Source organism: Bubalus bubalis, chromosome 18 (genome assembly GCF_019923935.1).
Source record: "Bubalus bubalis isolate 160015118507 breed Murrah chromosome 18, NDDB_SH_1, whole genome shotgun sequence".
NCBI classification, from domain to species: Eukaryota; Metazoa; Chordata; class Mammalia; order Artiodactyla; family Bovidae; genus Bubalus; species Bubalus bubalis.
In genome coordinates, this window is record NC_059174.1 from 45,221,214 (window position 1) to 45,293,302 (window position 72,089).

Genomic DNA, 72,089 nt, shown 5'->3' on the forward strand with positions numbered 1-72,089 from the left:
ATTTTTATTGCCACCATGACCAGAAGATTTCACCTCCTAAATCTAACCCACAGTTCCACACTCATCCACACACCAGATGCTACGTTTTGGATGCTTATAACCTGGAAGCCTCCCCAGCACACCCTAATTGTGTGTCTAGTTCTGCCTATTCATAACCTCCACTCAAGGGGTCTCTGAAACATCAGACTCAATATTGCACCATTTGGCTCCTTTAAAATGTTATTCTTTTTTTTTTTAATTGGAGTATAATTACTTTATAATGTTATGTTAGGTTCTGCTGTACAACAACATGAATCAGTCATATATTTACATATATTCCCTCTCTCTTGAGTCTTCCTCTCAACCCCTCTAGAACTTTTTATTCTTGAAAATAGATCATGAAGAAGGGTTTCATAACTATAGGCAGGCCTATTGCCTAACAGACGATTCTGACAAGCCAAATGATTGAACACCTGAGAACATCACGTCAAACTGCCCTTAGGCCAAAGCTGAAGTGGAACTGACATGATTTCAAGAAGGTGATGGCAGTTGACAAGACATTGTTCACCTCTAATTCTCAGGAATTTCACCCTGTTCCTGCCTCCCCTCTGGATCTCAGAGAAGCCACACCCAGGTCCAAGTCTATGGGGTCACACAGAGTCGGACACGACTGAAGTGACTTAGCAGCAGCAGCAGCAGACTAGTGACTCAGTCACCAGGGACTGCCCTCATCAAGTCACCAGGGACTGCCCTCATCAAGTCACCAGGGACTGCCCTCATCAAGACTTAATCACTTCATCACCTGCACCTGCCATCCACAGGTGAGCACCAATTAAGTGTATGTCCGGGGAGAGAAAAAGGGATTGCTGAGCACCTAGTCAGTTTCTAGCACGATCAATCAATTTGGCCACCAGATTATCTGTTATATTATTTCTCCCACATGCTCAACACTCTCAACCTTTTTATGTGACAATCCCAAAGCCCATTCAATCACTGCCTCCATCAATGATAGAATTTCTGTTCCCAACCTAACCTCAGACCTGGAGGCTTCTCTCCAGGTTCAGGGACACAATGAAAGGGACCTATTCAAATTGCTGACGAAATAACTGCTCATCTAACTTTATAAACACATTGATAGTGTCTTTGGAGTAAGAGTATAGAATAAACTACTTCACATCACAAATGAGAAATTTAATGTAGAATTAACCTGCATAAAACAAAATTCTTTTTTAAGGATCTTCTATTTAATGATGATGAAAAGTGATCCCAGGTGAAAGAACTGTGATGATAGAAGAAATGAGGCTTCAAAAGAGAGATGCATCTGTGGATTTAAAAAAAAAAGCTCATTATCTGTGTAAAACATGAATAAAACTCCACTGTGAAGTCAGAATGACAGCATTAGCATGTGCAGCCTCAATAACATAAATATATACTCAACTGAAAACTAATATTAATATTTTATTTTTAATAACATGTACATACTGAGATGGGACAAACTGCTTGATGTTCTAAGTCTCTCAATATTGTGGAGGAGGGAGGTAAGGTATTTGAAACTCTTTGTTCTGTTTTGTTAAATAAGTGTTTGTTAGCTTAATACTAGGAATCACAATTCCAAACTAGAAGAAAGAAAATTTGGACTGTAAATAAGTAATCAGTCAAAATTTTAAAAAATGACCACCTAAAGAACAGTGAGGCAAATAAATTTGCATAATAAAAGAATATAGTTAAAGTAAAATACATTAACATTAAGTGAATATACGAGAGATGTTCAAATTAGCTGTCACTATGCTATCCGGTCCCATCACTTCATGGGAAATAGATGGGGAAACAGTGGAAACAGTGTCAGACTTTATTTTTCTGGGCTCCAAAATCACAGCAGATGGTGACTGCAGCCATGAAATTAGAAGACACTTACTCCTTGGAAGGAAAGTTATGACCAACCTAGATAGCATATTCAAAAGCAGAGTTATTACTTTGCCAACAAAGGTTCGTCTAGTCAAGGCTATGGTTTTTCCTGTGGTCATATATGGATGTGAGAATTGGACTGTGAAGAAGGCTGAGCACCGAAGAATTGATGCTTTTGAACTGTGGTGTTGGCAAAGACTCTTGAGAGTCCCTTGGACTGCAAGGAGATCCAACCAGTCCATTCTGAAGGAGATCAGCCCTGGAATTTCTTTGGAAGGAATGATGCTAAAGCTGAAACTCCAGTACTTTGGCCACCTCATGCGAGGAGTTGACTCATTGGAAAAGACCCTGATGCTGGGAGGGATTGGGGGCAGGAGGAGAAGGGGACGACAGAGGATGAGATGGCTGGATGGCATCACTGACTCGATGGACGTGAGTCTGAGTGAACTCCGGGAGTTGGTGATGGACAGGGAGGCCTGGCATGCTGTGATTCATGGGGTCGCAAAGAGTCGGACACGACTGAGCGACTGATCTGATCTGATCTGATGCTTCCCCGGTGGCTTAGATGGTAAAGAATCTGCCTGCAATGCAGGAGACCCAGGTTCAATCCCTGGATTGGGAAGTCCCCTTGGAAAAGGGAATGGCTATCCACTCCAGTAATCTTGCCTGGAGAATTCCATGGACAAAGGAGCCTGTTGGGCTATAGCCCATGGGATTGCAAAGAGTCAGACACAACTGAGCGAATCTCACTCACTCATCTGGGCTTTACAAATTAGCAGTCAATGATCTTTATTGAGACCAAAATACCTTTTATGAGGAATTTAATTTTCATTCAGATCAGATCAGTCACTCAGTTGTGTCCGACTCTTTGCGACCCCATGAATCGCAGCATGCCAGGCCTCCCTGTCCATCACCAACTCCCAGAGTTCACTCAGACTCACGTCCATCGAGTCCGTGATGCCATCCAGCCATCTCATCCTCTGTCGTCCCCTTCTCCTCCTGCCCCCAATCCCTCCCAGCATCAGGGTCTTTTCCAATGAATCAACTCTTTGCATGAGGTGGCCAAAGTACTGGAGTTTCAGCTTTAGCATCATTCCTTCCAAAGAAATCCCGGGGCTGATCTCCTTCAGAATGGACTGGTTGGATCTCCTTGCAGTCCAAGGGACTCTCAAGAGTCTTCTCCAACACCACAGTTCAAAAGCATCAATTCTTCGGTGCTCAGCCTTCTTCACAGTCCAACTCTTAGATCCATACATGACCACAGGAAAAACCATAGCCTTGACTAGACGAATCTTTGTTGGCAAACTAATGTCTCTGCTTTTGAATATGCTATCTAGGTTGGTCATAACTTTCCTAGCACAACTAATTCCATGCCATCCTCAGTCACCACCAGTGGAAAGGAGCCAGACATTGAGCAGGGATGTCCTAGGTTTGGCTGGTGGGGTGCCAAGATCTTATATTGAAGGTCATGAGGGTCATGACCAAGGCCTAAAGCCAGCTGAGATGTCCATGGGAAACTGTAGTACATATGCTTTTATTCAGAAAATCACTAGGTCAGCAGCATTCTCTGGTGAGGGAGATGGGGGTTGGAAAAGGTGTATGATCATAATTACAAAAATATCTGCCCTTTTAAAAACATGTTCATATATCAAGCATACATACATGTACAGATGCTGTGTCCTTTAACCTACAAAGCAGTCTGGAGAGGTGAATCTGCCCAGTTTACAGAGAAGGAGATCAAGGCCCAGAGATCCTTGTGTTGCCTTTGGTAATATTTGGTAAGTGGCTGGGAATGTGCCCCATGGAGCTGCAGTTCTGCCCAACACCCACACGATCTCCTTCCCAGTATCATCTAATCTGGGCTGAGCCAGGGTCCCTCTGTGTCAGAAAAATGAAGCCATAGAAAAATGAACTGCCTGAGTAACCCTCATGGAGACAGGGAAGAATCTCACCTTTTCCAAGCCCCAGAAATGGCAGCCTTTGGCTCCAGCAGATTACTGTGTACTGATCAAAAAATATAAACACAAGAACAGGACACACCCTGCAATCCCATGTATGCAGTGGCTTTTTCAGAAATGAGAAAAATCATCCCCTGGGGCTTACCCCCTTATCCCAACCATCCATACATCTGTTAGCTCTGCTTCCTAACATGACCTCGGTCATAGTCTACCCTCCAGCTTAACACTAGAGTCCTGGGTCAGTCCACTGTCAACACAATCCTGGATTATATGGCAGCTTCGCCACATCCCCTGTCTCAGTTCTTGACTCTACCGAGTACATTCCTCACACATTAGTAGTTGTTGTTGTTTAGTCACTTAGTCATGTCTGACTCTTATATGAACCCGTGGACTGTAGCCTGCCAGGCTCTTCTATCCATGGGACTTCCACATCAAGAATACTTGAGTTGGTTGCCATTTCCTTCTCCAGGGGATCTTTCCAACCCAGGGATGGAACCTGTGTCTCCTGCATTGGCAGGCAGATTCCTTACTGCTGAGCCACCAGGGAAGCCCCTCACACTAGTTAGAGGGGGATTTAAAGACAAATCAGATTGTGTCTTTGTCCTAGTGAAACCCTCCCACAACCTCCGTAAGCAATTAGGATGAAATCTACACTTTTCACTTTGCCTTCAAAACTCTGTGCATCAATCTCTGCCTCCTACTCTGCCTCATTGGCTCAGCCCTTGCGGCCTCAAGATCTTGGCCCATGCTATTTTCTTTCACAGGAATACTATTTCCTATCTTTTGGACCCAGCTTCAGTGCCTACTAAGAAGTCTGCATGAAACCCGTTCTTTAGTGTCTGCTTTCCTTATTGCACTTTACAATTTATTGACCCATGTTTACAGACAAGGATGCTAAGGCCTGGGGAGAAGAGACTTGTCCAAGTCTGGTGATGAGAATAACTTGGAAGTGCTAGCAGAGCAATCTATACACAGTATCCAGGCTCTTAGCCACCAGCAACTAGACTGCTCCTTCCTCTGTACATCTTCCTCCAAGACCCCAGTTTTGAGCCTACTCTACTTTATGCCCTTGGAGGCCCTGGACAGGTTTCTATTGTAGCAGCAGAGTAGTTTTACAGTACCTGTTTTCATGCGTGTTTCCAATGCTATACAGTGAGTTTTCCTCTTGCTCAAGAGCCCAGTCTTAGTCACCCATGTGTATTTACTCCCAAGTGATGTGTCAAGGACACAGTGTGTGGTAATGTGGATGAAGGATGACTCAAGACTCTTGCTCATCATACCGGCAAGAACACACCAGAGTCCTTTGAAGACAGATGTGAAGACTGAATGAGAGAACTGAATAATGGAGGAACCAACTCCAGGATATCCTTCCTCTGCTGGGCTGTACATCACTCCTGCTGAGGAAAATGGAGTCTTGTGCTTTTGTGGGGGCCCTGTTACAGCATTCTTGCCTTGAGAACCCCATGAACAGTATGAAAAGGCAAAAAGATAGGACACTGAAAGATGATCTCCCCAGGTTGGTAGATACCCAAAATGCTACAGGAGATCAGTGGAGAAATAACTCCAGAAAGAATGAAGAGACGGAGGCAAAGCAAAAACAACACCCAGTTGTGGATGTGACTGGTGATGGACATAAAGTCCAATGCTGTAAAGAGCAATATTGCATAGGAACCAGGAATGTTACATCCATGAATCAAGGCAAACTGGAAGTGGTCAAACAGGAGATGGCAAGAGTGAACATAGGCATTTTAAGAATCAGTGAACTAAGATGGACTGGAATGGGTGAATTTAACTCAGATGACCATTATATCTACTACTGTGGGCAGGAATCCCTTAGAAGATATGGAGTAGCCATCACAGTCAACAAAAGAGTCCAAAATGTAGCACTTGGATGCAATCTAAAAACAACAGAATGATCTCTGTTTCCAAGGCAAACAATTTAATATCACCAGTAATGCTGAAGAAGCTGAAGTTGAATGGTTCTATGAAGACCTAAAAGACCTTCTAGAACTAACACCCAAAAAATATGTCCTTTTCCTTATACGGGACTGGAATGCAAAAGTAGGAAGTCAGGAAATACCTGGAGTAACAGGCAAATTTGGCCTTGGAGTACAGAATGAAACAGGGCAAAGGCTAACAGAATTTTGCCAAGGGAACACACTGGTCATAGCAAACACCCTCTTCCAACAACACAAGAGAAGACTCTACAGATGGACATCACCAGATGGTCAACACTGAAATCAGATTGATTATATTCTTTGCAGCCAAAGATAGAGAAGCTCTATACAGTCAGCAAAAGCAAGACTGGGAGCTGACTGTGGCTCAGATCATGAACTCCTCATTGCCAAATTCAGACTTAAATTGAAGAAAGTAGGGAAAACCACTAGACTATTCAGGTATGACCTAAATCAAATCCCTTATGATTATACAGTGGAAGTGAAAAGTAGATTCAAGATCTGATAGAGTGCCTGAAGAACTATGGACAGAAGTTCATGACATTGTACAGGTGGCAAGGATCAAGACCATCCCCAAGAAAAAGAAATGTAAAAAGGCAAAATGGTTGTCTGAGGAGGCCTTACAAATAGCTAGGAAAAGAAGAGAAGTTAAAGGCAAAGAAGAAAAGGAAAGATATACCCATTTGAATGCAGAGTTCCAAAGAATAGCAAGGAGAGATAAGAAAGCCTTCCTCGGTGATCAGTGCACAGAAATAGAGGAAAACAATAGAATGGGAAAGACTAGAGATCTCGTCAAGAAAATTAGAGATACCAAGGGAACTTTTCATGCAAAGATGGGCAAAATAAAGGACAGAAATGGTATGGACCTAACAGAAGCAGAAGACATTAAGAAGAGGTGGCAAGAATACACAGAAAAACTATACAAAAAAGATCTTCATGACCCAGATGGTGTGATCACGATGGTGTGATCACACACCTAGAGCCAGACATCCTGGAATGCGAAGTCAAGTGGGCCTTAGGAAGCATCACTAATAACAAAGCTAGTGCAGGTGATAGAATTCCAGTTGAGCTATTTCAAATCCTGAAAGAGGATGCTGTGAAAGTGCTGCACTCAATATGCCAGCAAATTTGGAAAACTCAGCAGTGGCCACAGGACTGGAAAAGGTCAGTTTTCATTCCAATCCCAAAGGAAGGCAATGCCAAAGAATGCTCAAACTACTGCACAATTGCACTCATCTCACATGCTAGTAAAGTAATGCTTAAAATTCTCTAAGCCAGGCTTCAACAGTAAGTGAACCATGAAATTCCAAATGTTCAAGCTGGATTTAGAAAAGACAGATTAACCTGAGATCAAATTGCCAACGTCTGTTGGATCATCAAAAAAGCAAGAGAGTTTCAGAAAAAACATCTATTTCTGCTTTATTGACTATGCCAAAGCTTTTGACTGTGTGGATCACCACAAACTGTGGAATATTCTGAAAGAGATGGAAATACCAGACCACCTGACTTGCCTCCTGAGAAATCTGTATGCAGGTCAAGAAGCAATAGGTAGAACTGAACGTGGAACAACAGACTGTTCCAAATCGGGAAAGGAGAGTGTCAAGGCTGTATACTGTCACCCTGCTTATTTAACTTATATGCAGAGTACATCATGAGAAATTTTGGGCTGGAAGAAGCACAAGCTGGAATCAAGATTGCCGGGAGAAATCTCAATAACCTCAGATATGCAGATGACACCACCCTTATGGCAGGAAGTGAAGAGGAACTAAAAAGCCTCCTGATGAAAGTGAAAGTGGAGAGTGAAAAAGTTGGCTTAAAGCTCAACATTCAGAAAATGAAGATTATGGCATCTGGTCCCAACACTTCATGGGAAATAGATGGGGAAACAGTGGAAACAGTGTTAGACTTTATTTTCCTGGGCTCCAAAATCACTGCAGATGGTGATTGCAGCCATGAAATTAAAAGACTCTTACTCCTTGGAAGGAAAGTTATGGTCAACCTAGATAGCATATTCAAAAGCAGAGACATTACTTTTTCAACAAAGGTCTGTCTAGTCAAGGCTACGGTTTTTCCAGTGGTCATGTATGGATGTGAGAGTTGGACTGTGAAGAAAGCTGAGTGCCAAAGAATTGATGCTTTTGAACTGTGGTGTTGGAGAAGATTCTTGAGAGTCCCTTGGACTGCAAGGAGATTCAACCAGTCCATTCTACAGGAAATCAGTCCTGGGTGTTCATTAGAAGGACTGATGCTAAAGCTGAAACTCCAATACTTCTGACCACCTCATGCAAAGAGTTGACTCATTGGAAAGACCCTGATGCTGGGAGGGATTGGGGGCAGGAGGAGAAGGGGACAACAGAGGATGAGATGGCTGGATGGCATCACCGACTTGATAGACATGAATTTGAGTGAACTCCAGGAGTTGGTGATGGACAGGGAGGCCTGGCATGCTGCGATTCATGGGGTCGAAAAGAGTCAGACATCACTTAGCGACTGAACTGAACTGAACATAGTCAAAGGCTTTGGCATAGTCAATAAAGCAGAAATAGATGTTTTTCTGGAACTGTCTTGCTTTTTCAATAATCCAACGGATGTTGGCAATTTGATCTATGGTTCCTCTGCCTTTTCTAAATCCAGCTTGAACATCTGGACATTTATGGTTCATGTACTGTTGAAGCCTGGCTTGGAGAATTTTGAGCATTACTTTACTAGCGTGTGAGATGAGTGCAACTGTGTGGTAGTTTGAGCATTCTTTGGCATTGCCTTTCTTTGGGCTTGGAATGAAAATACAACCTAGTCCTCCTCAAGTAATAAGAGTGTAATAATAAGTGTGTAACAGGTCACAGGACTCCATGGCTGCCAGGCCCCCGGGCAGGTCACAATAAGAGGCTTCCCAGTGACCCTCTATTGACCCCCTCACCTGCTGACCATTGGTCACTCACCTGAACAGGAACTTAGGAGAAGCCTCTCTTCACCACACATAGATTTTGCTCATTCTCCAGCAGATGGGTCAGTTCTGGTTTGGGAACAGGATACCCTGATCATGGAAAAACAGGACAGCAGTGTTCGAGTAAATGTACAAAACTGTTAGTCGCTCAGTTGTGTCCAACTCTTTGTGAGCCCATGGACTGTAGCCTGCCAGGTTCCTCTGTCTATGGAATTCTCCAGGCCAGAATACTGGAATAGGTTGCCATTCCCTTCTCCAGGGGAAAGGTACAAATTGTCCTCTCTATTCAGTATGATAATCAAGGATGAGAGCTTGGAATGAGCTTGCTCCCACACATGTAAAGAAACTGCTGACCTGGAAACCAAGAGTACAAACAGCACCCTTGGACCAAAATGCTGCATAGGGTAGTGATAGCTATCTACCTAACACCCATTCCCCTTGATCTCCATCCCACAGGAGCCAATTCAAGGGGCCCCTTCGCTTTACACACAGCCACAGGACCCCAGGAAGGTGACACCTTTTTCTTGGGAGTTATTTTCTCATTAACCTAAGTCAGTGTTCCAACCTCCCTGGGTATCAGAACCAATTGGGGATGCCTGGTTTTGATCATTAACCAAATGGAACCAAATCTCTGGGGAAGAAGCCTGGATGTGAACGTTTAAAAGCTCTCCAAGTGATTCAGGTACCTAGGGAGAACTGTAAAGCACTGTATAAGTCAACTGATGCCTGACTGTCTGACCGCTTTCAGTTTTATTTGGAAAATGTTGAAAGTTTTGCTATTCGGAAGTTATGATTTGTGGTGGTGTAAAGTGAGGCAAAGGGACTCCGTATAAACCAGAAGACATTTGCATCAACAGTCTCAGGGCAGAAATTAATCCTTATACTATGAATCTCACAAAAAGCACGTTGAGTGAAAGACCCTGGACACAAAGCAATGCACACTGTGTGATTCCACTTATGTAATGATCCAGAACAGGTCAATCCAACATCTTGGTGTGGAGGTCAGCGATGCCAAGTCTGACCCTAAAGAGTAGTGTCTTTGGTGGGGAACCAACTGAGAGACAGTGGGGAAAACCTGCTTTGGGGTGAAAAATACTCCACAACTTGATCTAGGTGGAAGTCATAGGAGTGAGTATACAGAAAAATATATTAATACAATTGAGTTAGACACTGGAGATGATACATTTTCTTGAATATAATTATACCTCAAGTAAATAAACATATTCAAGTAATAATTCATGCTAAAAACTGTTACAGTTGTCTTTGGGCAGCAGCTTCCTGGAGGGGAGGGAATTGGGTTCAGAGTGAGCAAAAGGTACTATGAGAATTAAGTTAGTGGGGTAGAGAGCATCTTTTCAGGGACAGGGCCTGACAAGTGTTGTGAGTGCTCAGGGAGCAGTAGTTGTGTCCACTATTAACAACTGCTTTTGTTAAAAAGTTGACCCATATTTTGTTTATGTCAATTGACTTCTTCAGAAGGGGAATCTTGTATCACGTGTAAATGGCAAAACCAGTCTTTTTCATGAATAGGTAGCATCAAAATATAACAATGAAAACAGAATAATGTTATGAGTTCCATAACTTTTGTGTCCTGCCAGGAATTTTGAGTCAGGGGTTGCTCCTTGTGTTAAAAGGAAAATTAGCCACAGTTAGAGGAGGCATCAAAGACTTAGCACTCAGAGATATTGTATAACATCTCTTATATGTGGAATCTAAAAAGAAATGATACAAATGAACTTACTTACAAAGCAGAAGAAGACTCACAGTCTTAGAAAATGAACTTATGGTTGCCATGGGGAAGGGATAGTTAGGGAGTTTGGGAAAGTCATGTACCTACTGCTATATTCAAAATGGATAACCAACAAGGACCTATTGTATAGCACATGGAACTCTACTCAATGTAATGTGCAGGCGTGGCTTGCCTGACTTGTGGACTCTGGAAATAGCCCCTCATCTCCAGCCCCTGCTTACTGAGTTACGGGGACACCTAACTCAACAAAGCTTGACCATTCAGTTTTGTTCCAGTGAGAATCTGGAATAAGGGCCTCAGAGTGAGGCCAGCCTGGGCTAGGTATTGGAGTGAGGATGGGCTTGGTTTAGTCCTTTGTGGTGCCTGGCTAGACAAAAGGAGACCAGGAAAGAGGAGATAGAACAGAAATGCAGCAGGAGTTATGGGTGGGAGGGAGGGAGGATGGACTTCAGAGGCCTTGTCTACCAGTCAGGACTGAAGTGAGAGGATAAAATGAGGAAAGAGGCTGTGGGTTCCAAACACAGGAGGGAGGTGGGCCTTACCAGTGAGACCAGGAGTCCGCAAGTCTCCAGCATTACCTCCCAATACAGGATCCTCTGTGCCAGATCCAATTGCCCCCACTCCTCCCAAGTGAAGGTCATGGCCAAATACTTGAAGAGCGTCAGTGTCTGGAAAGTCAAACACAGACAGCCACATTGACTTTGAAACTTTGGGATGAGATTAGAACCTATTTCTTGGTCACTGCTAAAGTTGCAGAGAGACTCAAGGCTTTAAACACCAAGCACACTAGTGAGCCAAGCTCTGCGCTGTGTTCAACGTGGAGGCAGAAGCTGCCTTTGGACATAATGCAGATGTGTCAGAGAGAAAAGCCGTCCATGGGGGGAAGATGTTGGAGAACGACACAAGTTTCAGGCAAGTCCATAGGACTATAAGGGGCAGACAGCAAATGCTCTGGCATGTCAGAGCATGGGAAAATAAGATAAAAATTCCAGCGGTAACGGTGGCATCAGCGGAGCCTCACTGGTCCTCCTTATGTGTCAGCACCATGCTGACGGCTTCAGGTGCTGTGTTAAAGTATCTAAAGTCCCAGGTCTGGATCCAGATTCCTAGGTGTTAAGTCCAGCCTCTAGAAACAAAAGTTTGCCAGATACATGATCTTGGGGAAAGCACTTCATTTCTTTGAGCCTCAACTTACCCATAAATATAGTAATAGTTCCCACGTCACAAGGCTGTTATGAGAATTAAAGAAAAAATATTGCAAATGTAAACACTGGAGTGAATGGCTTATGTAAGGACTCAATATGTGTGTTTGTGTGTGTGTTGAAGAGTATGGAAGTTTCTTTCTTCTTTTTTTTGTAATTAGTAATAATTACATTTCTTAGAACCATATCAGACTTACAGAAAAAGTCAGCAGATAATAGAAAATTCCCATATTTACCACCTCCATCCCCAGTTTCCCCTATTATTGACATCTTACATTAGTTGGAACATTTGTTACAATTAATGAACCAATGTTGATATATTATTATTAACTAAAGTCCATAGTTCATTCTATCTTAGTATTTATCTAATGTCATTTTTCTGTTCTAGAACCCCATCCAAGATACCACACTGCATTAGTATCTCAGGCTCCTCTTGGTTGTGACAATTTCTCAGAAACTATGCTTGTTTTAGATGATCTTGAGAGTTTTGAGGAGTATTGGTCAGGTATGTTGTACGATGCCTCTCTACTGGAACTTAATTGTTTTTCTCATGATTGTGGGATTATTCTCATGGCCTTATGGATGGAGGGCGAAGATCACAGAAGGATGCAAACTATCAACATGATTTATGACTGCCTGTTGAACTTGACTGATTACTTGGCTGAAGTAGTGTTTGTCAGGGTTCTCCACTGTAGTTACTGTTTTCCCTACTGTCCATACTGTACTCTCTAGGGAAGTTATATTCCCTCTCCTTTAGTGTGGAATATCTACCAAGATTTTTGAAATTCTTCAGCACTGAAGATTTGTCTTTTATTCCCCATTTATTAACTTATTCAATAATCTATTTATATAAATATATTAATATACCTTGTACTTTGAGGTATAATTGTATGTATATTGTTGTTCATTGTTGTTTAGTTGCTAAATCATGTCCAACTCTTAGGAACCCTATGGATTGCAGCATGACAGGCTTCTCTGTCCTTCACTATCTCCTGGAGTTTACTCAAATTTATGTCCATTAAGGCAGTGATGCCATCCAACCATCTCATACTCTGTCACCCCCTGCTCCTCCTGCTCTCAATCTTTCCCAGCATTGGGGTCTTTTCCAATGAACGGGCTCTTCAGATCAGGTGGCCAAAGTACTGGAGCTTCAGCATCAGTCCTTCCAATGAATATTCAGAGTTGATTTCCTTTAGAATTGACTAGTTTGATCTCCTTGCAGTCCAAGGGACTCTTAACAGTTTTCTCCAACACCACAGTTTGAAAGCATCAATTCTTTGGCACTCAGCCTTCTTTACAGTCCAATTCTCAAATCCATGTATGACTACTGGAAAAACAATAGCTTTGACTATATGGGCCTTTGTCAGCAAGGTGATGCCTCTGCTTTTTATATACACTGTCTAGGTTTGTCATAGCTTTTCTTCCAAGGAGCAAGTGTCTTTTAATTTAATGGCTGCAGTCACTGTCCACAGTGATTTTGGAGCCCAAGAAAATAAAGTCTGTCACTGTTTCCACTTTTCCCCCATCTATTTGCCATGACGTGGTGGGACCAGATGCCATAATTTTAGGCTTTTGAATGTTGAGTTTTAAGCCAGATCTTTCACTCTCCTCTTTCACCCTCATCAAGAGGCTCTTTAGTTCCTCTTTGCTTTCTGCCATTAGAGTGGTATCATATGCATATCTGAGGTTGTTGATATTTCTCCTGCAATCTTGATTTTAGCCTGTGATTCATCCAGCCCAGCATTCCACATGATGTATTCTGCATATAAGTTAATAAGCATAGTGACAATATGCAGCCTTGACATACTCCCTTCCCAATTTAAAACCGGACTGAACCAGTCCATTGTTCCATGTCCGGTTCTAACTTTTGCTTCTTGACCTGCATACAGGTTTCTCAGAAGGCAGGTAAGGTGGTCTGGTATTCCCATCTCTTTAAGAATTTTCTATAGTTTATTGTGATCTACACTGTCACAACAAACTGAATAAAGCAGAATCAAATGCTTTTCTGGAATTCTCTTGCTTTTTCTAAGATCCAACAGATGTTGGCAATTCGATCTCTGGTTCCTCTGCCTTTTCTAAATCCAGATTGTACATCTGGAAGTTCTTGGTTCATGTACTTCTGAAGCTTAGCTTGAAGGATTTTGAGCATTATCTTGCCAGCATGTGAGATAAGCACAAGTGTACAGTAGTCTGAACATTCCTTGGTATTTCCCTTCTTTGGGATTGGAATGAAAACTGACCTCTTCCAGTCTTGGGGCCACTGCTGAGTTTTCCAAGTTTGCTGACGTATTGAGTGCAGCACTTTAACAGCATTATCTTTTAGGATTTGAAATAGCTCAGCTGGAATTCCATCACCTCCACTAGCTTTGTTATTAGTGATGCTTCCTAAGGCCCACTTGACTTCACACTCCAGGATGTCTGGTTCTAGATGAGTGACCACACCATTGTGGCTATCCAGGTCATTAAGAAAGGCAAAGGAGAAAAAGAAAGATATACCCAACTGAATGCAGAGTTCCTGAGAACAGCAAGGAGAGATAAGAAAGCCTTCTTAAGTGAAAAATGCAAAGAAATAGAGGAAAATTTGATAAAATAATATATATATATATAATTGCTCAGATTGTTCCCTCTCTAGCTAATGGGAGCTCTTTCAGTTGGTTTCCTGTGTCTCTTTGATATGCTCCCATAATTATGGAGGTTTTTGGAGTACTTCCTTACTTTCTGGCACTACTAGGAGCTTCATGCATCTTGCCCCAGTCCTAGATTCAGCCATTTCTCCAAGAAGCCTTGATTCATTTTATTAGAGAATTGTATTAGAATCAAGATCTGGCTACTAGGTGTCCTAACTGTTACTGGGATGTCATTGCTTAGGCGCTCTCAGCTAACAAAACAAAGAAATATGTGTATATACTAATCTGTATCTGTATACACCATCTGTATCTATATTAAATTAAACACGAGTTCTTACTGATGTCTCCACTGTAATCCACTACCACACAGATCATGGATCATTCTAATCGCCTTCCTTTGTTCATCTGTAAATTCCTGCTTAAACAGTGACACTCCTGGCTCCTACCATTCAGCACCCATTTACTTAATAGCTCAATTCCAGTACATATATATATAGCAGTACTGGAAATGTTAACCGGTACTCCTGTGGGAACAACTTTATCATCTGAAGTGCGTATTTGCAGTTCATTTTGTCTTTACTCTTATAATCTCACTCATTTCCACACTTACTTAGGTCAGCACCTTTCCCCCATTTCCTCCCAGGAGGTTGTGTCATAATTCATAACATAGATTCTCCGATTGCACTCTGTATTATTTTCTGAGATTCCTCAATCTGCTAAATTGTTATTTTAGTTTGCACACATTAAGGTTTACTCTTTGTGCTGTACAGTTCTACAGGTTTTGACAAATATATGACAGTATAACAGAGAATAGATTCATAGCTATAAAAATCCTCTGTGCTTTATATATTCATTCCTCCCACCTTCCCCTCAACTCCCAGCAATCACTGACCTTACTGTATCTATAGTTCTTTTACCAAATGTCACAGAATTAGAATCATAAAGTTGTCTTTTCAGAACAGCTTCTTCCACTTAGCAACCGGCATATAGGAATATATTACATGGGCTTCCCTGGAGACCCAGGTTCAATCCCTGGGTCCATAAAATTATCTGGAGAAAGAAATGGCAACCCACTCCAGTATTCCTGGATGGAGGAACCTGGTGGGCTGCAGTCCATAGGGTCACAATTTTACAAAAAGAACAGAATTTAATGAGTCCCCATGTACACATCACTCAGTTTCAACATTTATCCTAATTTTTGCTACCCTTGTTTCATCTGTCATCTCCATTTTTACCCTGGTTGGAGCAGTTTAAGGAAAATTGTATGCATCTCTATAAGTAAGAACATTTAAAAATACAACCACAATACCATTATTATACCTAAAAAATAAAAAAGATTCCTAATAAATACTCGGTCCATACTTAAAATTGCATGATTATATCAAAGATGGGAATATATTGTCAATTTGTTCAGTTCATCATCCAAACAAGTCCAAAAATTACATTTAATTGTTATGCCTCTTAAATCTCTCTCAGGGAAAGAACACAAATCTTGTCATCATAAGAGACAGTAGATGTTATTTAGAGTAAAAGTGTAGCAAAACAAGCTGAATTTTGTTTTGTTTTGTCCTGGTGTTGCATTATTAGTGCATCATATTCACTCAACACTACAATCTGTGCAGAAAATATGCAAATAGCTTGGCTTACAGAAGCCATGCTCAAAGTGTGATCCTGAGTCAAAAGCATCAGCATAACACAGGAACTTGTTTGAAATGTAATTTCTTGGTTCCCACCCCAGGCCTATTGAAGCAGAAACTGGTGATGGAGCTCAGCAATCTCTGTGTTAACAAGCCCTCCTGGTGGTTCTTTAAAAAATAGTAATAATAAGCTTCAGGTGTACAGCATTATAATCCAATATCTGTACAAACTGCAAAGTGATCACCACCACAAGTCCAGTTGCCATTTATGACCATACAGCTGACTCTCTTCAACCATTTTGCCCATTTCACATCCCCATTCCCCTGTGCTAACTACTAATCTTATTTCTGCATTTGACTTTTATTTTGTTCATTTGCTTGTTTTTAGAGTCCACATACAAGTGAAATCATACAGTGATCTGATAAAGGGTTAACATCCAAAATATGTAAAGAAATCATACACGTCAACAACAGGAAAACAAACAACCCAATTAAAACATGGGCAGAGGATCTAAATATTCTTCTAAAAAGAACAAACAGATGGCCAACAGGCACATGAAAAGATGTACATCACTAATTATAAGGAAAACGTAAATCAAAAGCATGAGACATCATCTTACACTGTCGCTGCTGCTGCTGCTAAGTCGCTTCAGTCGTGTCCGCCTCTGTGCGACCCCATAGACAGCAGCCCACCAGGCTCCCCCATCCCTGGGATTCTCTAGGCAAGAACACTGGAGTGGGTTGCCATTTCCTTCTCCAATGCATGAAAGTGAAAAATGAAAGTGAAGTCGCTCAGTACTGTCTGACTCTTAGTGACCCCATGGACTGTAGCCCACCAGGCTCCTCCGTCCATGGGATTTTCCAGGCAAGAGTACTGGAGTAGGGTGCCATTGCCTTCTCCACTTACACTGTTAGAATGGCTAGTATTGAAAAGATAAGAAATAACAAATGTTAAAGAGGATGTGGAGAAAGGGAAATCCTTGTACACTGTTAGTGAGCCACTATGTAGCCACTATGGAAAACAGAAAAGGTTGTGGCCATGAGCTATGAGCTATGCTGGGATTTGTGACCTCCAGAGGAGAGGATTTTGACCCCAGGCCAGAGACAAGGCTTGATCACTCGGAGCTTTTGTGTAGCAAGGTTTTATTAAAGTATAAAAGAGATAGAGAAAGCTTCTGACACAGACATCAGAAGGGGGCAGAAAAGATATCCCTTTGCTAGTTTTTAGCAAGACATTATATACCTGTTAGCAAGTTGCTAATCACATAAAAGAAATGCCTCAAGACTGAGAGAGTTGCACCAGGCCCTCTCCCACAACATGCATTTTGAGATAGAATGGCACAAGCGGAGTCATCTCCAGCCATAAAACAACTGACGTGAATCTTGCGTGAATCTTGAAGAAAGACAGATTTCCAAGCAAATACATAGTTTCATTAACATAACTTAAGAAAACATTTCCATGAGTAAGACGTACTGGTTTGCTGAGCCATTATCAGCTCAAGGTTTGCGAAAAAGGTTAGTCTTAGGCAGAACCAATCTGAAGAAAGGCAGATTCCAAAGCAAATACATAATTTCATTAACATAGCTTAAGAAAAACATTTCTGTAAGAAAAACACATTGGTTTGTTGAGCCAGTAGCCCCTCAAGGTTAAGCTCAGGCAGAATCACGTGTCATCATGACAACACAGAATTAAAAGAAGCCTCCTTTAATTTTGTAGAGAGAAGAAAAAAAAAAAAAAAAATCAGCCACTTGCAGTTTATTTCCTCATGCCGCATGGGGACCTCTGGCCTTCCTACCTGACTGTTAATCCTCTCAACAGTATGTGGATTCCCCTTAAAAACAAAGGTACCATATAACCCAGCTGTTCCACTTTTGGGTATTTATCTGAAAAAAACAAAAACACTAATTTGAAAAGATAAATGCACCCATATGTTCATGGCAACATTATGGACAATAGCCAAGCCATGAAAACAACCTAAATGTTCATCAATGGGTGAATGGATAAAGAATATAATGGAATACTACTCAGCCATAAAAAGAATCTGATCCTGTCATTTGCAACAACATGAATGGTATTATTATGCTAAGTGAAAAAAAAATAGACAAATACCTCCATGTCTGCTGTGCCTTGATAACTCATTAAAAAAAAAAAAAACACACCAAATTCCATTGTATGTATGTACTGCCGTTTTGTTTGTTCATTTTGCATGTGTGCATTATTATTGTTGTTATTTTAGTTCAGTCACATACAGAATGACATCTTATTTGCTTTTGGCTTGGGGAAATTATGACTAAAGCTACAATAAACATTCATGTGCAAGTTTTTGTGTGGACATAAGTTTTCAACTCAGTACAGTAAATACATAGCAGCATGACTGCTGGGTTGTATGGCAAGACTATTTCAACATTTTAAGAAATTGCCAAACTGTCTTGCAAAGTGGCTGCATCAGTCTGCTTGGGCTACCATATCAAAATACCACAGACTAAGTGGCTTAAAGAACAAAAATTTATTTTCTCACAGCCCTGGGGGCTAGAAATTCAAGATCAGGATGTCAGAAAATTCAGTTTCTGTAAGCACTCTCTTCCTGGCTTCAGATGGCCACCTTCTTACCCTGTGCTCACATGGCCTTCCTCTGCGTGAGCACAGAAGGAGGGAGAGAGAGAGAGATGTGGTGTCTCTTCCTTATCTAATGTGGACACCAGTCCTATGGGAATAGTGCTCTAATCTTCTGTCCTCACTTAACTTTAATTATTTAGCTCCTTAAAGGCCCTATCTCCAAATACAGTCACATTGGGAGTTGGGGCTTCAACATATGAATTGGGGAACCCATAAAATTGGCTATACCATTTTGCATTCCCAGTAGCAATGAATGAGAGTCCCTGTTGCTCTATGTACTTGCCAAACTTTGGTATTATCAGGTTTAAACCATGTATTCAGTCTAAAAGATGTGTGTGGGTACCTTATTAATATTTAGTTTGCAATTCCCTAATGACATATGATGAGCATCTTTTTATATGCTTGTTTGCTCTACCTATACCTTCTTTGTTCAGATCTTTGGCCCATTTTTCAACTGTGTTGTTTTCTTATAGTTGAGTTTAAATGTTTCTTACCTCACATAGTTTGAACCTCTGTTGCTAGTAAAATCCAGAGTAAGGATTATTTATATCTTCTTAGAGATTTGCCTCCATTATCATTATGTAATACCCCTCTAAAGAAAATTCCCTTGTTCTGAAGTCTGATTTAATATAGCAACTCCTGCTTTCTTTTGATTAGTGATAGCATGATATATCTTTATCCCTTAACTTTTTATCTATCAGGGTCTTTATATTTAAAGTGTGTTTTTTATAGATAGTATACAACTGGATCTTGGTTTTTTTTAATCCACTCTTCAGTTTCTGAGTCTATAGTTGGTGTATTTAGGACATTCACATTTAATTATTGATATAGCTTGATTAAAAACATGTTTATAACTGTTCTGTTTGTTGTACTTTCTTTTTATTTCCTCTTTCTTCTTTGATTTTAACTGAGCATTTTATATCATTCTATTTTCTCTCCTCTCTTAACATGTTGATGATATTTCTTTAAAAAAATTTTAGTGATTTCCTCAGAGTTTACAATATATATTTCCTTCTAATCTAAATCCATTCTTAAATTACACTATATTAGTTCATGGGTAGTGCAGGTACCTTGTAACAGAGTACTCTCAAATCCTCTATCTAATCCTTTATGACACTGCTAACATTTTCCCACTTACCCATGTGTTATAAATACCCAATACATTTTAAAAATTATTTTTAACAAAGTTATTAATGTGTTTTTTCTTTCTTAGACATTTCACTCCAGTCATTTCTTATATGCACAGTTTCCAGTGTAATTCTTATCCTATTCTTTTTAAGATGGATTTTCTACAGTTCGAATGTGACATGCCTAAGTGTAGATTGTTTAGTATTTATCTTGCTACAGGTTTTCTGAGCTTCCTGGATCTGTGGTTTAGTGTACATCATTAATTTTGGAAAATTCTCAGCCCTTTACTTGAAGTATTTCTTCTGCTCCTCTCTCTTCTCCTTCTGCTATTTCCACTAGGTGTCATTTACATCTTTGATAATTGTTTCATAGCTCTTGGATGTTTCATTCTGCATTTTCATTCTTTACTCTTTTTGCAGTTCCATTTGGGAAATTTCTATTGACATATCTTCAAGCTCATTGATTCTTTCTTCAGCTATGCCCAGCCTACTGATGAGCCCATGAAAGGTATTGTTCATCTGTTACGATGTTTTTTATTTGGGGCATTTCCTTTTGATTTTCAGCATTTCCATCTCTCTGATTATATTACCCATCTGTTTTTATATGTTGTCTGTGCTACTTTTATCAATCCTCCACAGTTCTGGGATAAACACCCAGCATCTTTTCCATATTACAACCTTAGCAAGTTATCCTGTGTCCTTACTCTGCTTAGCAGAGGCAATACTTGAAGCCAGGTCTCTCTGGTCCATGGTCTGTGTGTGTAAATTCCATGACTCCTCAGAATAAGCATGTGAAGCATTTCAATTATCTGTTGTTCTCATATTTATTTCAGCCACCCCTAAGCATATTTCTAAGGACATGAGCAAAGGAGTAGACCTGTTATCACATCCCTCACAGAAAAGGCATCTGAGGTGGGCTGACACCTGCCATGGGAGAACACACAACACACGTCACATTCATGACCTCTCTGGTCTCCTCACCCCAGGGGAAGAGTTACTATTCCCATTTAGACCTGAGGAAATGGAGGCCAAGTACAAAGAGGGGAACTTTTCAAGATCACAGGCCAGGAAAGGGGCATAGCCAGAATCTACACTGCGTTTTCCAGACTACTGCTTATGCTCTTCTCTGCAGCTCATCCCCAGCAGACTGTGTAGTCAGAGGATTCTGAGGAGGCCCATTTCTCTCTCTGGTACCCTGGGGATGAGGGGGTCCAGCAAAATGAGGGGGGCTGAGGCAGCACAGAGGACAGGAGACTGGGAGAAATATGGGGAACACAAGGGACCAGGGGCATGGAGGACAGAGAATGTGATTGCAGCTATGGTACAGAAATGGACCTAATCTCAGGGATTAGATGAGGCTGCTCCTTACCTAGGATACAAGAGTGACACTCAGGTGTCAGCTGGCCATGCAGCCAATTGCATGCCCACTGCTCACCAGGCTTGGGTCCAAGTGGGTTGGAATGGAGGGAAGAGCATGATGGAGAGGGAGTGGGAAACCCAGAGTCCCAGGAGGGCCCCTGAGCTTCTCTTCCCCAGGACCTGTTTGCTTCCCATCGAGGCTGGGACTCCCAGATTCCTCTCCTATTCAGATTATCTGCTGAGCCTCAGACCATTAACTAGTCATATTGCAACATCTCCAGCTAGGGCTCTCTAGCCCCTCTTCTATGAGTCTTTCTGAAAACTTTCTACCCTCACTTGAAAACTATTTCCATGAATGGTGTCACCACCTCCAGGGCATTCCTAACAGGGCCACTGATGTCACCCAAATGCATTCTTTGCTCCTACTGTCACATGCAATGATTCATTTCTAAAGTCCTATTGGTCATCCCCCAAATGCTAGTTCAGGGAACCTCACCCCACAGGTCTCAATACTCAGCAGTCACTTCTCATTATCACTGTTAACACTGTGGATGCTGGGAGAGACTCTGAAGGACTGAGAATTTTTGATGTGGCCCTGACATGTGTTGGTTCCTTCACCTACCTTGTTGTACATGACTTTACCCCTTAGTGCTCATACTTATCCTTCTGGGTAGGATGTAAAATGCCCAACGATGACTTTTAATCTGTAAAAACTTCCTTGCCTCTATCCTAGAACCACCTTTGACCAATGATTCCCAAACTGGCTGAATGTAGACTGACCTCTCCAGGAAAACCTGTGACGTCCCTGCCCTATTGTCCTGATCAGATTGCTACTTCCAGGCCTTCTCAGATGGCATTTCAAAGTAAAGGCTTCTGCTACCTTGTTCAAGCTATTCTCTTCCCACCATGTGTCCTATTATGCTCATATTCAGTCATCAACTATGGTGAGTCTCTGGGTTGTGCCATGATGTGCACCATGGTTCCTTCTTTCTTTTTTAAAATTTTTTGCTGGACTAGGTCTTTGTTGCTGCTTGCAAGCTTTCACTAGTTGCAGTGAGAAGGGGCTACTCTTTGTTGTGGTGCACAGGCTCCTCGTTGCAATGACTTCTCTTGTTGTGGTGGACAGCCTCTAGGTGTAAGGGCTTCAGTAGTTGCAGCACCTGGGCTCAGTAGTTGTGGTGCATGGGCTTAGTTTCCCTGGGCATGTGGAATTTTCCTGGACCAGGGATCGAACCCATGTCCCTGTCTTGGCAGCTGGATTCTTATCCACTGTACCACCAGGGAAGTCCTGGTTCCCTGTTATAACCCCCATCAGTGCATCATCAAATCTTCAGGGATGGAGGAAGTTTTGTTCTCTCCAAGGTAGGGGGTTCCTGTCTCATCAATCTATGGGAACTGTGTGATCACAGCATGTGGCATTCCCATCATATGCCTGTCTCTAGAGTCTCCATGGAGTATCTGTGTCATCATACTTGCTCTCATGTGTCAGTACTTCCATCCTCTCTCATAGATCACTGGTACATTTTACATGTCAGTTGAATGTGTCTGATGTCTGTCACACATCTTTCCTCTACCAGTATGGTAATTGTGTCTGAGTCCTGTCTGTTTTGAAGAGTGTTAACACCCAGCACCTGTCATACAGTGTCCCAAGGATTCCAAGGTTGTACTCAGGTATATCGCAAACCCATCACGCATGACCCCAAATATATGTGTATGACTTTTGGCTCTGCTGCAGTATCACACCTGAAAATGTGGTATGACAGTGTATTTTGCTAGCACACTGAAGCACAGTCTAGAAACACAAATATTTCAGGTACTAAATGTGCCAGACTTATGAAACACACCTATTAAAAGTAATATGGGTATGTTTTAGATATTGATTACACTTCGTCACCTTAAAAACAAACATATTTTGGAAACAACTGAGAAAACTGAGTACTGATAACATATAAGATTTTAAAGTATTTTTATTTTGTGTGATATAGCCCTTACATTTTAGAAATACATCTCTCTTTTTTTTTGGCTGTGTTAGGTCTTTGTTGTGGTGCATAGACTCTATTGTGGTGCATGGGCTTTCTCTTGTTGTGGTACATGGGCTTCTCTTATTGTGGAGCACAGGTCTAGAGTGCATGGGTTCAGTAGTTGTGGCACACTAGCTTCTCTAGTTGTGGTGCACGAACTCTCTAGTTGTGGTGTGCTGGCTTAGTTTCCCTGCAGCATGTGGAATATTAGCTCCCCAACCAGGGATCAAACCTGCATCCCCTGCACTGGAATGTGGATTCTTAATCACTGGACCACCAGGGAAGTCCCTAGAAATGCATCTTGAAGAGATTACGATTAAATGACATGATGTGTATGCTTATAAATAACTCAGTAATAAGCATGGGTATAGATGACTCAAGAATGGCCATGAACAAGCAAATACATGAAAAGATGCTCAACATCACTCAATTATCAGAGAAATGCAAATCAAAACCACAGTGAGGTTCCATCTCACGCTGGTCAGAATGACTGCCATCAAAAAGTCTACAAACAATAAATGCTGGAGAGGGTGTGGAGAAAAGGGAACCCCCTTACACTGTTGGTGGGAATGCAAACTAGTACAGCCACTATGGAGAACAGTGTGGAGATTCCTTTAAAAACTGAAAATAGAACTGCCATATGACCCAGCAATCCCACTGGTGGGCATACACACTGAGGAAACCAGAATTGAAAGAGACACGTGTACACCAATGTTTATCGCAGCACTGTTTACAATAGCTAGGACATGGAAGTAACCTAGATGTCCATTGGCAGATGAATGGATAAGAAAGTTGTGGTACAAATATACAATGCAATATTACTCAGCTATAAAAAAGAACACGTTTGAGTCAGTTCTAATGAGGTGTATGAAACTAGAGCCTATTATACACAGTGAAGTAAGTCAGAATGAGAAACACCAATACAGTATATTAATGCATATATATGTAATTTAGAAAGATGGTAATGACGACCCTATATACAAGACAGCAAAAGAGACACAGATGTCAAGAACAGACTTTTGGACTCTGCGGGAGACAGTGAGGGTGGGATGATTTGGGAGAACAGCATTGAAACATGTATATTACCATATGCGAAACAGATGACCAGTCCAAGTTTGATGCATGAAACAGGGCACTCAAAGCCAGTGCACTGCGACAACCCAGAGGGATGGGATTGAGAGGGAGGTGGGAGGGGGGGTTCGGGTCGGGGGGGGACACAGGTACACCTATGGCTGGTTCATGTCAATATATGGCCAAAACCACCACAATATTGTAAAGTAACTAGCCTCCAATTAAAATTAATTAATTGAAAAAAAGAATGGCCATGACATGATAAATAATGGAAGACTGAGGAATAGTTCATGGAGCTTCATAACAGTTCTCTCCAGTTATATGTAAATGTGTGTATGTGTGTGTATATATATATATACACACACATATATATGAAAAATATATATTACAAAAGGATGATTATGTCCTTGCAATAATAATTTTATGTTAATAAGATGGATTAAAAAGAGTAGGAGGAAATATTTTGGTTTCAGGAGTGTAAGCATATATCAAAAACATCAAATTGTACAGTCTTTGTGCAGTTTATTTTAAGTGAATCATACCTCAATAAAGCTGTTAAAAAACCAAAGGTACTAAATACTCAAAACTTGTCTTTCCTAGTCATTTTACTATTATGTATGCTCTTGGATTTACTTATGAAAATTCTATCAGTATGGTGGGAAAAAAATACAATGATGAGCTACTGTGCATCTCTTCTTATTCCACGTTCAGTGACATCATTTTGGCATCTTGAAACTGGCCATTGTGGGGACCTGCCAGGTGTAAAGGTAATATGGCTTCTACAACAGAAACATGCAAAAACATATCTGGTAAGAGCCTTGGATAGGTCAGAAAGCACAAGAAAGCTTGCCACAAATTTTTAACTTATGGAGAATCTCCTCACTGTGGACATTCATATATAAAAGGTTCAACATTAGGCAGATGTCTTCATCACAAAGACTCTCCTCCAGTGTTTTTATATTGAGCAAGTAGACTGCACCATCCCTGTATGTCTATGGTGACTCTTTGTGTGAATTTCCTGCTTTTCAATGAGGTTAAACTATCACCTGAAGGCTTTCCTATGTTCACTACACTCATAAGGTCTCTCTGTAGTGTGGACTTGGCTGGTGTTGAATGAGGTTAGATCTTTGGATGAAGACTTTCTTAATTCACTGTACTCATAAGGCCTATATGATTGAATATTTGGTGCTGAATCAGAGAAGACCTTTGACTGAAGACTTTCCCACATTCATGGCACTTGTAACCACCTTTCCCCCTTGCTATTTTCTCCCCCTTGGATTTTCTCTTGCTAAATAAGGATAGACTTTTGGCCTAAAGTTTTCTCTTCAGGAAAGCTTTCAGTGATAAATCAGAGCAGATCTTGAACTGAAAGTTTCTCTACTTCATGAGGCTTTTTCCTAGTGTGCAGTCTCCAGTGCTAAATAAGGTGGGTGCTTCAGCTAAAGAATTCCCCACATTCTTTACACTGATAAGACCTTCCTCTAATGTGAACTATCCAATATTTAATGATGCTGAAGCTTTCCTAGAGGATCTCCCATACCCATTGCATTCAGAAGGTCTTTCTCCAGGATGAAATGTCTGATGTTCAAGAAAGCTAGATAAAGAATTTCCCATATTCACTGCATTAATAAGGTCTTTCTTCAGTGTAAATTCATTGGTGAGAACAGGTCTGTATTTGCAGCTGAAGATTTTACCACATTTGTGGAAAGTTTAAGTACGTTTTCCTTTTTGTGGACTCTCTGGTATTTGTGGTTGAAGGCTTCCCTACATCCGTCACACTTCTAATGAATTTTCCTACTATGAATGGTCACCCCACACTCGGTGCTGCTGCATGGCTTCTTCTGTTGTAAGTGGACTGGTGCTACAGGAAGCTTGAACTGACCAGGAAGCACTTCCCAACTTTGTTTCAGGTAAAGGAATTCTTTGGTATATGGAGTTTGTAGCTCTTCACAAACAAGGCCCTGCCACATCCCTTCTGAAAATTTTTCTCTACTGTGCTGCTTCTGGTGAAGGTTTATACTAAAATAATGGTTTCCCACATGCCCCATAAGTAAACGGCTTTTGCTTGGGATATGTGCCCCTTTCCTCAGCCAAGTGCAAAATGTCTTTTAAGACAGAGACACATATCTCACAAGAGTGGGCTTCGTAGGGAAAGGGACCTGCTTTGGGAGTCCTGACCTGTGACATTCCTTCTACAGAAACACTCTGCCCAGAAGGTGCCTCCTCGTCTTCCCCGCCATGCCAATAACCTGGAAACAAAGAAATACAGCTGAAGGACAGCTGACTCTGGTGGGAAGGAGCAACCTCCATTACAAAGGTGCATCCGACACACTAATGAATGAGTGCACATGCATCCACAGGATTGTTGTCAGGAGGAGGGAGTTGGGTTCAGGTGGAGGAAGCAGCTGCTGTGCAACAGTGGTCCTCTAAAGGTCACAGCATGGGGGACATAAAGGACACAGTGAAGAACCAAGTACAGGAGAAAGGGTAGGGTACAGCATAAAGAGGAGATGCAGGTCTACAGCTTACTTGGAGTGGTTTCTAGCACTTCTCTGCTGATGACACAGGAGAGCTATGCAGAAGGATGTGTCTGGGCCCAAGAAAATCCAATAGCATCAGAGTAGTTCTTGTCCAAAGACTATTTAGAGATATGTGCACATCTCACAACACAATATGTGTGGGGCAGTGATGGAGAACACTGTGAGAAAGAGCAGTGGAGAAGAATGAGTGGAATCCATTGTGAGAGTTAGGATTCACCCTAACAGAGAGTCAGTGTAGGAATGACAAGTTAGCAAAGTGTCAAGAATGGAGGAGGAAAGATAGAAATAAAGTGTGGCCACTGGTACTGGCACCAAAATGTAGAAGAAACAGAACAAAATCATGGTATGAACTGAACACACAGTCCTAAGATCACGCCCCCTCACTTGCCACTCAATAGTGCCAGGGACCCTCTGAGCCCATTTTGTGGAGCTGGAGTCATGCCCACCCTGAGAAGCATCCATAGGTCTCCCCTGACCCCCCCATGTAAATATAGTGCCTGGATGATACAAGCTCTAAGGAAAAGACTGGACAGGTGAGTGGCCAGCACTGGCCTAGAGCAACTCAGAGCGACAGACATAGGAAAGAAAATTCAACATTACCAAAATCAACCTCGGAGGAGAATCTTGCGAGAACAGCCTATGGGCCACGTAAGTGGTGACCATATCCGTGACTACAATTCCTACCATAGGCAGAAACGAGGATACATAAGCTAGAGGAAGGGAGTAGAACCTAGGGCAGAGGTGACACCTGGCCAGAGAAAGGTAAAGCAAGGTGGGATCCAAAGGCTAATGGAGAGACTTCTGACTCCTTCCCTGAAAGCCTTTGGGGCAGCAGGTACTGGGACTGAGTGAGAAAAAGACAGGACACTGCAGACAGCTCAGTCCTAGCAACCAGAGCACCTACCCAGGGAACTGGGGAAGGAAGCAGTGCCTGTAGTCCTGATGTGAGAAAGATTTGATCTGTCCATGGGGAAAAGGAAAATATACTGGGGCAGGTATGAGGGTCTTACCTAGAGAGGCCATAAGCGCAAAGTTCTCCAGCATCGCATCACAGTATAGGAGTTTCTGGGCCTCATCAAGGAGAGCCCATTCCTCCAAGGAAAAGTACACTGCCACATCCTCAAAGGTTATGCTGCCCTGCCATGATGAGGAGAGAGGAAATCATGAACAGCCTCTCGGTCAAGGATCCCCAATCCAGATCCCCCCATATGTATTCATGCTCATACTTCTCCCCAGCTCCACAACTCAGATAAGGTATCAGACCCTGGTGCCATTTGTGTCTGTTCCCTCCTAGTAGGCCCATTAATTATTGTGTCTAGCCCTCAGCAACATTAGGCAGGTGGGCACAAGGATGCCATTAAGATCCAGGCCTGCCATGCAGGGCTCCACCTGTCCTGCAAGGCAATTCCTGGGAAGTCTCCCAGATGGTGCCTCCCAAGCACAACCAAACTTGGGCCCACCTTTCATCCTTCAGTCCCTATTACCAGGACACTGGTGACATCACTTCACACTTCTTCATGTGCATATCATACTTTAGACTGCACCTCTCTTCTATCTCCAGACCCTACTGCCACCACCACCACCTCTCTGTCCCATCCTGTAAACCTCTCCCTGGCTTTCCCATGTGTTACTTACCTCATGGTGTCAAGATTATGCAAATGCAAACAGGATTCAGCACTACGCCAGACCCTCATTGGCTCCCACTGCCAGAGGCAGCCTTGAATCCTGCTATCCCATCCTCACTTCCTGGCTTATTGCTTGTGTCACCCTCAGCCATTCAGAGCCACATGCATTCAGATCCCACTGGTCCTCTTCCACTTCCGTGTGGCACTTACTGTCCCCTTGTTAGTCACAACCCTCTTCTCTTAACCTAACACTCATTCAAAGCCCAACCTCATGGCTCTCCTCCTACAGCTTAGTGACTCAATGAAACAACCACATTTTCCCCTAACTGAATCCACCAGCCTGACTGAAACACTCCAGGGTCACCCAAAATCCTAGTAAGTCCATAGACCTGAGCATATGAATCAGCCTCAGCCTTAGCGTCATGTTTCCTCAGTTATATCTAGGCTTCTACATCGTTTCAATGTCTACTCTTCCCTTGGAAGCCTTGGCCACCTGCCAGACCATCCTCTTCCCAAGCCCCCTTTCATGGCCAGTTCTCTCCCTCAACAATGCTTGTGATTGCACGTTACCCTAACCAGGTACTCAAACAAGAGACCCAGTCCTAGGGCACCACCTTCCCTTTCCTGGCCTGCTAATAGCATTACCACCATAACCTCCTCTCAAATGTGACCCACATCTCCACCTCATCTTGGATACACAGAGTAACCACCACCATTTTGATGTCTCCACCTTGAATCATTCTCCAGAGTTTCAGATATTTATGTCCAACTGCCAGTTTAATACCTTCAAGCAGTATTTTCTGAAACATCTCAGATTCTTAACATGGCTTGCCTCCCACCAAAAAATAAAAAAAAAAACTCCTGATATTCCCATTGAAAATCACTGCCAGCTTTCTTTTTCTTCCTTCCAAAACTTCAGAGTAATCCCCAACTCCTACCTTTTTCTCTCTCATCTTTAACATTAGAACATCCAGTCAGTCATACATTAAAGGGGCTTCCCTGGTTGCTCAGAGAGTAAAGAGTCTGCCTGCAATGCAGGAGACCTGGCTTCAGTCTCTGGGTCAGGAAGATGCCCTGGAGAAGGGAATGGCTACTCACTTCAGTATTCTTGCCTGAAGAATTCTTTGGACAGAGGAGCCTGGGGGGTGGGGTGGGGTGGCTATATGGTCCATGGGGTCGAAGAATCGAACACAAATGAGTGACTAACACATCCCTCTCACTCACTCACTCATATACTAAAAAAAAAAAAAACAGATCCAGAATCCAACCACTTCTCCTACTTTCATGGCCACCAGACTGTCCAATTACCACCAATACTCATCTGGACTACTATAGTAACATCATCCCTGGTCTTCCTGCCTCCTCCCTCTCTCCCCTAAATCTGTTCTTCACTCTGCAGTCTGACAGAGCCTTCTAAGACCTGAGTCACATAACCTCCTTGTTCCTATACCATTGCTCCTATCCTCTCCAGGAAAACATTCAACTTCTCAGGCTGCCATTTCAGGTCTGAATGTTTCTTTCCTGATCACCAGAGGAAAGAGAAATGTGGTTCTTTGAACACTCCCAGCTCAACCTTACCTTCAAGCATTTGGACATACTGCTACTTGTGCCTGGAATAACCTGCCCCACCTCATTCCCTTGGTTGCCAGACATAGAAACTATTTCACATAAACAATGACCTAGGGCTTGGGGTTTCTCAAGAGTCCCCAGGCCAAAGGGCTAGGAGAGTGACAGTCTGCACCCTAGAGCATCACAATCTCAGAGAACCTGTGTGTTTTGTGTGAGGAAGTTGGGACTGGTGAGATCCCACTCACCTCGCTAGGGTCCTTAAGCACTTCTGTGGCCATGGAACCTGTGGGAAGAGGGAGGCTGTGAGAAGCAAGTCACCATGGAAGGGCTCCATGGGCTCAAACCTCCATTGTACCCTTGCCTAGTTCTGGGGCCAAGTGACCTGGGCTTACTGTTAACTTCTTTTCTAAAATTCTATTTATTTTTGGCTGTGCTGGGTCTTCCTGCTGTGTGGGCTTTTCTCTAGTTGCAGAGAGCAGGGGCTACTCTTCATTGCAGAGCAAGGGTTTCTCATTGTGGTGGCTTCTCTTGTTGCAGAACAGGGGCTCCAAAGCACAGGCTCAAAAAGTTGCAGCAAATGGGCTTAGTTGTTCTGAGGCATGTGGTAACTTCCTGGATCAGGGATTGAACCTGTGGTCTCCTGCATTGGCAGGTGGATTGTTTACCACTGAGTCACCATGAAAGCCTTATTGTTAACTTCTGTATCCTAGTCTTCAGTAATACCTCTTACCAGCTGTGTGACTTTGGAGAAGGGCTCAACCTTCAGATGACCCACTGTCCTCATCACCCCTTTTCCAGTTGGGAGAAAACTCCCCAGTCACACTTTGTTCTGTACAGACAGGACATGAAGCCCAGATTTCCCCAATAGTCCTGGACCAGAAGCTCCTCCAGGTTTTTGCATACGCAATCTCTCTGCTTGTAACACTTCCACATCTCATCACACTGACTTGCGGAAATGGGCCCTCCCTTCTCACACCCCTGCAGGTACTGTACCCTCTGTCCTAGGCTGTGGTAATTCGACCATGTTCCCCATATGTGGGGCTTTAGGATTCAAAAGTGGGAGTGGTTCAAGTGAGGGCTTGAAGATCTCAGAACCAACTCATGCCAGGTCCATCAGTGAGGCCTCTGTGATCTGAGCCTGTGGGTGAATAGGGACGGTTATGACAGGTGACCAGTGTGAGAACTCCAACATCACCCCTTCCAGCCCAGCCCTAACGTGAGGTCCTCCCAGGTGGCCCCCACCCCAAGCCTTAGATTCACCTCTGTGCATTGAGGACAACAGTTTCTCTCGACCTTTCAGTATCTGGTTGCCTCACACCCGACTCAGCGATCAGGAGCTACGGAGCTGGTGAACCTACCCCAAGCCAGCCAAAACGACAGCCACAAAGAGAGACCGGAAGTCCCGCCCCTATCTTTTGCCAAACATGGCTCGCCCCTCTCCCGCGCCTTCATTGGGTCAGCACTGCCGCTGTTCAAGCAGAGCACTCTGGGTAATATAGTCACCTCTCCGCACGCAGCGAAGACCGTGTGTCCCATCCATTCCAGGCGGTGGAAAAGGCGCTTTGCTTTGTCTCAAAAGAAAGGCACATGGATTTGTGAGCAGTGTTGTCTGCAGTCGATCACCAAAATGTTGATAAAGATTATTTCACAGTTCATCGAGGTCAGCATACTCTTAGAGGCTAAGCGTTTTTTCCGATGCTCCAAAGATTGCAAATCCAAATGATCATTCCATGGTGTCACTGAGACTCAGAGTGCTTCCACACGTAGCTGGGAGCTAATAAACTTAACTTGTTGCTCTTCAAATGCATGTAGCCTAAGGTGTTAATCAGTTCTGTGCATTTCAGTATGTTATGTCAGGAACTAAAGGGAAAAAAGCCAGATCAAGTCAAAGGCAAGAGGGATGTTTGGAGGCCCTTCAAAGAAGTAGCCACACTGAGGATGGTATTTCCAAAAGTGATTCTTTTTCATTCTTGAAAATATTGTAAAGAGAACATGTAGAGTTACCAGAATAGTGAAAGTGAACAGGGATCTGTAGTGTTATGTTTATTCACTGATCTAACAAATGTTCACTGAAGATGTATTGTAGGTGCATGGGAGACATCATGAAACAATTGAGACAAAAACTCTTGCCTTCAACGAAGGCAGACAAGGAAGACAGACAGACAACAGGAAAGAAGTACTTGAGGACTTCCCTAGGGATCCAGTGGTTAAGAATCCACTTTCCAATGTGGTGGGCATGGGTTTGATTCCTGGTTGGGGAACTAAGATCCCACATGCCTCAAGCCCACACACTCTGCAACCCATGTGCCACAACTAGAGAAACCTGAGCTCTGCTAAGAAGATTGCATATGCTGCAACTAAGACCAGACACAGCTAAACAAATACATAATTTTTTTTAAAAGACAGAGGAGAAATACTAAATTATATACGTAGAATGTAGTAGGCAGAATGGAGAGGAGTGTTTATGTGCTGAGAAGTAGGGAGGTAGTCTGTAATATTACCACAAGGAGGAGCAGGACTGAAGCCACCAGCCTGGCCACACCCCTCTCCCACCTGCTCCACCTGCTGGTTTTTAGGAATAGGACCTTTTGACACCAACGGGGATTTTTTTAATTTGGTTTTTAACAACTCAGGGTTTTGTTTTTATGCAGATTTGTGCAGTAAGGGAGATCTCCTTAGTAAGAAGATAACTGAGTAAACACTTGAAGGACGTGAGGAATGAGTCCTGTTGGGTTTATTGTTTCAGGCAGTTCCAGGCAGAAGAAACAAATGTTTTGGGGGCTTCAGTGGGTGGAGCCTAGTGGGGGGTTGTGGTTACCTGCATCCTGGGGCTTCCTCACTGGATTCCTTAGCAGTGGAGGGACTAGGACCTCCAGAGGGACATTTCTCTGTTTTACTCACTGCTGAGACCTCCAGGGATGTCAGTGAAAACACTGGGATCTACCCTGTGGAGTCTGCAAACTTCCAGCCCTGTTGTCTGGGTTATGAGGCAGCATTGCCTTTCCTAGAACACCGCTTCTCTGAGTTTGATCTGTGAACCAGCAGCAAGAGCATCACATGATAACGCTTTTTTTTTTTTAAGGATTTTTTAAATTATTATTTTATTTATTTAATAGTTTGGGGCTGTGCTGGATCTTCACTGCGTCTTGAGTCTTTCCTCTAGTTGTGGAGAGCAGGGGCTACTCCTTATTGAAGTGCACAGGCTTCTCATTGAGGTGGCTTCTTTTGTTGCTTCAAATAGGCACTAGGACACTCGGGCTTCAGTAGTTGTGATTCCCTGGGCTCTAGAGCACAAGCTCAGTAGTTGTGATGGAGGAGCTTACTTGATCTGAGGCTTGTTGGATCTTCCCAGACCAGGGATCAAACCTGTGTCTCCTGCACTGGCAGGCAGATTCTTTACCACTGAGCCACCAGGGAAGTCCCACATGAGAATACTTAAGGAAGTGCAAACTCTCAGTTGTTTGAACCTAGACCTACTGAATCAGACATTCTAGGGTTAAAGTCCAAAAATCTGCCTTAAAGGGCTTTGGGTAATTTCATGCAAGTTTAACAATATTGTATCCTTCTGCTGTGATTCCTATGAATGAGAATCATGCGGTTTTTGTTTGTTTTTTTGCTACTAACAAGAATCACTTCTAAAGGCACAGGAGTTTTGAACTGAGGTTGCAAAATGCGTTTGTGAATGTTATTTTTCCTAATACTTTAACATATAAAATGTCAACCCTATACACATTTCTAAAATACAAAGTGAAAAGTCTGATAATTTTAGCTTCTGGAGCAATGTTTGCAAGCTTCTATTGTCCTTTTAGAACGGAGTCTTCACATGTAAGTCTTGCTCTATGCATGTGTATGTACGTTCAGATATATTCCTATACACATTGTTTTTCTTAGTAAAAATAAAGTTATACTTTGAATGCTGATTTGCAGTTCGCGTTTCTCCATTTATCTTGGTCAACCTAAAGCTACCTCTATTTAACTCCCAAAATCTCCTTACGGACACCTTGTGCGCCACAAGCCGCCGCCTCCTTTTAAAAGCTGCCTCGTGTCATTACCAGTATGCACCATGGCTGCCCAGAAGCGGTGAGGTCAGCCGTGGTTGGGGTTTTGCGACGGTGGCTTAAATCCGCTGGACCGCTCTGCCAAAGCCATGAAACAGGAGGTCCTGTGAATGGCGGGTGTTCTCCGACCTCCAAGGGGTGGGGAACGCGGTTTGAGAGAGTGGGAGAGGCCGGTTGGGACGCCTTTCGGGTCTCAGCGCTCAGATGCATCCGGGTCTGGCCTACTGGTTTCGTGTTCCGTTGTGGTCCCCATCTTCACGTCCAGGAGCCTGGCAGGGACGTCGCATCACCTCACTGCGGCTGCCCCCTGCGGTCCTGGCCAGGTTTCCCGAGGTTGTAGGGACAGGTGTGAGGGCGAAGGGGCCGCTCGATACGCGCTCGGGGGCGCCCTCTACTGGCAGGAACTGGCCAGGCTGTCACGGGTCCCCAGGGAAGGTCTTCCGCGGCTCTGACCTGACCTTGCTTGGGCCTGGGCGTCGAAGTCCCTTTCTAATACTTTTCTGCTTTTCTCTGGAGTCTTAGAGCGAAATTCACTGCTAGAACCTGTTGGAGGCGGGATGGCTGTCTCTGGCTGGCTGGCCGCTCCTCGGTCGCCTCCTGGCAGCCGCTGGTCAAGGTCGGGATTCCGTCTAGGAGCTAGCCTGGAGCATTTGGCCTGTGAAGGGAGATGTGGAGACTCAACCTCTGGAGCCAAAGGTCAAGATTTAGGCTCAGGACGCAGCTCTTAAGGGAGAGCTGGGAGCTCAGCTATTGAGACCAGCACTGGGCAAGTTAGGCCTGGTGCCCAGAGGAGCCAGGGACTTGGGATGGCGCCCTATCCTGGGAGGGCACCCTTGAGAGGGCTCAGCGCCCTCTCAGGGGCCTGTCGGTACCCCTACTAGCAGGTTATCCACAAGAACTGATAGGGAAAGTTGAAAAGAACCTTAAAGTCTTCTGTGGGTCCGATGTGCCTGCAGCTAGTCACTCAGAACCCTTCTACCAGGAACTGTCAGCTGCTGGCCCTCTGGAGAAAGGGCATACATGCTAAGGCACAGTGTTACTTCTAAGTGGTCTCTCTGGGGTCTCCATGGAATGCTCAGGGTGTTCAGAGAGGAGGTCTTTCCCCACTGACTGGTCAGGATTCAAATGAATTGCACGCTATAGGTCTTTGCAATCTCCATTCAGCACTCAGCCCCCAGCAACTGTTCTCACCAGATATTATACAACCTTTTGTTTCTTAATCAATATTTCATTTACACAATTATTTTTCTCCCTGTTTTCATTGCATTAAGTCAGGTATTTTTTAAGCTGCATTAAAATTTACATCTTTTATATGTTTTCATAGAGTGGTTGCACTTAAGGTAAGAACCACATTTATATTCATACCAATCTTTCCCTTAAAGTCTTCTACATATGAATGAGTTCTATTCCAAGAGCTCATTCATAAGTCTAATTTGTTCATAAATCCAACAAAGTTAGCCTACGTACCTAACTAACACAATCGGCTAGATAGTACTATACTGTAATAGATTTATAATACTTTTCACACAAATATGTACTTAAAAAATAAACAAGCACAAAAAATAAAGGAAACATTTTTAATCTTACAGTACCTTGAGAAGTACAGTAGTTTCCATATAACAGTTGGCATAAGGGGCTGGCATGCACATTTGCATCTTTGAAAGTTTGCAACTTGAAGGTTCATATGTAGGGGACTTACTGTCTGTGCATTAGTTTGCTAGAGCTGCTATGATTAAAGTACCACAGATTGGGTGGTTTAACCAACACAAATTTATTTTCTCACAGTTCTGGAGCCTGGAAGTCCAATATTAAGCTATTGGCAGATTGGCCTCTCTCCTTGGCTTGCTGTGTCCTCACATGGTTGTCCTTCAGTCCATGTTGTCTGTGTCCCAATCTCCTCTTCTTATAAGGACACCAGTCATATTGGATTAGGGCCCACCCATATGACCTCATTTTACCTTAATTATCTCTTTAAAAGCCGTATCTCCAAACATATCTCCAAACGTTCTGAGACACTAGGGGTTAGAGCTTCAACATATGAATTTTGGAGAAACACAGTTTCACCCATAATCTAGGGAAATGTGACATGCACATATGAAACTTTAAAATATTTAGATTTTAATGAATCTTTCTGAAGTTGATACCTATGTAACTAACTAGCACTAAATGCAATACAAAAGAATATCAGCAGTACCCATTGTCCTGACTGGGCTTCCCAGGTGATTCAGTGGGTAAAGAATCTGCCTGCAATGCAGGAGAAGCAAGAGTTGTGGGTTCGATCCCCAGGTCAGGAAGATCCCCTGGAGGAGGGCATGGCAACCCACTCCAATATTCTTGCCTGGAGAATCCCATGGACAAAGGAGCCTGGTGGGCTGCAGTCCACAGGGTCACAAAGAGTTGGACACAAATGAAGCAACGGAGCATACACACTGTCCTGAGTGGTCCATCCAAGTCACCATGGGGTCCTCCCCCAACACCAAGAGGAATCCAATATCCTAATCTTAAAAGTCAGTATTATCTGACTTTTGCATAGTTTTTCCTACAGTTTGAGTCCCCAAAATAGAATTTGGTTGTAGCTGTCATTGATCATTGTATGACTGGAATCATGTATTATGTCCTCTGTTTGGCCCTGTATCTTCTTCAAAATAAATGCTTGTAAGCTTTGTCCATGTTATTCCATGTATCTGTGTATCATCCATTTTCACTGCTGTTGAGCAAACAAATAACTATCCATTCTACTGCTGATGCACCTTTGTATTGCTTTCAGTTACCAGTAATCATAATGATGCTACTGTGAAAGTTTCTGTCCATGAATTCTGATACATATAAAAATGTATTTTTATAGCATTTTACAAACTCTCCAGTTTACAAAATGTATTTTTATAGCCGTTTATATCTTCATAAGGAAGATATAAATATCTTAAATATTTATGAACTTAATAGCAGAACTTCAAAATATAGTAAGGCAAGAACTGGCAACTGGCCAAACCAAAGGATGATATACAAATTACAACCATAACTGGAGATGCTAACATTTCTTTCTCATGAACAGTTATAACAAGTGGACAAAAAAAAAGTACAAAAATTTTATCTTGACTTAATGGCTTATATAAACAATTCATCAACATTACCTGAATATACATTCTTTTTCAAGTAAAGATAGAATGTTCACAAAGGTAGGCACATATGAGGTGAAAAAATAAGTCAGCAAATTTCATAAGACAGAATACATACAATGGAATGAAAGTAGAAACCAAAAGCTAACATATCTAGAAAATCCTTTATAAATCAAGCAAAACATGCTTTTACATAACCAATGAATCAAAGAAATAACAAGGAAAATTCGGAAATTAGAAATGAGTGATAATTTAAAACAGCATATCAAAATTTGTGGAGTGTTGCTAAAGCAGTGCTTAAGGGAATGTTGCAGCTTTTTTTTTTTGGCCACCCATGCAGCCTGTGGGATCTCAGTTCCTCAAAATAGGGAACCTGCACTCCCTGCATTGGAAATGCAGAGTCTTAACCGTTGGACCACCAGAGAAGTCCTGGGAATGTTGAAGCTTTAAGTATTTGTATTAAAAATAAGATCTAAAAACAATTATTTAATTTTCCATTTTAAAAACAGAAAATCAAGTTAAATCCAAAGTAGAAATAAAGAAATAACAAATATAAAAGTAGAAGAAAACCTAGAGAAAATTAACAAGCAAAAGCTGGATTTTTTTGAAGATTAATAAAATTTATAAATATTTACTAAAATTGATCAAGAAATAAAAAGAAAATTCAAATTACCAACATCAAGGAAGAAAGGGGTTAGGATTAAAAGCATAACAAGTGATTATTCTTCCAGGAAGAAACTTACAGGTCCAGATAATTTTCCTGGTGAATTTCATCAAATATATAAGGAAGATATTTTACCAGTGTTACATAAACTCTCAAAAAATAGGGAAAGGGGCAGCTTTTCCTAACTCAATCAATGAGGTTAGCATTAGACTAATACTAAAACATAGTAACAAAACATACAGATTAATGTACATTATGAACATAGATATAAAAAATCTTTTAACATTTTTGGAAATCAAATGTAACCAAAAATGAAAAGATGATCTACCATGGCCAAATGAAATTTGTAGCAGGAATGCAAGGTTAGTTTAGTATTTAAAATCAGTGTAATTTACCATCTTAAGAGAATAAAGGAGAAAAGCCAAGTGAATATCTCAAATATGTGTAAAGTGACTGACAAAGTTTAACATCCCTTGCAAAAAAAAAAAAAAAAATTCTCTCAGGAAAGTAACAATTGGAAGGATTTCCTTTGTCCCAGAGCAAAGCAGGGCTGTGGAGTTATCACAAATTTCAAGAGATTATGCCTTGAAACATAAAACTTTTAAACTGCTGTGCATCTTGTCCTTGCATGTGAGAGAAGATCTCTCACAGATAACTATGTGGTTGGCCAAAGGACTCAAACAGAAGACAAGGCCTGATGGGGTTATGCTGACAATTTTTGATCTCTGTCCTACATCTGAGAAGAGCAGAGAAGTGGCCAGTGGGTGTCTTATGAGTTGAACCAATTCAGACCTCCTACTGTGCATTGCATGTGCTCATCAGAGGTGTGCCATGGTGCTGAGTCCCCTGAAGACTATAAAAATGGTCACTCATGATGCCTACATGAGGATGAGGCACCACCGTCTCTCTGGAATCAGACAGAGTTCAAATCCTCGCTTCTCTACTACCATGCGTGTGACCTGAGGAAGGTTCTAAGGGTTAAATGCTGTTTTAATTTGCAAACTGTACAAAAAGAATTGAGAACCTGATTCCCTGGAAAGGATGTTGTGGGGTGTAGCATCTGGTCAGGTCAGGTCTGGGTGCTATAGCCCCAGCTCAGAAAACTCCCCAGCTGGGGATGCTAGGGACTTGTGGCTTTCCAGGGTGACCATGGAGGTGGCACATCTAGAGAGGTCCCAGAAAGGGGTGGTATCTGGTAGCCCTAAGCTACTAGCATGAGACTGGGAGGGTGTGGACGTAAACTGTGCGGTTAGTGGTGGCCACCTGAAAGGAAGAGACTGGAGTTTATTGCACCCCATGCTGCTTGGTCACTCCTTCCCCATCTTAGCACGTGCCCTGCCGCAGCCATCCTGGGCCACCTGGGTGCTGCAGTATCCGCAGGAAACAGAGCCCACCCCTGTCTTGTCCATCACTGTATCTCTTACACTGACCTCGAGTAAGCCAGGCCCCACTTTGGCAAGATCCAGGTTGCTCCAGCACTTGGCTCTACACAGGCTCTGCCTTCCTATGATTCACAGAGAAAAGGCCAGCAGACCCAGAGGCAGTGACTACCGTCCCAGGTCAAGTGCTGAGGAGGCTGAAGACCCCATGCCCTGGTGGTCCCCGTTCTACTGGCATCAAGCATCAGCAGTCCTGAGCAGTTCCCACTTAGCACAGAGGGCATCTGGTCCCAAACAACTGCAAACAGGCATGGGAATCTCAAAGGGACAAGGGAAGGGCCACTGGGTCCTGCCCTTTGCCCTCTGGCACCTTTTCCCCGTCCTCTGCTGGCATGACCCCACTCAGTTACCCATTTCAATGCTGTGTCACAGCATCAAGGCAAACAATGCATGGTTTGGCTTGGTAGGGCAAGTATCTAGCAGGCAGCTCCAAACTGAGTCCTGCACTCCCAGGATCAGACAGCAAGCACAGCGCTTTCCAAGGGTAACGTTCTTAGCATGGTTCTGCCCTCCCCCTTGCCAACTCCTGTTCCAGACTAGCTGTCACCCAGCTGACCATGTTCCTCCCTCACTCCACTGGCCAGCCACTCATTGCTTCATCACTTCCTCTGCTGGAGTCAGCCAGTCTGCAGACCCAGCCTGCTCTGGGATTGGGTATAACCAACAAGGGCACAGCTCTCCTCTTTCAGGCTTTTATCTCCTGGTTGCCCCCAGGATCCAGTGTCAGCTCCCTCCCATTTGACCAGGCCCAACCCAGTGTGGAACAGGTTCTAGCCTCTACCAGTCCACCTGCATCTCCACCAGGACCCCTGCCCCCAACTTTGAACCTTTCCTTTAGCTCAGGAGTCACCTCGTTCACATCTGAAGTCCCTGACAGGCTACAGCAGGGAGTCCCTCTCCCCACTGGCTCTGACTTTACTAGCCTATCCATCACTGCTTTTGCAGTTGCTCTTTCAGCAGACAAGGAATCAGCCAACTGGGCATCCAAGCCTGCCTTTGACTCTGATGAAATTGGTATGGCTACAATGCCCCCTTCCCAGGCTCCTCCTGACACATTGCCCCCTGAACAGTTTTGATATCACTTCCCCTTTAGGAAACATAGAAATCCCATTACAAGTTCAAAACTTAACCTCTACTGCAGCCCAGGTACCCCATGGGGACTTAACTCAGTTTTTGCATATATGACATCCCTATGTTCCACCTTTGGCATCACTGTCAACACCCAGCCAGACTTTGCTGGTACATATGGTGTTTTTCCCCATTTGCCCACCTGCTACTTCTTGCCCCAAGCCATCAGCAGGATGCCCAGCACCAGGCACAGCTCACCTTTAGTTAACACCACTCCAGACTCAAATCTATTCATGGCACATACAGCTCCTTCAGGTAATGACAGCTCAGGGGTCAGTGTGTTTGCCCCAGGCCCCAGCTCCATGTCTGAAGCACTCAGCTTTAGGACAGAGCCAAGCACCACCACTCTTGTTGGGGGAAGGCTTAGGACCTGAACACCAGGGTTCTGCCAGCCTATAGCGCCTCTGTTCCAATTAGAGAGGCCAGCACTACTAAAAGCAAAACTTTCCTGGGAGACACTTTTCTTTTTTGCCTAAAGTCAGACCACCTGGGACTCACCCAGCCAAAGCACACCTGTCCTTGTTAGAGGAGATAGCATCACTGAGAAGGAGCATGTATCAGCCTCCTTCCTGGGTTCAAATCACCCAGAAACCATGCAGCCAAAGTACATCAGTTGCAGTGGCTGGGGTCAGCACCTTGCCTGTATTTGGAGGCCCTACATTTCCCTACAATGAGAACACCCAGGTTCCACTTGTCCAGAACACAGGCATTGCAATGGAAGAGGCCAGAACAGTAACTGTGATGCAGCCAGCCTTCTCTTGCTGTGTCTGGTCAGAGTGCTTGGGACCCATAGGGCCAGAGCAAACCTGTTACTTCTGGAGAAGCCTGCACCACTGAGAAGAAACACGTTCCCAGAGGTACTTCTCTTCACGCCTTCTGTCAGATACCTCAGGGCCAATGGCCACGGAATATCCATTACAATGTGAGGGGCTGGTGCCACATCTGTAGCTGAAGAAACCACTGTCCATGAATACAGTCAGAGCATCTGGGGTGCATGAGTCCAGGGTATAGGTGGTGCAATGGGAGGAGACAGCACCACACCTGCATTTGGACACACTTCTAGTTCCACCATCATTCAGAGCTGTGGCGGGGGTGTTGGGGGGAGGGGGTGGTATACTCCTGACCAGAGCATATCTGTTGCAATCAGATGGGACAACATCATACACCTTCAGAAAGACACCTCTAGTCTTGCCCTCAGTCAGAATACCAGGGGTCTATCCAGCCAGGGTACCCCCTTTGACTTTGTAGGAGCTGAAATCACTGAGAAGATATCAGTTTCAGGCATTTTTTTCACCTACTTTTGACCAGATCAAATGTGCCTCTTTGGTGGATCCAGCAAGCAGTCGTCTTGCCTATGGGGCATCTTAATCACCTACCCAGGGATCTCTGGGAACAGAAGTGTGGTGGACAAAGCCATTTCTTCTCGTGCAAGAACTAGGATCTCAGCAACTAGGAAGTGAAAGTTTGCTCTAGAATGGCAGGTGAACTCTGTCCCCCATAAATGGATCTTGCTTTGCCGGGAACAGTCTCAGTCCTTCTAGTTATGTCAAACAAACGTAACCTGTTCTGTGTTCTCCGAGAACCAGCTAGAGGCCAGACATCTCAGGGTGATGTCTGTGTCTGTATCAAAGGTTTGTGGATCCAGGTGTACTGATTACAAGTCAGCACCGTGGCTTGGGAAGTTCCAATCTAGAAAGAAGAGACAGATCTGTATGTATCAACTATGCAACACTGGTTTCAACTGTTAGCCTGGAAGACTTAAGCTCTAGGTCAGTTTTCCTCTAATCTTGGAACTGACAGGACAGCCATTGTTACCTACAACTGTCCCCCTTTCCTCTTACCCATTGGCTTCAATGTGTTGTTATCTTTCTTTCCCAGATATAATGTTATACATAAATTGTTCTTGTTATTGGTTCTCAGCTCAGGTGTTTTTGCTCTTTTTAAAAAAAATTGGACTATAATTGCTTTACAAGGTTGTGTTGGTTTCTGCTGTACAACAATGTGAATCAGTTATATGTATTCATATATATCCGGGCTTCCCTGGTGGCTCAGATGGTAAAGAAACTGCCTGCAATGATCCTGCGCTAGACCCCATAGCTACCTGATGTGTGTCTCCTGTCCAAGTACCTGGGAGAAGATCACTCACAGAGTCGGCTGCATGTCTTAATTAGAAAAAAAAAATGCCTGAAGGGACTATGCTGACAGCTGTTGGCCTCTGCAAATGTGAAGGTAAGAAAGAGAAATAAAAGGCACAGAGATTAAAGCATGAGTGAAACTAGCTTCATTCATAGAAAACATTGTTGGGTATGTAGAAAATCCTAAGAAATCCACAAAGAAACTACAAAAGTGAGGTGATTTTAGCAAGGTCTCAGTATACAAGATCATATACATGTCTGGCTCAGACAATAAAGAATCCGCCTGCAATGAGGGAGACTGGGGTTCCATCCCTGGGTTGGGAAGATCCCCTGGAGAAGGGCATGGCAACCCACTCCAGTATTCTGGCCTGGAGAATCCCCATGGACAGAGGAGCCTGGTGGGCTACAGTCCATGGGGTCGCAGAGTCAGACACGACTGAGTGGCTAAACAACAACCGTGGAAGAGCTATAGACAGAAAACTATGAAACAGTGGTTGCAAACTTTTTCTTAAAAGGCCAGATAGTATTATAGGCTTCATGGATCACATGTTCTCTGTCACATAATCTCCTCTCTGTGTATATTAAAACTCTTTAAAATTTTGACACGATCCTTAGCTCTTATCAAAACAGGCTATGTGTTGAATTGGCCCAACGGCCTTGGTGTAAGCCCCTAGTACAAAATGTTGCTGAGAGGAAAGAAAAAAGACCTAAATATATGGAGACATATACCATCCTTGTGCCCTGGAAAAGTTAATATTGGTAAGTTGCCTATTTTGACAAAGACTCTGAAACCTAGTCTATGGAATTATTGTAAGAAATATTGGTGCCCTTGGGACATAAGGGTTTTTAAGACAAGTAGATCCTGTACCTACCTAACGTGCATCTCCTGGAAGAAGATAACTCCCAGACAGCTGCATGATTTCCTGCAAGAGTCAATTAGAAGAAATAATTTGCCATGGAGAGGCACTGACAATTAGTAGTCCCTCACTACATCATCTGAGGAGACTGAGGCCCAGTGTAGCCTATGGTTCACTCACAAGTTGAACCAAATCTGACCTCCTAGTGGGCAGTGCATGTGCTTGTTACAGGTGAATCATAGTGCTAAGCATCCAAAGGGCTACTTAAAAAATAATATATGGATATCCCCAGCAGTCCAGTGGTTACGACTCTGCCTTCCAATGCAGGGTGTACGGGTTCAATCCTTGGTCAGCGAATTAAGATCCCACATGCCTCACAGTCCAACCAAAAATAAATAAGTCTCAGAAAAGTATTTTAAAAAGTGAAAAGTAATACATGACATGTACATGACAAGGAGGCACCCTAGTCTGATGGTTGGTATTATGATCTATAGAATTAGTCAGCTTGTGTGAAGTCCTACCAGGGTTACTGCCATCTATGTGAGCTGAAGAAAGTTCTAGGATTTAAATAGTTTTATCCAATTTGTAAAAATAAGAGACCCTGCCCTCCAGGGAGGGCTGGTGTGGAGTGCGGCATCCCGGCAGGTCAGAATACCTGGTTGCTACCTCAGAAACCATCCCAGCCCAGCTGGTGCTACTCTAGGCTGGCACCTTTCCAGGGTGGCCACATAGGTGCTCACCTTCAGGGTTTGGAGAGGCACTGCAGAGGTTCCTAGGGCTTCCCTGGTGGGGAAAGACTGTAAAGAATCCTCAGGAGACTCAGGTTTGATCCCTGGGTGGGGAAGACTCCCGGAGAAGGAAATGGCTACCCACTCCAGTATTCTTGCCTGGAGAATTCCATGGAGAGGAGCCTGGCCGGCTACTGGTCCACAGGGTGGCAGAGTCAGACATGACTGAGTGACTAACATACATATACATACAGAGGTTCCTAGAGGTTGGTGGTGTCCTGAGCCCCAAGCTACCTGCATATGGGTGGGGGGCAAGCTTGGGGGCGGTGTGTGGGACGTTGACATAAACTGGGGTTTTCTGTGGCGGTTGACTGCAATGAGGAGGCTGGGGAGGAGGGGCTCTCGCCCGGTGCTGCTCTGTCCAGTGTCTCTCAACGCCTCAGCACTTGCTCTGCGGCAGCCTCCCCTGCCCCCTGCTTTCATCAGTCACCCAGGAGACAACGCGGCCCTTTCCCCCTCCCAATCCCGGCACCTATACCTAGCCCTCCCCGTGAGCCTGGTCCCCGATTCGAGGAGGGTCTGGGCGGCTCCAGGACTCCAGCTCGGAGCTGACACTGCCCTCCAGCTACCCGAAGGGAACGAGCTGGAAGATCCAGAGGCAGTGATGTGCCTGGCCAGTCGCTGAGGCTGCGAACCCCGGGCCGGTAGGTGGGCGGACCCAGTTCTGCTGGTGTCGGAGCATCCACAGTCCTGAACAGTCCCCGTATAGCGCCGGGGTACATCTAGTGCCAGAGATCTGCAAGCACGTACTGGAACTCTGACGCGACGGAGAGTCCCGCTGGAGCCGTTGGGCCTCGCCGTTTGCCCTTTGTCATCTTTTCTATGAGCCCACGGCTCGTGTGCGCTCGGCTCGCGCGCGCGCGCTCTAGTCGCGCGCCGCTGTCACGCTTTCCAGTGGTATCTCATAAGCACTGGGCGCGTGCCTGGCCGCGGAAGGGTCTGAAGCTAAGAAACCGCTCGCAGTTCTTTATTCCACTCCAAGGATTTGCCGGCAGCCACAGTGCTCTTCAGGGCAACTTCTTTAGCCAGCCTCGCTCCCCACCTCCCCTCACTGATCACCGGTGTTTCGCATCTGGCCTGGATCAACCCCCCACCCACACCGCGTCCCTGTCTCTCACCTGGGCTCTGCTTGCAGATTCCTCTATGGCAATTTCAGGTCTTCACCTTTGGTGTTTCATCGCCCCCTAGGAGGCCGTGTCCGATTCCACAGCCTCAGTGCTCCTCCCTGGGGCCCTTTCCTCCGGTCCCGGACTCTCAGAAGAAGCAGCCGCTGTCTACTTGCACCACCCACATGTTCAGTCACATGGGAGGGATAAAGATCCTTCCAGAAAGGCGCAAATCCTCTCCTGTTTGCCACCTGAGCAGGTGAAATCTTTGCAATCCAGTTACCCTTCCAGACCTTGTCCAAATGAGACTGACATGAGAGCCCGGGGATAAGGGAGGAAAGGGGTGTATAAGGAGGAGAATGAAAAATGTCAGAGAAGCTTGGTGAGAGAAGCGTCCCCACCCCAAAGCAGGAGGAGTACCATCAGCATCTAAGTCCTTGGAGACTGGAGACCATTTCTCTCTGGTAGAGTCCCAGTGCCCAGAAGACACTGAGTAAGAGAGTGAAAATATCTTCTCTGAGCCCATCACCAAAGGTCGTGCCATCCCTAGCTCTTATAGCCCTGCTGGAGGCTTCCCCTCTCCTTTAGAGGACTGATCTTGAGACAGGCTAGGACCTGGGACTCTTTGTTGAAATGCTTGAACTTAGACACAGCTCTCTTCAAGCAACAAAATATGGGACTAAAAACAACTTCATGCATGCACCTTTGGGACAAATTCGCGGCAAAAGATAAAAAGAGTGCCAAGAAAATTCACCACTTTTGAAGAGCCTGGAACAAAAGCAGGGAGTCGGTAGCAAAAGCAGGGTACTTTCAGTGAAACTGAAAGTGTTAGTTGCTCAGTCGTGTCCTTTGCGACCCCATGGACTGCAGCCTGCCCCTCTCCTCTGTCCGTGGAATTCTCTAGGCAAGAATACTGGAGTGGGTAGCCATTCCCTTCTCCAGGGAATCTTCCCCACCCAAGGATTGAACCCAGGTCCCCTGCACCCCGTATAAGGAACAAATTCAGGGAGCAAGCAAGCAAGGGGATCTGCTGTTTGTTCTCACTCCACTTTGCTACAGTGGTAGCCCCGGTAAAGCCTTGCCTGAATTACTTGTCTGGCCTCTAGTCAATTTCTATCAGTTGAAGAAGGCCAAGAACCCTAGTCAGTAACAATCTGAATGTAGCAGGGTTGCTTGGCCTGCTCTCAGCTTCCCAGGTGGCTCAGTGGTAAAGAATCTGCCTGCAACCCAGGATACTCAGGAGATGCTTTTTCAATTCCTGTGTCGGGAAGATCCCCTGGAGTAGGGAATGGCAACCCACTCCAATATTCTTGCTGGAATAATCCCATGGAAAGAGGAGCCTGGTGGGCTACAGTTCATGGGGTTGTAAAGAGTCGGACACAACTGAGCACACATGCATCCTGCCCATGCTGCAAAACAGGTATTTTAAAAAGTTTTGGTGAAGGCCACCCAGCTCTCCTACCTCCCTGAAGTCAGAAGAAGACACAGGGAGTAAAGCTTCCAGATGCTTTGTTAAGAAGGAACTTTTCTCCCACATCTGCCAGTTGTTAGCTCTGTAAACAAAAATCCCCATGCCTCTACTGCTGTCACTGCTACTGTTTTGTTTTTTTGGTGGTGGTGGTGCTATCCAAGCAGCTCATTCTCTGTTGCCCCCTTCACCTCCTGCCCTTAATCTTTCCCAGCATCAGGGTCTTTTCCAATGAGTTGGCTCTTCCGATCAGGTGGCTAAAGTATCAGGAGCTTCAGCTTTAGCATCAATCCTTCCAATGAATATTCAGGGTTGATTTCCTTTAGGATTGACTGCTTTGATATCCTTGCTGTTCAAGGGACTCTGAAGAGTCCTCCAGCACCGTATTTCAACAGCATCAATTCTTCCACACTCAGCCTTTTTTAAGGTCCAACTCTCACATCTGTACATGACTACCATAGCTTTGTCTAGACAGACCTTTGTCAGCAAAGTGATGTCTCTTCTTTTTAATACACTGTCTAGGTTTGTCATAGCTTTTCTTCCAAGAAGCAAGTGTCTTTTAATTTCATGGCTGCAGTCACCTTCCACAAAGATTTTGGAGCCCAAGAACACAAAATCTGTCACTGCTTCCACTTTTTCCCTTTCTATTTGCCATGAAGTAAGTGATGGGACCAGATGCCATGATCTTGGTTTTTTGAATGTTGAGTTTTAAGCCAGCTTTTTCACTCTCCTCTTACACCTTCATCAAGAGGCTCTTTAGTTCTCTTTACTTTCTGCCTTTAGAGTGGTGTCATTTGAATATCTGAGGTTGTTTATAGTTCTGCCAGCCATCTTGATTCCAGCTTGTGATTCATCCAACCTGATATTTGGCATGATGTACTCTGTATATATAAGTTAAATAGGCAGGGTGACAATATACAGCCTTGACATACTCCCTTCCCAATTTTAAGCTAGTCTGTTGTTCCATGTCCAGTTCTAACTGTTGCTTCTTGACCTGCATACCGGTTTCTCAGGAGGCAGATAAGGTGGTCTGGTATTCCCAGCACTTTAAGAATTTTCCACAGTTTGTTGTGATCCACACAGTTGGAAATTTTTAAACACTCATGAACAACCTCCAGATCAAAGGGGAAATTCCTAAATTGAATTTTTTGTGCAAACCAAACACAAAATAATGCAAAGGAAAACACCTCACAAAAACAAGGTTACAATAAAGCTCTAAAGTTGTCGTGTTAATTATTTAGTTAATATTGTGGACCTCCCAACTTTCCTTTCTATAATCTGCTTTGTGATGCCAGGGCTGGGACTCGTCACAGACTCCTGTGGCAGTTGGTCCCTCCTCTCAGGAAAATGGATAAACAAACTCTGGTATATCCATACAATGAGTCACCAGAACAAAATAAAATGGAATGAATGATGGACTCAGGTAACAACTTAGATTGATCTAAAAATCATTATACTGACCCAAAAGAGACGAACACAGAAGGCTACCCTAAGGTATGCTTCCATTTGTATGAAATGGAAATGGAAAAACTAACTATAATGTCAGAAATCAGATCAAGCTAGATATGTGGAGGGACTGACAGCAAAAGAGCAAAAGAGAATTTTTAAGAAGATGAAACATTACTAGATCTGTATCTTAAATACCCTGTTATTTACCCTGTGAATATATTTGTCAAAACTTACCATACTCTATATTTAAAATAACTACATTTTATTTTACATACATTTTACGTCAAAGACTTAACTGGAAAAAATTGAAGTAAGAGTAAGGAGTATCATCCTAAAGTCATTGTTTTATGAGTAGATTTTTACTACACAAATGAAATCAACCATTGTCATGGCAGAGAAAGCTAAATTTTCTTCATAACTGTTACAAAAGTTTTCAAACATTAAAAAATTATTGAGCAATGAAGTTACTAATGTTAATGTAGAGGTGTAGTAGAGAATAGGAAGATGGAAAGCAGGGGAAAACAAGGTAAGAAAGAAGCAAATCAGCAAGTAATCTTGAGTGGATGAAAGACTTGGTGAACGACTATACAGGCAAGAGCCACAGGCTCTTTTTAGAGCCATGCCAACATCCTCTAATAAAAACTTCATGGGCCATGAGACCAGAAACTCCTAGGACCCATGTCTAGACTTCAGGAATCTGATCTCAGCCAGGTCAATCTCACACACACACACACACACACACCCCTCCCCTATCAGCAGGCAGGTCAGCACAGAGAAAGAGCAGTTCAGCCCTTGGGGAGGATCACTCATGGGTGGGGCTATCCTGGCTCCTCATGGCTGGCAGTTCCCCAATCTGCTCACTGCTGTGTCTCTGGATTCAGTCAACCCCTCCCACCCTAGTCCTTCAAAAATTGCTCCAATATAAGTTAGTTTTAGCTGCTCTAGATTTCCACATGAATGGGGACATGCAGTATGGACTCTTATGTAAGGCTTCTTCCATTTCAGTTCAGTTCAGTCGCTCAGTCTTGTCCGACTCTTTGAGACCCCATGAATCGCAGCACGCCAGGCCTCCCTGTCCATCACCAACTCCCGGAGTTCACTCAGACTCACATCCATCGAGTTGGTGATGCCATCCAGCCATCTCATCCTCTGTCGTCTCCTTCTTCTCCTGCCTCCAATCCCTCCCAGCTTCAGAGTCTTTTCCAGTGAGTCAACTCTTCGAATGGGGTGGCCAAAGTATTGGAGTTTCAGCTTTAGCATCATTCCTTCCAAAGAAATCCCAGGGCTGATCTCCTTCAGAATGGACTGGTTGGATCTCCTTGCAGTCCAAGGGACTCTCAAGAGTCTTCGCCAACACCACAGTTCAAAAGCATCCATTCTTGGGTGCTCAGCTTTCTTCACAATCCAACTCTCACATCCATACAAGACCACTGGAAAAACCATAGCCTTGACTAGATGAACCTTTGTTGGCAAAGTAATGTCTCTGCTTTTCAACATGCTATCTAGGTTGGTCATAACTCTTCTTCCAAGGAGTAAGCATCTTTTAATTTCATGGCTGCAGTCACCATCTGCAGTGATTTTGGAGCCCAAAAAAATAAAGTCTGACACTGTTTCCACTGTTTCCCCATCTATTTCCCATGAAGTGATGGGACCAGATGCCATGATCTTCCATTTAGTAAACTGTTAGTTTGATTCATCCCTGTTGTTTGTTGCCTGTTATTAGGAGTTCTTTCCTTGATAGTTGAGCAGTATGAATTCTTTGTGATTTGCTTTTCTATCCTCTTGTGGGTTGGCACCAGAGGTATTTCCAGAGGTATTGAAAATAAAGCTCTTTGCAAAAGTGCAAGCATTTTTGTGTACACACTTTTTCATTTCCTTTGGTTAAATTATTAGATGTGAAATTATGGTGTCAGAATAGATGTATGTTCAGTTTTATGAGAAACTGCATAACTTTTTTTCAAAGTGGTTGTACCATTTTATATTCTGATTAGAAGTGAAAGGGTTTCAGCTGCTCCATACCCCTGAGCACATTTGGAGGTATTCAACTTGTTACCTTTATCCTTTCTGATGGTTGTGTAATGGTATCTCTCACTGTGGTTTAATTTTAATTTTCCTGATGACTAATGGTGCTGAGCAATTTTTTAAAGGGTTTATTGAATATTTGTGAATCACCTTTTGAAAAGAGATTGTTCAGATGGTTTGTCCATTTTATAGTGAGTGGTTTGTCTTATTATTATTATTTTAAATTATTATCCTTAAGGGAAAAGAGATTCAGCAGGACAAGTAAAATGAGAGTTAGGATTTAGGCATCTCATTTCATGATCAGTATTTTGTGTGAAGACAGGGACAGGGGCAGACAGGTGGAAGCCTGGCAGTTGGGACAGTAGGTCAGTGTCTCATAATAAGGCAAGAGCTAGAATCTGCAAGGTGAAAATGACCAATGGCAGGAGTGTCTGCAGTTACCACTGAAAGGAAGAGAGAACAGGCAGGCTGGGTGGCACTACAGTCTGCAGTGGCCTCAGATTTATCTCCAGACACCATGTGGTTCTATTGGAGCTCAGCTTTCTCCTAAAAGCTTGGGGCCTCACCAATTAGTATGCAAGGAACCTGGGAAGGAGAGAGAGCACTCCTTCCAAAAACAGTGGCAGTGGCAGCAGCAGGGGTGTGGGAATTTTTGTGTACAGAGCCTAAAACTGGCAGCTATGAGTAGAGAGGTTTTTTTGGATGGAGCATCTGGAAGCTTTCCTCCCTGTATCTTCTCTGACTTCAGAGAGCCTGGACATCTGGGTGTAAGGCCTTCATCAAGCTCTTTCTTTGCTGACCTCTTTGGCAGCAGGGGCAGGATGAGAGTGGGCCAGACAGTCCTGCTGCACCCAGATCAGTCCTCCAAAGACAGATAAAGTCTTCAGCAGGGCTGTAAGAGCTGGAGATGGCCTCTGGTGATGGACCCATAGACGGTGTTTCCACTTTTTTTTTTTTCTTATATGGCTGCATCTGGTCTTAGTTGAGGCATGCAGGATCCTCCTTACATCATGCAGGATCTTTCATTTCGGAGCCTGGGCTCAGCAGTTGCAGCATGCCGCTGAGTTTGCCTCATGACATGTTGGTTCTCAGTTCTCTGACCAGGGATCAAACTCGCAGCCTCTGCATTGCAAGGTGGATTCTTAACCACTAGATGAGCAGGGAAGTCCCTGTCTTCACTTTCTTACTCAACCTGTCTTCTGGGCTCTGGGAATAGAGGTTTCCTTTAGGAAGCCCAGGACTCTACCAGAAGCAGGTGAGGACCCTCATGGTCTCCAGGGCCCTGCATGGTGCTGGTACACTCCCACTGCTTTGGGCCAGGGCGGGAGCCCTTCTCTGATCATCTGTCCTATGCTATTTTGTGTCCTCCTCCGCCTTTCCTTTTGTAGGGCGTTCAGTTCAGTTTCCTTCAGGCAGAGATCTAGGGCTAACTGGATGGCCCAGGCTTCACAGAGGCCTGCTCAAGAGCTATTTTGCACCCTGCAGGAGGAGTCTTCAATGTTCCTGAGTGGAGGAACATCTTGGAAGAGCAAGCAGACAGTGATGGCTTCTGAGACCAGAAGAACAGACACACACACACCACACCGAGATAAGGATCCACAGAGAGGAGCACTGAGCCTGCCAGATCAGGTCTTAGCTTAGCCTCTTAGCTGTGATGTCAAACTGGGGTGGTAATCTCAGTCAACAGCCCAGATGGAGGAGACTTATTCAGACCAAATAGCGGGATGCGGGGGCGGGACGTCGGACTGGGGAGCTGGGAGTGGAGCTAGTTGAGGAAGTTGCGCGTGAAGAGAAGTTTGCGCGCTGAGGGATCCCAGAGAGGTCTCCTGGCTTCCAATTACTCGACAACGAGGGTAACACCCCTGGGACACGTGACAGAGGAAGGTGCGCGAGGGAAGGGCGTGAAGTAGCGACAAAGGGCAAAGGGCGAGGTCCAACGGCCCAACCCCAACGGGCCTCTGCCCTTCTGGAACTCCGCGCAGGTACGAAGTGCTGCAGGTGTGCACACTCAGACGTGCCCGCGGGCCGGGAGGAACCGTAAGAACCGTTCAGGCCAGCGTCCGTTCATCCTGCGTCGGTGCGCGGGTCTGCAGGCCCGTAGCTCCTAGTCTGGGGACAGTGGCTTCTGTACTCAGTGGCGGAGCTTCCTGCAGCTCTTTCTCCGGGGTCACTGGGGAAAGCAGAAGCTGCCCCCGAGTCTGAGGAGCAGCCCAGATCCAGATGGCTACTCAGCTCACTGGGATAGGTGAGTATGAAAAGCCCGATGATGGAGGGTAGAAGGGCTGCGCTGTCTCCTAGGGTGACTATCCACCCAGAGGGCCAGGGAGGCTTCTGCAGGACAGGTGCTGAGGAAGGAGACACCAGAGTGCCATGGGGCACAAGAAGCTGGAGCCTTTTCCTTTTTGGCAGTTGCCACTGATGTCATCATTTTGCTCTCCTTGTCCTGTACCCTGTTCTCTTCCCTCCTCTGAAGTCAACTCCCCAAATCCTGGAGTCAGGCAACTTCTCTGAGGCTGCCCTGGAGAGACTTGAGCCTGGAGCCTCACCAGCTAGGGTTTCTGACTGTCTGAGGTGAGGAACTGAGTTCTGACCTGCCTGAATGACACATCATTCCTTTCTGGGAAGCAGGGTTTCTTTGCTTGTTTTTACAAATTTAGTAAAACAGCATTTAGTTCTATAACTTTATTCACTCACACAGGTGGAGTGGCCAGACTGTGGTGCCCTCTCATCATGGAGGCCTCCTGGGTAACCATTTTTCATAACCAATAGGAATCTTAGCCCCATGGCACACTTATTAATGTAATGAGCACACACACTGTCTACTGGGCTTCCCAGGTGGTTCAGTTGTAGAGAATTCACCTGCCAATGCAGGAGACCCAAGAGATACGGGTTCAATCCCTGGTCTGGGAAGATCCCCTGGAGCAGGAAATGGTAACCTGTTCCGGTACTCTTGCCTGGAAAATCCCATGGACAGAGGAGCCTAGTGAGCTACAGTCCATGGGGGTATCAAGGAGTCAGACATGACTGAATACACACACACACACACAGAGTCTACTAGGAAGTCTTTCTTTTAGTTCGACTCAGATGTCACCATTAGCTACAATGGGGCCTCGGTCTCCCCAGAAGATGTAGAGTTGGCATCATTGTTGTTGGCACCCTTCCTTAGGACATTTCTAAGTGCTCTGCAAACAGTGAAGATCTCTGTGACCTGTCTTCTAAGGCTAAGGACAGGAGATGGTACATGAGGTGGGTCAAGGGTCCATCTTGCCCTAAAAGCCTTTTGCCCTAAGGGCACCAGTATCTCTTGTTGTTCAGGGTTCTGGCCAAAACTTATAATTTATCAATATTAACTTCTACAGTAGAGTACCATGATATATGCGGGCTTCCCTGGTGGCTCAATGAAGAATCCATCTGCAGCGTGGGGACCTGGGTTAGGAAGCTTCCCTGGAGGAGGGCATGGCAACTCACTCCAGTATTCTCTCCTGGACAATCCCTACGGACAGAGGAGCCTGGCATGCTGCAGTCCATGGGGCGCAAAGAGTCAAACATGACTGAGTGACTAAGCACAGCATAGCACCATGATATATATATGTGTGTGTGTGTGTGTGTGTGTGTCTTTATATATATATACACATATATATATATATATATATATATATACACACAGAGAGAGAGAGTAAGTGAAGTCGCTCAGTTGTGTCTGACTCTTTGCGACCCCATGGACTGTAGCCTACCAGGCTCCTCTGTCCATGGGATTTTCCAGGCAATAGTCCTGGAGTGGATTGCCATTTCCTTCTCCAGGTGATCTTCCCAACCCAGGGATCGAACCTGGGTCTCCCGCATTATAGACAGATGCTTTACCATCTGAGCAACCATATATATATACATATATACATATATATTCCTGAATATATACATATATATTCCTCTCTGCGATGTTTTGTAGCAGTGTCCACAAGCTATGACCTATAGGCTCAATTAGGCCCCCGTTTGTTTTAATAAGGCCAATGACTAAGTATTGTGCTAACATTTTTAAAGAGGTTTTAAAAAATGAAAGAATATTTGAAAGAGACCATCAGTTCCACAAAACCTATAATATTCACTATCTGGCCCTTGAAGAGAAAATTTGCAACTGCTGTTTTGTAGTTTTCTGTAACTAGATCTTGCAGAGATTTTGTTAACTTATATTTAAGAAATTTATGAGATTTTCAAATACTATATCCTTTCAATTTTAGCTTTCGGTAATTCTTTGATGGTATATAGAAAATACATTTAAAAATATATTGATTTGCATGCTGAGACCTTGGTAAATTCCCTTTTGACTTCTGATAGCTTCTTTTTTGATTCTTTAGGATTTTCTACACCCACAAGAAGGTTTTCTATGAATTGCATTCATAGAATTAAAGTCATTTTAATTTCTTCTGTTTTAATCTGCATGTCCTTGAATTTCTCTTCCTTACCTTTACATTTGCAGGCACCAATTGTCAACATAGCACCATCAGGTGATTGAGTCTTGCCGTCTTGCTGTAGATCACACAGATGTCTGTGAGTGATTTTTCTCCCAGGTGCAAGAACAGGAGATGCATATCAGGTGGGTGCAAGTTTCACCCTGGCTGAAAAGTCTTATGCCCAAAGGGTACCAATATCTCGTTGAATAACAGAATAGACCAGCTTTCAGAGTCATGATCAGAATTGACAGTTTACCAATATTAGTTTTCCACTCCACTAGCCCATGTACACTCATATACACCCAGATAAACAAACACATACATGTACTGGCATATGGTAGTAGGCAGAAAAAAATGTTTTATATATGTATATATCTTCTATGCCAGAGCTTTGCTAAATTCACTCCTTTCTTCCTCTGGTTTCTTTTTAGATTCCATAAGATTTTCTATGTACACAATCATGACTTCTCTGAATCTAAGGCAATTTTACTTCTTATTTTTTAATCTGTATGATTTTATTTACTTTTCTTACATGTGACATTTGTCACAACCTTCAGTAAAATGTAGTAGACAATGAACACCATTTTCCAGTTCTGGTCTCTGGGGAAATGTGAGCAGTATGCTGTTAGTTGAGGTTGTTGTGTTTTGTTTTGATGTACACATTACCATAGGAAGGAAATTCACTCCAAATTCCAACTTTGTTAAAAGATTTTTTTAAAGGAATGTTAAACTGAGTCAGTTAATTTGTCCACAGCTATTGAGATGATTGCATGGCTTTCCTCCTTTAATTTCTGAGCATGATGAATTACATTGACTTTTGTCAATGTATATAACTTATATAACTTTTTAAAGATATAACTCATGTACCAAACAATCCATCCATTAAAGTGTAGAATTCAAGGGCTATAAGGGTATCCACAGGTGTGCAAATAGCAACAGAATCAGTTTTATAACATTTTCATCGCCCCAAGAAACCTTGTACCCCTATTACCTCCCAATGATCCTGACCCAAAAAACACTAACACACTTTCTGAATGAAAACTTCTATGGATTTACCAATTCTGGACATTTCATGTAAATGGAATCAGAATATGTGGTTCTTTGAATTCTCTCATTTACCATAAAGCTTTTTAAAAATTGTACTAACATATATATACATGTTAATAACAAAATTTATCATTTTAACAAATCATAACATAATGCATTCACATTGTTGTACAACCATTACCACTATCCATCTTTAGAATTTTATCATCATCCCAAACAGAAACTGTGTCCCTGCTAAACAATAGTTCCCCATTACTCCCTCAAGCCATGGCAACCACTTTCTATTTTGTCTATGAATTTGCCTATTCTAGCTACCTGATTGATATATGTAGAATTGTACAACATTTGTCTTTCTGTCTGGCTTATTTCACTTAGCATGAGGTGTTCAAGGTTTATCTATGTTGTAGCATGTGTCAGAATTTCTTTTTGAGACTGAATAATATCCCATTGGATGTATATGCCACATTTTGTTTATCCATTCATCAGTTGATGGACATGGGTTGCTTCCACCTTTTGGTTATTGTGACTACTGCCACATGAACATGGGTGTGCAAATACCTGTTTAAGTCCCGGCTTTCAATTGTTTTGAGTATATATCTAGGAGTGAAACTGCTGAAAGAAAGTGAGAGTGAAAGTCACTCAGTCGTCTCCAACTCTTTGCGACCCCATGCAGTCCATGGAATTCTCCAGGCCAGAATACTGGAGTGGGTAGCCTTTCCCTTCTCCAGGGGATCTTCCCGACCCAGGAATCGAACTGGGGTCTCCTGCATTGCAGGCAGATTCTTTACCAAACTGAGCTATCAAATCATAGGTAGCTATATGCTTAAATTTTTGAGGAACTTCCGTAATGTTTTCTATAGCAGCTGCACCATTTTACACTCCCACAAGCAATGTACAAGCTTTCCAATTTCTCCATAGTTTTGCCACCGTTTGTTATTTTCTGCTTCATTGGTAGAGGCCTCCTAATAGGTGTGAAATATCTCATTCTAGTTTTGGTTTTAATTTCCCTATTGATAAGTGATGTTGAACATCTTTTCATATGCTTATTCATACCAGTCCTTTGTTAGATATATATTCTACAAACATTTCACCTGATCTGTGCCCTGATTTTTCATCTTTTGAATATCTTTTTGGAAGAGTAGTGTTAAGTCTATGTTTTGTCCTTTAGTTTTGTGTATGGTTTTTAAAGGGCTTCCCTAGTGGCTCAGTGGTAAAGAATCCACCTGCCAATGCAGGAGACACAGGTTGGATCCCTGGGTTGAGAAGATCCCCTGGAGAAGGAAATAGCAACCTACTCCAGTATACTTGCCTGGGGAATCCCATGGACAGAGGATTATAATTATAGTCCAGGGGGTCATAAAAGAGTTAGATACAACTTAGCCACTAAACAACAACAACACATGGTTTTTAAATAAAAGGGTTTTGTTTTGGTTAAATTTTATTTCTTGGTTTATTTTATGATCTTTTTGTTCTTAAGAACTCCTTCAGGACTTCCCTGAAGTGGTCCAGTGGTTAAGGCTCTGAGGTTACAGTGCAGGGGGCTCAGGTTTGATCCCTGGTCAGGGAACTAACATCCCATATGCTGCTTATGTCACCAAAAAAAAAGTAAATACATTTTAAAAAAATTTTAAAAAGAACTCCTGGACAGAGTAACATGGAAACATATACACTAGCATATGTGAAATAGATCACTGGTGGGAATTTGTGTATAAGACAGGGATCTCAAGTTAGTGCTCTGTGACAAACTAGAGGGTTGGGTGGGAGGTGGGAGGGAGGTTCAAGAGAGAGGGGACATACATACACCCGTGGCTGATTCTTGCTGTTGTATGGCAGAAACCAACACAATATTGTAAACAATTATCCTTCAATTAAATATTGAAAAACTATTTTTAAAAGGAACTCCTTCATATCCCAAGGTTATAATCAGGGTTTCTTACATTTTGTCCTAAAACATTCATAACTTCACTTTTAATATCTGGTATCTTGGATCCTTCTAGAATCTGTTTTTTTGTGATGATCTGAGGTGAGGATGTCAGCATTTACCCCCATGCACAGAGCCAATGATCTCAACCATATGCACTGAGGATTTCATCATCCCTCTATATTCTCCATTCTTATCTTCCCTGTCTATGAATTCCTCCCTAGTTTGTTTCCATAGTTCCAGTGACCAAAAATCATTGATGAGTCACATATTTTATCCTAGACTTAACATTTTCAGTAGTTACAGAGTGGCATGAATTCCTTCTTCCATTCCAGGCCCAAGAAGGTAGATGCCAAGCCCATCCTCTCTGAGCAGTGTGAATGTGGTGTAGAATGCCTGACCTAAGTCTAATTTAAAGAAAAAGATACAAAAGAGATATTCAAACGTTTTAAAAAGACTAGAATTGTAAAATGTGCTTTGCACAGTGGGGATGATCTGGCAAACAGGACAGATGTTAGGGAAAAGCATAGAGGAAAAAAGCAAGGGTGAGTCACCCTGTCTTCCCCTTGGGACTTCAGAAGTCAGCACATTAAGTCATAAATGTCGTTATATTTTCTGAGACCTAGAGAACTTGAAAAAGTTAAGTCAGGCTCCACCTGTTGCCACTCATACAGGTCAGTTCTTCCACAGACTGGTCAAAGAACAAAGACTCGTAGACATGGGATAAATTAATATAAAGAAGGCTTTACTCAGCTCGGTGCTCTGTGATGACCTAGAGTGGTGGGATGGGGGTGGGGGGAGGGAGGCACAAGAGGGAAAGGATAAGTACACACTTATAATTGATTCATGTAGTTGCACAATGGAAACTAACACAACATTGCAAAGCAATTATACTCCTATTTAAAAAAACAAGTTTTAAAAGAAGGCTTTATATATTTAATCTGGAAAGAAAAGTGGAAGAACCATGAAGTAAAATGGGTAAAGGGAAAGGGGACAGCTGTAGGCAGCAGGGGAAGGGGTTGTCTCACCAGTATTAAGACTACAGGAAAACTGGCCCAGGGCTTGGGTCTTCCAGGCTAACAGTGGAATGCAGCATAGTTGAAACTTACAGATCTCTCTCTCCTCTCCCCAGTGAACGTCTCAAGCCAGAATTGACCTCTTACCTGGCTCATCTGAATCCATAACTTACGGCTTGTACGAAAGCACCTGGAGGCAATGAGCCTCCAGCTTCCTGTAGGAGGAAAAAGAGCCAGCGGTTCCATGTGCCATCATCACTGGCATGGTCTGTGCTGAGCCTCTTCCCAGTAGAGGGAGGTTTGCTCATGGTGGACAGTGGTCATCTGCTGCCTTTTCCAGAGGAAGCTTTGGCCTCTTGGTTGTTGAGTTCCTGGCTCTTTCACTAGAAGAAAATGAATAGGTTGGTGATTCAACACTTTGCATCTCCAGTGAAGACCTGGGCAGGTAACGAGGAAGCCTCAAAGGCAGGCCACTGTTGACTCTGCCCACCTCAGAGACACATTTAGGTAAGAACAAGTGTGCCTGAATTATGGATATTTTCTCAGTGGTGTCAGCTCCTACAAAATCAAAAGTGGGTACCCTGGCTGGCTAGGCCCCAGGTGTTCTGACTGAAGGCGAGAATAGAAGAATCTTCCTTAAAATGTACAGTATTGTCCCTTCTGGCTGTAACAGACATGCTCTGGCCTTCAGTGCCTTAGGTGCTCTGAATATTGGTGGAACCAGAAGTGTTTCTAAACACAGGTATGATGCTGTCTCCTCCCACTGCAGCACGTATACTCCGGACTGGAAAGCCGCTTGTGCTCTGACTGGATTCATGAACAGCAGTATCTCCAGCCACAGGTGTAGTGCCAGCCCCTCTGATAGTAACAGCCAGGCTCCCCTGGATGTCTCACAGAAGGCTGGAAGTGTTTATTGGCTCAATGGACCCCAAGTGCTCTGTCCATTTGTAGGAAGAGAACCATGTGCCTCAAAGATGGAAGTGGGTCTGGGGACAGGTACAATGACCCCAAAACTACCACTACCTAAAGGGGCTTAGATGCTGATGGGGTTCCCCACCCTCTGATAGTCCTGCCTTTCGGCCATTTATTTGATCATCCTCCATCATAGGTATTGTGCTGTGCTTGCCTGTTGGGACACGTGTGTTCTGGTAGTGCCCAGGTGCTCTGACTGTAGGTGGGAACAAAAGGGCCTCCAACACAGGTGTGGTTTTGGACCTTTCAGCACCACGGATGTCCTCTGGTCAGGTGTGTCCCAGGTGGTCTGACTGTGGGTGGGAACAGAGGCATCTCCCAAGCACTGTTATGTTGCTGGCCCCTCCTACTGCATCTGCTGTGTTCCAGCAGCCCAGCACCCAGGTGACCCAGACTTCAGCAGGAGCAGCCATGCCTCAGGAGTGAGTTTGTTCTCAGGGCTGCTGTCTCCTTCAGTAGGAACAGGTGCACTGGGCAGAGTGGGCCTTAGGTGCCCTGACTGTAGGCAGGAAGGAAAGGTCTCCCAGGACAGTTTTCACTCCATACAACCTGGTCGCTCTAAACTCAGTGGCCGGTGCTGTAGGCTGACAGGTAGCAAGTCTAAGCCTATACAATGTGAGCTGTAGTGCTGGGTGTTCTCCCAAGCCTAGTTCCAAAGCTGGGTGCCTGCCCCAGACATGATACTGGCGTTTGGGATGAACACAGTGACCCCAAAGCTGCCACCACCCAAAGGGGTCTAGATGCTGACAGGATATTCCCCCTGTTGTGGTGGCTCCTTCCTGACAGTCCTGCCTTTTGATCACTGTTTGATCATCCTCCTATGCTGTCCCTTTTCCATGAGCTCCTAGTGCCATCAACCTGATCTCCTTTAGGCCAGGATCTAGGGATCGATTGGATGGCCCAGGCCTCATACAGGCAGGCCTGCTCAGGGAGAAAAGCAAAGGGAGTCCCTCTGGCCCTGGAGGAGGGCTCTTTACTATTCTCGAGTGGCTACACATCTTTGAACTGTAAGCACACAATACTGTCACTTGGAGAGTCTTACCAAGACACAGCTCATTAGGTAAAGAATCTGTCTGCAGAGACTTCCCTGGTGGTCCAGAGGCTAAGACTCCGAGTTCCAATGCTGGGGGCCTGGGTTCAATCCCTGGTCAGGGAACTAGATCCCACATGCTGCAACTGAAGATCGTGCATGCCACAGGGAAGATAGAAGACTCCCCATGCAACCCAATAAATAAAAGTTTAAAAAAAAAAAAAAAAGAATCTGCAAAGCAGGAGACCCAGGTTCAATTCCTGGATCAGGAAGATCCCCTGGAGAAGGAAATGGCAACCCACTCCAGTAGTCCTGCCTGGAGAATCCCATGGACAGAGGAGTTTGGCAGGTTCCAGTCCATGGGGTCACAAGAGTTGGATATGACTTGGCAACTAAACCACCACAGACCACTGCCACCAGGATCCCAAGGGAAAGATCTTGGAGAGGAGCCCCTAGCCTACTGGATTGGATAACACCTCTTCAGGGTAATAGAAAACTTGAGGAGGTAGCAGCCCTAGATCTGGGTAGAACCTGCTGGGAACAGGGTGGAGGAAGGGCACAGGTGCTCCAGAGAGATCCCTGCCCAAAGCAGGAATGGGGAGGGTGAGCTGGGCTGGCACAGGAAGGAGTGAAACTTGCTGAGGAAGTTGCCCATGGAGGGCAGTTGAACCTGAGAGTGTAGTACGCAACTTGAGCTCTCCTCACTACCAGCTCCTCCAAGCTACGGTGTGCGCAGATCAGCCTGATGCTTGTGACATAGTGTTGGAATGCATTGACAGAGAAAGGGCCCTCCAGCAAAGGGGAGTGATGGAAAAGCACGAGAGGGCAGAGGGCGAAGCCCAGCTGCCCAGTCCCAGAGGAGTGTTTTAACTCTTCAAGGCAGCCCTTTGCAAGTATTTGGCACCACATGTGCCCTGTGGTCTGGAGGACCATTCAGGACTGTGAACTCCCAGAGCCTGCACAACTGTCACCCCCAGGTGTGCAGGTTCCTCCACACCGAGGCTCAGCAACCAGTCCCTGTGAGTCCCCCAGCCCTTTCCCCATGGTCACTGCCGAGCAGAGCCTGCCAAAGCCAGAGGCCAAAGTGCCAGAGCAACCTGGATCCTGCCAGGGTCAGGGCTGGCTTGCAGGAAGGAGTCAGGGTAAAAGAAAGGGGGTTTGGGGGACCAGGGTTCAGCTCTGTTCCAGTCATTGCCCAGGAGGCCTGGGATAGCTGCAAGAGAATGGGTGCTAAGGTGCAGAGGAAAGGATGAGCAGCTTCTGTCCCAGCCTCTTCCTTTCAGGTGGTCACCACCCACCACAGTTTACTCCACACTCTCCGCTTTTCATGCTAGTAGCTCAGGGCTACCAGATGTGCCTCCTTGGGGGACCTCTCTATCACTGTTCCAAGTCCAGGAGTAGGCATGCCTTCTCTGTGGCCACCTTGGAAAGAGCAAGTCCCCAGCATCCTGAGCTGGGGAGTTTTCTGAGATGGGGCACCCAGATCTGACCTGACCAGATAGACGCTGCACCCTGCAACATAACTTTCCAGGCAGACAAATTCTCTTCAATTCTTTTTGTATACTTTACAAATTGCAAACAGCATTTAACCCTTAGAACCTTCCTCAGCTCACATGCATGTTAGTGGAGAAGCCAGGATTTGAACTCAGTCTGATTCCAGAGCTCATGCGTTATCCACTTGACTGTGGTGCCTCCTCTTCACGTAGGCATTGTGGGTGACCATTTTTATAGTCCTTAGGAGACTCAGCACCATGGCACACCTCTGATGAGCACATGCAATGCATAGTAGGAGGTCTGAATTGGTTCAACTCAAGGTACCCACAGGCCACAGTGGGCTCTGGTATCTTCAGAATCTTCTGGGAGAAGGAGAGAACAGAGAGAAGGACAGAGAGCAGAAATTGTCAGAATTACCCCTCAGGCATCTCTCTGCCAAGTGAGCCATGCAGCAAACTAAGCAGCTGTGAGCTGTCTTCTCCTGGGTGCAGGACAGATTTATTGCAGGATTCACCTTAGGTGAAAAGTCTTATTACTCAAGGACACAGTATCTCTTGTAATAATCCTATAGGTTCACTTTAAGGATCATGATCAGAATTGATAACTTACCAATATTAATTTTTCCACTCTACCAGATTGGTACATATTTTCTTTATATTTAGGACTTTTAAATTTTCTTTCAGAATGTTTTGTAGTAGGAGTTGACAAATGATAGCCCATGAGCCATGTTTTGTCCACAGCCTGTTTTTGTGGATGTAAAATGTGGGTGTGTAATGCCAGTGAGCTGGAAATAGTATTAACAGTTACTAAATTAAAAGAATAAATAAAAAGAGAAGAAGATACAACAAGATGTAACCTGTAAAGCCTGTAATATTTACTATCTGGCTCTTTACAGAAAAATTTGCCAACAACTCTTTTGTAGTTTCAGTGTATAGTATTATACCACATTGGCTAATTTATTCCTAAGCATTTTATAAGGTTTCATAAATGTTATCTTTTAAATTTTAATTTTCAGTCATTCATTAGCAGAAAATACAATTGATTTTTATGTATTTACCTTGTATGTGGGAACCTTACTAAATTTATTCTTTACTTCTAGTAGATTCTTTGCAGAGTCCTTAGGATTTTGTATTTACACAATCATGTTGTCAATGAATAAAGATAGTTCTATTTCCACCTCTTTACTTTGTATGCCTTTATTTTGCTTACCGTCTTCATTTGCTACAACCTAAAATATTGAAAAAAGAGACATCATTTTCTTTGTCTTAGAGGAAAGTGTTCAGTGTGCTATTAAATGAAATCTGTTATATTAATAGAGGCATTTTATCACTTAAAGGAAATTTCCTCCAATTCTTATTTTGTCAAAAGATTTTCCTGAAGAGGCCCTTAACATTTTGTCAATTACCTTGCCCACAGTTTTAAGATAATCACATGACTTTCCTTCTTTATTTTCTTAATATGATGAATTGCTTTGATTGGTTTTTGAGTGTTAAACCAACCTTGCATACCTGGGACAAATCCCACTGGTACCCCTAGATCAACCTTTGCTCTCTAGTTGGATTCAATTTTAAAATTTTGTTAAAGATTTTTAATGTCTGTGTTCATGAGGGATATTAAACTGTGAATTTCTTTACTGTTGGGCTTTGATATTAGTGTCATGTTTGCCTTGTAGAATGAGTAGAAAATGTTTACTCCTATACTCTCTGAAAGAGTTTATATAACATTGGTAAAGTATCTGATGTTAAAGCTGAAACTCCAGTACTTTGGCCACCTGATGAGAAGAGTTGACTGATTGGAAAAGACTCTGATGCTGGGAGGGATTGGGGGCAGGAGGAAAAGGGGACAACAGAGGATGAGATGTCTGGATGGCATCACCGACTCGATGGACTTGAGTTTGAGTGAACTCTGGGAAATAGTGATGGACAGGGAGGCCTGGCATGCTGCAATTCATGGGGTCGCAAAGAGTCGGACACAACTTAGCAACTGAACTGAACTGAAAGTATCATCCTTACATGTTTGATAAAATTAATCTGGATCTGCAATTTTCATCAACAAAAGGAGTTTAAGGTCACTTATTATCCTTTTGGAGAAGGAAATGGCAACCCACTCCAGTATTCTTGCCTGGAGAATCCCAGGGACGGGGGATCCTGCTGGGCTGCTGTCTATGGGGTCGCACCGAGTCAGACACGACTGAAGCGCCATCTGTCAAAACTGTAGTGAAGCTCCCTTCTTTATTCCTCATACTGGCCATTTGATTTTTTTCCCTTTTTATTTCTTGATCCAACTTGCTGGAGTTTTATCAATTTTATTAATATTTTTAAAAATCCACTTTGTTAATTTTCTCTAAGGTACACTTTCTATTTCTACTCCTTTATTATTTATTTATATTTTGGATTTAATTTGTTCTCCTTGTCTCTAATCTTAGAATTGAAAATTAAATCCTTGTTTTTTCAAGGTCACTTCCTTTTTCATATGAGCAGTTAAATCAGCAACATTCCCTTAAGTACTGCTTGGGCTGCATCCCACAAGTTTTAATTTGGTGTGCTTAAATTAAAAATGTTTTCCTGACATTGTCTGGAGCTCTTTCTCTCTTGTCATTGACCAAATAAATTGAGGCTCACAAAACTGAACTCTAAGCTTTAGTCTCAGTTCAGTCCAGTTGCTCAGTCGTGTCTGACTCTTTGCAGCCCCATGGACTGCAGCACACCAGGGGCTTCCCTGCCCATTACCAACTCCAAGAGCTTGCTCAAACTCTTGTCCATCAAGTTGGTGATGCCATCTAAATATCTCGTCCTCTGCCGTCCCCTTCTCCTCCTGCCTTCAATCTTTCCAAGCATCAGGGTCTTTTTAAATGAGTCAGTTCTTCACATCAGGTGGCCAAAGTATTGGAGTTTCAGCTTCAGCATCAGTCCTTCCAATGAACATTCAGGACTGATTTCCTTTAGGATTGAATGGCTTGATCTCCTTGCAGACTAAGGGACTCTCAAGAGTCTTCTCCAACACCACAGTTCAAAAGCATCAATTCTTTGGTGCTCAGCTTTCTTTATAGTCCAACTCTCACATCCATACATGACTACTGGAAAAACCATAGCTTTGACTAGGTGGACCTTTGTTGGCAAAGTAATGTCTCTGCTTTTTAATATGCTGTCTAGGTTGGTCATAGCTTTTCTTCCAAGGAGCAAGCATCTTCTAATTTCATGGCTGCAGTCACCATCTCCAGTGATTTTGTAATCCCAAAATATGAAGTCTGTCACTGTTTCCATTGCTTCCCCATCTACTTGCCATGAAGTGATGGGACTGGATGCCATGATCTTAGTTTTTTGACTGTTGAGTTTTAAGCCAGTTTTTTCACTCTCCTCTTTCACCTTTGTCAAAAGGCTCTTTAGTTCTTCTTCACTTCCTGCATAAGGGTGGTGTCATCTGCATATCTGAGGTTATTGATATTTTCCCTGGCAATCTTGATTCCAGCTTGTGCTTCATCCAGTCCAGCATTTCTCGTGATGTACTAAAGCTCAACATTCAGAAAACTAAGATCATGGCATCCAGTCCCACCACTTCGTGGCAAATATATGGGGAAACAGTGGCTGACTTTATTTTGGGGGGCTCCAAAATCACTGCAGATGGAGATTGTAGCCATGAAATTAAAAGACGCTTACTCCTTGGAAGGAAAGTTATGACCAATCTGGACAGCATATTAAAAAGCAGAGACATTACTTTGTCAACAAAGGTCCATCTAGTCAAGGCTATGGTTTTTCCAGTAGTCATGTATGGATGTCAGAGTTGGACTGCAAAGAAAGCTGAGCACCGAAGAATTGATGCTTTTGAACTGTGGTGTTGGAGAAGACTCTTGAGAGTCCCTTGGACTGCAAGGAGATCCAACCAGTCCATCCTAAGAAAGATCAGTCCTGGGTGTTCATTGGAAGGACTGATGCTGAAACTGAAACTCCAATATTTTCGCCACCTGATGTGAAGAACTGACTCATTTGAAAAGACCCTGATGCTTGGAAAGATTGAGGGCAGGAGGAGAAGCGGACAATGGAGGATGAGATGGTTGGATGGCATCACCAACTCAATGGACATGAGTTTGTGTAAACTCCGGGAGTTGATGATGGACAGGGAGGCCTGGTGTGCTGTGGTTCATGGGGTCACAATGAGTCCAACACGACTGAGAGACTGAACTGAACTGAACTCTGCACATAAGTTAAATGAGCAGGGTGATAATATACAGCCTTGACGTACTCCTTTCTCAATTTGGAACCAATCTGTTGTTCTGTGTCCAGTTCTAATTGTTGCTTCTTGACCTGCATGCTTTAGTCTATGTATATTGAAAAAGAAACATATTAATTCCCAGCTAACATGAGGACACTTTATCAGACTGACACTGTGGTATTGTGCGTCTATTTGATTCTGCAGCTTTGGAAAACATCTAAGTAAGGTCGCTAAAGATTTCTGTCATCATTTGCATACTACATTTCCTGGAAATTTGGGTGTGTACCTTTAAGAGAAATGAGAGCCCCTCCAGGTCTCAGTTTCTGAGCATCATTCCCAGCACCCCGCCTTTCCCCTGGCGCCTTCCCAGTAGCCTATGGTGGGCGTGTCTCCACAGGCCCGCGGCCTGCTGCGAACTACATTACCCAGATGCCCCGGCATCACTGGGCTGTGGCGCCAGACCAATGAAGGCCTTAGAGAGATGGCTTTCTGCCTGCGCATGAAATGCATCTGGAGGGGATTTCCAGCATTTTCTTATCAGCGCTGGTTTCGGTTGATCTTTATTCTGTTAACCTGATATGTTTCTTGAGTATATGGTAAGTGGTCAATTCAGTCTCTCAGTCGTGTCAGACTCTTTGCGACCCCATGAACGGCAGCTTGCCAGGCCTCCCTGTCCATCATCAACTCCCGGAGTTTACACAAACTTATGTCCATTGAGTTGGTGATGCCATCCAACCATCTCATTCTCTGTTGTCCCCTTCTCCTCCTGCCCTCAATCTTTCCCAACATCAAGGTCTTTTCAAATGAGTCAGTTCTTTGCATCAGGTGGCCAAAATATTGGAGTTTCAGCTTTAGCATCAGTCCTTCCAATGAACACCCAGGACTGATCTCTCTTAGGATGGACTGGTTGGATCTCCTTGCAGTCCAAGGACTCTCAAGAGTCTTCTCCAAAACCACAGTTCAAAAGCATCAATTCTTCGGTGCTCAGCTTTCTTTGCAGTCCAACTCTGACATCCATACATGACTACTGGAAAAACCATAGCCTTGACTAGATGGACCTTTGTTAACAAAGTAATGTCTCTGCTTTTTAATATGCTGTCTAGGTTGGTCATAACTTTCCTTCCAAGGAGTAAGCGTCTTTTAATTTCATGGCTACAATCACCATCTGCAGTGATTTTGGAGCCCAAAAAAATAAAGTCTGACACTGTTTCCACTGCTTCCCCATCTAACTGCCATGAAGTGATGGGACTGGATGCCATGATCTTAGTTTTCTGAATGTTGAGCTTTAAGCCAACTTTTTCCCTCTTCTCTTTCACTTTCATCAAGAGGCTCTTTAGTACTTCACTTTCTGCATAAGGGTGGTGTCATCTGCATATCTGAGGTTACTCATATTTCTCCCGGCAATCTTGATTCCAGCTTGTGCCTCTTCCAGCCCAACGTTTCTCATGATGTACTCTGCATAGAAGTTAAATAAGCAGGGTGACAGTATACAGCCTTGACATACTCCTTTTCCTATTTGGAACCAGTCTGTTGTTCCATGTCCAGTTCTAACTGTTGCTTCCTGACCTGCATACAGGTTTCTCAAGAGGCAGGTCAGGTGGTCTGGTATTCCCATCTCTCAGAATTTTCCACAGTTTATCGTGATCCACACAGTCAAAGGCTTTGGCATAGTCAATAAAGCAGAAATAGATGTTTTTTTTTTCTGGAACTCTCTTGCTGTTTTGATGATCCAACGAATGTTGGCAATTTGATCTCTGGTTCCTCTGCCTTTTCTAAAACCACCTTGAACATCTAGAAGTTCATGGTTCATGTATTGCTGAAGCCTGGCTTGGAGAATTTCAAGCATTACTTCACTAGAGTGTGAGATGAGTGCAATTGTGTGGTAGTTTGAGCATTCTTTGTGGGGCCCAAGATAAAGTGAACTGGAGGTATGAAAATGAATGTGTCCCCGCTGACAGAGGTGGTTTCAGAACCTCAGGGCTTGGTGAGAGTGCCGCTTGTGGTGGCTGCTTGGCTGAGGCAGGCGGGGATGAGAATCTGGCTGAGCACCCAGGCCTGGTGACCCGCCCCTCCCTGCTCAGCTCTGCCAATGGGCATGGCTGGTGGTGTTTTCCCTGATGGAAATTGCATAAATTGCATTCTCCAAAACTTCACCCATGGGAACTGCCACCTCTGAATCCTAAAGACCCAAATGGGTGGTGCCTGCCCCTTCACTTTCAAGTCAGGCCGTTTCTGCAGAACTTGACACATGGTGGTGGTGGGGGTGGGAGTCTCCTGGGCGCAGGGGGTGTCCCCTGTTTCAGATACTTGGATGTGATTAAAGTGAAATAATGTTACAGGCAGAGGGACCATGGTGTGCAAAGGCTTGGAAGTACATTTGAGTGGAGTATTTGGGAAACCTGGGGCCAGTCTCCTATCAAGTCTCCTGTCTACAGGAAACAGATTTGGAGTGGCTTGGCAGGTTGAGCAGTTAGGGCTTTATCTGAATGTGATGGTAGACATGGAGGCTTTTGAACCTAGAGCTAGGGCTTTAAAAGGTTCCCAGAGGTGGGAGGGGGTCCAAAAGGGGAGGGGTATATGTATAATGTAGCTGATTCACTCCATTATGCAGCAGAAACTAACACAACATTGTAATGCAATTATACACTATTTTTTTTTAAAGGGTTCCCTGGTGGCTCAGGTGGTAAAGAGTCTGCCTGCAATGCAGGAGGCCTGGTTTGATCCCTGGGTCAAGATCCCATGGAGAAGGAAATGGCAGCCCTCTCCAGTATTCTTGCCTGGAGAAGCCCATGAACAGAGGAGCCTGGCAGGCTACAGTCCATGGGGTTGCAAAGAGTTGAGCACCATTGAGCGACTTCACTCTCTTCTTTTTCTTTAAAAAAGAAAAGAAAATGCAACAAAGTATACAGTAAAAATCAGCTCTCATTATAAAAGAAATTAGAACATTTGGGGGGAACCCCATTTAAAAAGATAAAAGGTTCCCAAAGGCAGCTTAGGGTAGAGTGGACATGGGGGTGGTAATGAGAGTGAAAGTGGGAGATCTTGAGAAAAAGTTGCTGGCCTGTATCCAAGAGTAACCATGAGATCAGGACCAGAGCAGTAGCCAAAGAGGGGTGTCTGGAGCCCTATACAAAGGTTACAGGATAAAAATCACTGGAACTGACCAAGCCCCATAGCAACCATTGCCATGAGCCTCTGGATCTAAACCAGCCAGTTCCCTGACCCCATACTAGGTAAAATGCCTACCGTATAACCCACCTTATAGCATCCTAACCAATCACCTAATGCCACCATTCCAAAAGGAATTTTCTCTGTCTTGAGGCCATAAAAATTGGCTGCTAGCCTGCAAAAGGGTTCAGCTCTCCTTTGAGCTGGCCCACTCTTTTGTGTCTCTGACTCTAATAAACTTTATTCTCCTCTCATTCTGCCTCACATCTGGAAATTCTTTTCCAACTCATGCACAGACCACAACAGACTCCTGTCTAGACACAAACAAGAGCCTTTGTGTCTAGGAGCATTTTTACTTGTCCTGGAAAAAAATCTCATCTCTGATCCCTGAAACACCAGGGCAGGCTAAGACTCCCCACTCCCCCCACCCCAGCCTCTGACCTTGGCCTCCTCCATCCTGAAGGGTGCCAGGAGCACACAGAAGCTAAAAGTGGTGCCAACTCAGGAACTGTGCTTGAGTTCTGGAATCAGGCCAGCCTAAAGTTGTGTGTTTGGTGTATGAAGAGTTGGGGAGAGAGGACAGGCCTGTCTGAATTTGCAGGGGACTGTGAGAGGCATTAGCAGTTTCTCTCAAAAGAAAGGGTTGGGGGGAAGAAGTAGAGTTACACCCTTTCTCATAAAACTGGTTTTAATTTAATGTCCGGAGGAAGATGATTGCCTGGCCATCACCTCTCTCTGAGTCCTTTCTGGAAGCTTCCTTTGGTAAGTCCTGGTTTCGTGGCAATTTTAAATTGACAGTTTTAAATCTAATCCTCTTTATGTTGTAAGGCAAGCCTGGCTTTTGCTCATCCCAGATGCCCTTTGATTTCTGTTCAGTCCACATGTACTCAGGGGAGATGATCTTGGTGGGTTTGTGGTAAAGCAGGTATTTGTTCAGTTGGCTTTCATCATTTCGCATGGCCTCTATGTGATTGGCCTGGTCGACCACCATCATCTCGTGGCAGGCCTTGGTGGGTTTGTAAACCTCTGGCATGGACCCCCCAAATAAGGCCCCTGTGTAATAAAAGTCCCCCTCATCATCAGGAATATGGACCTGTGACTGAGGCCGGCGTTCATAGGGGAAATTTTCTTGACTAAGCTCATAGAAGTCAGAATGGGGGGTGCCAAACAAGGAGGAGAGGATCTCCATGCCCACGTGATCTTTATGTCCACATTTGCACATATAAGGTAATTCACCTCCTCGTAGAAGCGCTGCTCAGTAAAATTTCTGATCCCCTCCATACGGTGCATAGAGATCTCCTGCCAGTTGGCACAGCTCTGGACCTTGAGAATGACAATCTGCCGTCCTTTCTGAAGGGGAATGCGAGGAACATAGTCTGGCCAGTGAGTGAAGATACAGTAGTTCACCCTGTGTCCCACCATGAAGTACATCTCTGCCGTCTTCAGGAACAGCTTCAGGTGGAAATGTATTTTTTTACAACAAACACAGTTAATCCAATGGTGATATTCTGAAGCTGGAACTGTTCTTTCAGGATGTCAGTGTTGAAAGCCCTGTCCCAGATGATGGGAGCCAGGCAGGGGGTCACAGGAAGGACGTCTTTCCTAGGGGGTGTTAGAACATCTGGCTGGAGATTCAACATGTTTGATAATCTTACACCTTGTTCACCATGGGTTTTTCTAAGAACCTTGCTTGCCCAGGTTAGGATGCTTTCCAACATCTGGCTTCTTGGATTCGGGTAACAATAGCCAAAGAAGGCCAAGGCAAGAGCTATTAAAAGAAGAAAGTTCATTCGATGAAGTAATTAACATATTGGGTTCTTTGACAATGTCTTGACCAGCCGGGCCATGCCTCCACTTCAGACTGTTAAAGCCAGGATCACCAAATGCTGCTGAGAAGCTGCCCCTTCTCACTCTTCCACTTCCGGTCTCTCCTGGGCACAGGAAGGCAGAATGCATTGACCACAAGGTGCTTATGTTGCCTGGTCCTCTTGAGATTCTACCTGCCAGGGGCTCCTGGGAGTTGGGTGTTTAGGACCACCAAACTGAGTAAGACTTCTGGGCTGGCAGAATCTTGATAAATTCAAGTTTGATATAAGATCATGTCAAAGTAACCAGGTGGTAGGATTCGGTCGACTGTCTACTAGAACTTCCAGGCCAGCTTGTAGGAGAGAAGGCAGGGCTCCTGAAACAGGCTCAAGAGACTAGCCGAAGGGCAGCCACTGAGCAGATCAAGGACAGAGATTGTGATGAAAGCAGGTCAGGGCAGCAGCCACCAGAGGACCTGACCAGGACCTCAGAGGGCTTGTGCTCTGGCCTTCTCTTGATGCTTACTGACTGTGAGAAATTTACATAAGCACTAATTTCACATTCCAGGATGTCTGGCTTTAGGTGAGTGATCACACCATCGTGATTATCTGGGTCATGAAGATCTTTTTTGTATAGTTTTTCTGTGTATTCTTGCCACCTCTTCTTAATATCTTCTGCTTCTATTAAGTCCATACCATTTCTGTCCTTTATCGAGTCCATCTTTGCATGAAATGTTCCCTTGATATCTCTAATTTTCTTGAAGAGATCTCTAGTCTTTCCCATTCTGTTGCTTTCCTTTATTTCTTTGCATTGATCGCTGAGGAAGGCTTTCTTATCTTTTTAGTATAGTCCAAAGTCAGGC

General features: G+C 43.9%; 1 protein-coding gene and 1 pseudogene across 1 annotated transcript; both read right to left on the reverse strand.

The window, feature by feature from the left end:
- Nucleotides 1–1,181: 1,181 nt before the first annotated feature.
- LOC112580389 lies at nt 1,182–36,142 on the reverse strand. The gene is made up of 10 exons (XM_045163210.1): nt 36,139–36,142; nt 34,398–34,628; nt 34,240–34,335; nt 31,245–31,457; nt 30,132–30,169; nt 27,703–27,829; nt 26,331–26,401; nt 11,034–11,159; nt 8,737–8,831; nt 1,182–1,300 (listed from the first exon to the last, which is right to left on the reverse strand). The coding sequence occupies exons 1-9, from the start codon at nt 36,140–36,142 to the stop codon at nt 8,805–8,807; spliced, it is 933 nt and encodes a 310-aa protein (XP_045019145.1). The 3' UTR covers nt 1,182–1,300; nt 8,737–8,804.
- A 33,967-nt stretch (nt 36,143–70,109) lies between these two features.
- Nucleotides 70,110–71,268, reverse strand: LOC123330194 (annotated as a pseudogene).
- Between the last annotated feature and the right edge of the window lie 821 nt (nt 71,269–72,089).

What these genes read in the sequence shown, in the direction of transcription:
- LOC112580389 (XM_045163210.1), bottom strand. An exon ending in CTGTAGAAGGAATGTCACAG is followed by an intron (nt 11,160 to 26,330) that starts GTCAGGACTCCC and finishes TTGACTTTCCAG; the next exon opens with ACACTGACGCTCTTCAAGTA. An exon ending in GCGGACTCCTGGTCTCACTG is followed by an intron (nt 8,832 to 11,033) that starts GTAAGGCCCACC and finishes TTCCATGATCAG; the next exon opens with GGTATCCTGTTCCCAAACCA.